The following is a 72,089-nucleotide window of genomic DNA, read 5'->3' on the forward strand; positions in this document are numbered from 1 at the left end:
CACACAATATTCGATTATGGAGGTGGGGGGGGGGGGGGCAATTCAATTGAAATTTTGCAACGTTAGTATAATTTGTATATTGAAAGCTGATGAAGGATCATTGTTTAATAAAGCTTCTCGAATAGGTCAGACATCAAAAATGAAATGAAAATTATATTTAATTACAATGGTCATCACAAAATACCTAAGATTTTTACTTTCCATTAGGAAAGTTAGTGCCGTTTTTTGGCTCAACAGAGAACAAAAACAAAATAATTAGGGGGGGGGGGGAGGGCCCTACCTTTAAACATGGTAAAAAATTATCTTACGTATGGAAAAATTATTAAAAATATTATTTGTCCGTTAATTTTTTTCGAATTTCTACCGCATATACAGTCAAACTTCGTTAGTGCGTCACCCGGTTAACACGTCACTCCGCTTACCGGATCACTTTTTGGAAGTCCCTATTATTTTCAGGCAGGAAATGGCACAGCTATTGCTTACTCCGTTTAATGAGGCACTCCGCATATCAAGTCATATTTTTGCTCTCCCAAGAGTGACCCATTAACGAGGTTTGACTGTATTTGATTGTTTCTACTATCCTATGACAGTACAAAGTTTACATATTTCCAATACCCAATTTTTTACGAGTTAAAAAAACCCCATTAAAAACAGATTGAGTGAATGATAAAATTTCATGAAATGAATGAAATTGAATAAAAAATGATTCAAAATAAGGAAAACTGTTCAGTTCATAAAATCATGGAAAGATTGAAATATTATCGACTCAATCTTATTGAAAAAATTAAATTTCGAAAATTAATTTCTTTATAACACAAGAATTTATGAATAGATCCTAAATCTTTTTTTTTTGTTATTTTATGAACTGAACAGTTTCGATTATTTTGAATCAATTTATATTCAATTTCATTGATGTCACGTTATTTTATCATTCACACAAACCGTTTTTAATGCGTTTGTTTAAAATTGGAAATAATATTATGTATTGAGAATATATAAAATTTTATACTAGCATAAGATACCATACACAATCAAATATATGTGGTAAAAATTTGAAACAAATCAATGGTTAAGTAATATTTTTAATAATATTTCTACATAAGAAAGTTCTTTACCATGTTGATAGATAGGAGGCCCCTACAAATATGCCTTATTGAAGAAAACTTAAAGTGCCAGTATCTACTCCCGAAGATATTCGTCTCAACTCAGTAATATACATATTTAACATTTAATTCCGAATGTCTTCATTCAATAAAAACATTATATGTATAGTGGTTGATGTTATTAAAAAATGGCGTGTGAAACGTGATATTCGATTAAGTGGAAAAAAAGCGTTGAAATTATCATATTAAGATAGAAATTGTGAGGCCAGAGGATTTTATCCCTATTTCTCCGTTATTTAAGCAGGATATCTATCAGTTTATTAAGCGAGGTTGATTGTATAGGCATTTTGTAGATGCACTCTGTATGGAACTAAATGGGAATCACACACACATCTCAGGTTATGGCGTGCATAACTCAAAAATGCAGTTCTGAGTTGTTGCTTTTTTGAACTGGGCCGTCGATGTTATCATTCGGTTGTTGTTGTTCTTGTTACTTTGGTAAAGCATAGAAAAATTATCCACATCATAACATGGGAAAAACCTTTTACAGATTTATTCGGAATATTTGTAAACCATACACTGACACCTCGGGAATGGAAGATAATTCGTTCCGGAATCACATTCGTTAGAAGAAACGCAATTTTCCATAGATTGCTTTAAGGATAAACGTTTAATTCCGTGTAGGAACTCCTAAAAATTTCAAAGTCGCTTTCATAAAAACACTGAGAAGCAGTAAAAGAAGAAGGCAAAAACTGAGCGAAGGTGAAGATAAACAACTTCACAATTGGATGTAGGAGAAATTAAAAGATTATGAAAAATTGCTCATCTTTTTTATTTTACACTCCATGGTAAAAAAAAAAAGTGTATGAGGTGGTATGGTACGATTTTAGGACGGAAGCACTTCCTGGGAGCGTATGGATGAAGTACCGGTTTCAAGATTTTTCATGACAATTCAACGTCAAGGGAAAATATCAGGGAAAAACCTCAAAAAGTGGCACAAAGCCACCCCAGTTTAAGGTAAGCGATTCTGCTTCTCAAAGTGTTAGATACTCATTGGATTCATTTTGACTGGCATGAAAATTTAGTTCGTGATGGGGCTGTTTTTATGCTAGCGCACTCGTCTATGTCAACAAATGTTCGTTAGCCGCGGCAGAAAAATATCGAAAAATTATTTGTTGGACGAGAAATTCGTAAGCCAAGGTATCACTGATGTCTAGGATTGTATTTTAATGGCTGCAATTCTACGTGGTGTTATAAGTCATAGATATTTCAGTTTAAAAAAAAAAAACATATTGTGTGATATAAAATTCCGCTTTCCGCTCGCGGTGTATTTATGATATGCTATTCACAGGAAGAATATTCTTGTCGTGTCTCATAACAACATTGAGCCAAAACTGGAAAGTATAGTATTTTTACGGGGATCCATAAACATTTTAAACAGGCTCCACTGTAATATTTTTAGCGTGTTATATATATATATATAATATTTATTAGAAAATGCTATCCAGAACTAATTCTGAACAAATGAAATGCTATTAATTAGTTCGTATTTAAATGTTATACTTCATTTTTCACTACCATTTCTTCTCGATTGCGTTTTCTAAACAAAAGTAACCGCAATTTTTTATTGAAAAATGTGCAATTAACTTCAGCCTACACTTTTTGGCATGTATAGAAGTAACATCAAGTAACAAGGAAATTGATATTAGGATGTACGAAAAGTGCCTTTCGTTTTGTAAATAAAGAAAAAAATAAAATGCAGAATATTTTTATGTATTTTTATTTTTTATTCATATTACTTCATAATACGATTCATTCTGCTCTATTATCTTTACCCTATTTCTCCAGAAGCAGCATAATGCAATTTCTCTAAAACTAGTAATTTACTATAGAAATACAGTTCATATTTTTGGTAAACACTTTACAGCAAACCATTGTAAAGGAATTGCAGTTTTTCACGAATATTCTACCGCATAAAATCAAAAATATTTAACCACTTCAACTGCTCTTAGAGGAGTACACAAAGTGTCTTATTTTTTTACGAAAAACTTCCTTACGAATACACACAATCAAAAAGATCCATTATAAGATCCTTAAAACTAATTTGCTATCACAAAATTCTCTAGAGCAAAGTTCCGACGTATCACTGATCCCATCATTACCGATATTTGATGTACCTCACCGAGAGGCAATTTGAAAAAATAAACATTTTTTTTTCCCGTAGAACACGAGCAACAACATTAACTTTCAAACTGTTCGTAAAAATATACAAGTGATAACCAAAAAAACTTCAAGAACATCAAACACAAACTTAAAAGCTATCAGAATCCATGATAGCTTTCTTCCAAACCATTAACTTGATCCAACGATTCAACTTTTATTAGGTTTCCCTGACAATTCCATTCCCATATGGGAAGGAAGAACAACTGTAATACAGTACATTTATAAAATAGAATAAATAAATAAGTGAAAAACTTTTGAAACTGATCAAATAGTTGAACTTGATCAGGCCTCAACAAACGATTCCGCTACTTTTTTCCTCCATCATTACATATAAAGTTCTGTAAAGGGAATGTAAAAAAAAAAAAAAATTCCTGTAAATTGAAATAATAGGATGGGAGGCCCACAGGCATGAACTATACATTTCCCCGCTCCCTCTATCGTAAAAGCAAAAAGGCTTTAGCTAAATTTCATTCCGAGAGTTAGTCCCGAGAACTTAGTTATGGGATGCACTAGAGGACTCGGAGCCCATTGTGAAAATTCGGAACCCTTGGAAGAGAGAGGATGGAATCATCTCATGGGATTCACTTCACCGAATTGAAAATGAAGGGCACAGGGAGGAATCTTCATTCAGGCGGCACTCTTTTATTTTTTATTTTTTCCCCCAACTTGATACCACCCTCCGAAATCCATGCAATTTTAAATAGTTTTCAGCTTAACTGTCTTGGAAAACAGAAGGATTGAATTATGTTGTGAAGTAGAGCATCTGCTTCTCTCTACTGCTTTTCACAATTTCTACAGAATTTTCATTGGGAAGAATAGACATGAGAAGAAAAACGATAAACATTGTTATTATTCGGTGGGAATTTCTACTTGTTGATTTGTAGGGATTCGTGGAGATTTTTCTTCCTAATTTATGGAATGTTTTTACTTGGATGTTTGGGAAATGAATCTAAAAGACTAAATTATTTTCATTCATTTGATGGATGAAAGTATTCCATCGGGTGCTCTCTACAACAATTGTGCTAACGTTGTGCTAAAGTGTGTTAGCAATGAATTAATTAACATGATTGTAAAAAATATTATTTCTTGGTGATCCTAAGATATTCGGAGAAAGTTTTTTTTAGAATTTTTTTCCCCATTTCTTTTAGAAATATATTGTTAAATTTCTTATTTTTTCCCCTTTTCTGAAATTTTTATTTTATGAATTTCTTTTTGTATATATTTATCTCTTTCCAGAAATTTTTAATTTTTCTTCTTTTTTCAGAAATTTTTTCATATATTTTTTTTTATTTATAAATTTTCATTTCTTGATTTTTTTTATTTTTCTAAATTTTCCAAAAAAAATTGCATTTAAAGTAACTTTATAAAAAAAATTGCGATTACATAAATCTTTTATTCCTTTTCGAAATTTCCATTAATTTCACTGCGGATTTTTTATTTTCTTTTACATTTTTCAGAATGTGATAATGTCAATTAATTCCTATGGACAGTGGTTTTTTAGAAGCCCGTTATGGTTAAAATATGAAAATTTGGAATGTATTGCCATTATGTACTCCCATTCATAATATTCTATTACACTTAATCAGTGTTATGCCACATTACTTGATCTTTATCCGCGTATACTTAATTAATAAGGGAAAACGCCATTTCTGGTAAAAAAATGAGAAAAATTAAAATAAAAAATTTAAGTAAGCAAAGACATTCAGTGACGCAGCAGCAATTGTGATAAATACAAAAAGAGACAAAATTTCCACATGCAATACAAATGCACGTTAAATTTTCACCTAAGATTGCCACAAGGATAACTTAATGCACGGGTCCTCAACTGTGAAAATTCTCACTCTTTGTGTGATGTTCTTTGAACCTCAAAATTGGAAGTTTTTTGAAACAAAGTGCGAAATTCTTTGTTAAACTGCTTTGGTTAGCCGTAGATAAGCGTCGATTTGGGAAAGCGGCGAGGAGGGTGGAAAAAGCTTGAGAACACATTACTCGATGTAAAAGAAGCAACGTTATAAGAGACGAGACAAACTTTGAATCGTGTTATGATAAATACTATATAAAATACAGTCAAACCATATGATACTGAGCCCCCGATTTGGCACCCATATTTTCAGTGAAGAAATAAATCTTCCATATGCAGTATATAGCAATATTGCACAGGGTCACTACATTGGTTTGAGCATTAACAGTATAGACTACTCAGACCTATGTAGCAACCGTTCTGGAGGTCGTATTCCATTGAAACTTAGTATATACGTTATATAGACCATCGAAGAATGTAAAATGCAATAAAAAAACTCCACTCGAAAATTGAACTATATATATATTTTTTTAATTTCATAAATCTCTTGGTCTCATTAAGATATTTCATATAAGTCTAAAAATTTGGTTGTATTTGGATAAGCAGTTTTTGAGAACAACTACTCATTGTACGGGAACTTTAACTATAATCACGATACATATATATATATATATGCGCATGTCTAATAATCAATAGATAATCATCGCGTAGTAATAATAATAACAAAATTATACGTTTCTCATAATCACGACGAGCTTGATTTCGATTTCTTTGATTACAGAATGCTCACTAAATTCGTAAATAATTTAAAAATTCATAAAAATTTAAGGAAATTTTAAAATTTAATGCTGGTTCAGAAAAAAAGTTGTTCTCACAAGGGAACACTTTTTGTTTCGGTACAAAAAAGGGCAAATTTCGCAAATTCAATTTCTTTGAATGCAATTATGAGCAAATATATATGTATAATCTGACTGAGTGAGGTTGACGGTTATGAGACACCCTGTATTTTCTCCTCTTAAATATTTTTAAAGTCCTAAAAAATGCAGGCTTAATCATATATTGCCTGTGAATGAGGATTAGCAGCTCATTTTTGAATTTTCCTGCTGCTGACGCTTACATTTACAGTTAAGTAATTGCGATGTTGACATTGGTGGATAAAACACTATTTTTCCTTAGCCACGAATCACCGATATAAGCTTTATAAACGTTTCGAACGTAGAAGAGATTGAGGAAAGGTTCAGGTTCTGGAATTCTTTGATTTCCGTTCGCACAGCGTCCTCTATTGACAAAAATTGTTTTTGAAAAAATTATTGTTTTTTTCTGCACCGAAAAACTCCCCCTTCGTGAGAATAACTCTTTTGACAAACTGAACTCAAATATATCTGAATTGATTGATATATCTGACTGTTTTCTATTTTGTGGGGCACCCGGTACTAGGAAGGTATCTCATACAAATTGAAACTCTTTTACGGGATCACCAGCCTCTGGGTATTGAATATGATGCCAGATGTGTGGGCGTGACAGATCAGCTGATACCTGGGATATCTACAGGAACATTATTTTTTTTTCTGTTCTTGTGTGTGTGTGTATAATCCCTGAGGTTATCGCTGCGTGGGATGTTCCGAGCGTCTGGCCCGTGGGCTAGCTCTCAGCCTGATCTTATAGTAGCGCACGCACATCCCACTGTTATTACCCTATCTTTGTGAGCAAGTAGTAGAATTAAATAGTGCAGTGTAGTGAGAAAGGGAGAGGAATACGGTTTCATCGCCGGGAATCACACAGTCGCGTGCGAGAACAACCGAATTTGTTGTCAGTACCCAAAGGCGGTACGCCGTCCTACTGACAGATGATACCTTTCAGCACGAGTCACAGTTGTTCGGATTTTTTTTTTTGTTTTGTTCGGGAAATGACATTTCATGTTGTTCCTGTGGGCTGATATAAATCTCCGATAATCCCTGTTTATAGGTTTAACCTTACAAAACATTAACAATGAGCGTGACATTTAATACATCTCTTATATAAGTTATGGAAGTTGAAATTTCATTGAAAATTTTTGGTGGTGGCAATAAGTTGGCTGGTAATCCGAAAAGGGAACTTTGTTTACATATCGTATATCACGGGATTCGGGTACGCACGTGACGTTTATTGGCGAGAAATTCCAATCACACCGTAACGCTTGTTTGAAATCGGCTGAATTTGAGGGCCTCTGTCATCTTATAGCCATTTAAAAAAAGGCGTACACAACCTCTGCCCCGCGGGACAGATACGGCCCGCCAAGAGAATCCTGCCCACGAAAGGCCATCCGGAAAGTATCTCCATAAAAATACGGGATTTATACGGAATATCGCCAATTATAGCCAAAAAAAAAATCTGTCAAAAGCAAGTGAGGTCTCCAATTACAGCTAAAAAGATGTCAGCGACGGGTAAAGTTTGCCAATTATGACAGAATTGTCAAATTTGAGCAAAGTTGTAAGTCATAGCCACGAAAACTGTCAAAAGCAAGTAAAGTTGCCATTTGCAACAAAAAAGTTGTCAGATACAAATAAAGTTTCCAGTTACAGCCAAAATTGTCTAGTTCAAGCGTGGACGAGGATATGGGGGGGGGGCGGGGACATGGCCCCCCTCCCAGCATCAATAACTAAGCCAACTGATCTAATGTACATGCATTTATATGAATTAACACCATAGTGCCCTTCTTCTATCCTTCCAGGTCTCTCTCCACCTATGAATTCAAGCAAAATTGCCAGTCATAGCCAAACATTTTTTAAGGCGAGTGAATTTTCTAATTACAGCCGAAATTTCCCAAATGTAAGTCGAGTTATCAATTATCACAAAAAAATTGTTCAAGGCAAGTAAAATTTTCAATTATAGCAAACAAAATTATCAAAGGCAAGTGAAGTTGTAAATGTTGCAAATTATAGGAAAAAACTTATTAAAGGAGAGTGAAGGTTACCAATTTTTTTTTTTAGCCAAAAATCGTCAAAGGCAAGTAATTCACCCGGAAAGTACTGTAGGCATATGTTTCATAAACATTTGAAACGAATATATTTATGTGACCAAGTCATACCATAGAGTCATAATTATAGTAACATGAGCTGTGTCATGAAAATAAACCTAATTTTTTTCTTTCAAAAATTCAACTAAGTCTCGTTGAAAATAAGTGAAAAAATGGGAAATTTTACTTAGAAAAATGCGGACAAAATTACTGTATTCCGTAAAATAAAGGTCATATGGCCACCCTACATGCAGTTTCTGGCCCGCGAGCGGCAGAAATACCGCACATCTGGCCCGTGGGTTCGAAACGTTGCACCCCTGATATAAAATGATTTTACATATCTAAATTTAGGTATCTGAAAATAATACTTATATAACATAACTTGATCAAAATATATTTCTTATATCACATTTCATGGAAAAATTTCAATGAATTTCAATTTCAAACTGAATTTTACATAAATTTATATTTTGCTTTCACATTTTATAGCTATTGGAAAATTTTAAAAATATATGATTTATTGAACAGTTAATTGATACAGGAATTTTGAGGAACTAATTATCTGAAATTTTGAATGGCGTAAATTTGTAAAATAATTAATGTTCTGAATGCTTCGAAATTAATTTATGACACATATACTTAATTTAGTAATATTTTGCGCAAATAGTACGCATATTTGGAAACATTGTTTGTATAAACTAATTGAATAATTTATAAATGAAATGAATGCAATAATTTATAAATGAAATGAATGCAATAATTTATAAATGAAATGAATGCAATAATTTATAAATGAATAAATTTCATAAATTAACAAATGAAATTACATCACTCTATAAATTTTTATAAAATGCATTCATGAAATAACTGCCGCAATTTCTTTTATATATTTTAAAAAATGAATTTTTAGTTTTTGCGGCTAGTTAAAAGTTACGTTATCCCTCTAAGGTTCTGATGAATAATGACACCAGAATAATGTCATTACTCTCTTAATCCCATTTTTACTAAATAAATAAACGGTTTGTTTCACAATTAATTTATGTAATATTTAATTCATACTAATTTTTAGTAAATATATTCGAGAAATTCTGTGTAAATAAACTTATGTTTTTTTGGTTATGGATTTTTGAGATGCTAATTAAAGAAATAATCGTTTCATAATTTTTTCGAAATGGATTCATGAAATAATTACCTTAATTTCACTTGTATAACTTTAATAATTAATTTTTAGCTCTTTCGTTCAATTCGAAGTCGGTTAATTCAAGGCCTACGCAATAATTTATTTCAGGGCATAAGTAAATAATGTCAATATCTGGTCAATAATATATATGTAATATCATAATAACTATAATACAAGTAAGTGGTTTATAAAAGTATATATCATAAGTACAGGTATTATATTATAAGTGCAGGCAGGGACAGAATTAGGGAGGGAAAAACTGCCCCGAAATGCAAAATTTAGTGGGTGGCGATTTTAGGTGGGAACAAAGAACACCCTTATAAAATTAACAAATTTTAAAGTTGTTGGGAGCGGCAAAATAATGTTTGCCCCGGGTGGCAAAATCCCTGGTTACGGATCTGAGTACACGTATCCCTCACTTCACGCGATTTCCAAAAGTTGAGTTTAGGAATTCCAACCTGCAAATTTTGGCTTGAAGTTTAAATTTAATCCCGAAAATGGATTTGTGAATTCAAAATATATATAACACGGAGTTGAATCCTATTTTTGACGACGAAATGCGTTGGGTTTTATGATGTAAGCTGAGACAAATATGGGAAAATTCTCATATAAAACTCACCCCGTCTCATTGATCACAACAACGTTTGGTAAAACACACATTGATTGACAATGCCATGAGAAATTTAATCGAAAAAAATTGTTGAAGTGAAAAACTAGAATTTTAATATTTGCGAGAATCTCTGGCTTTTTACTACAGCTTTTAAAAGGGGACGAAAAATGCTACTACTAATTTACCGAACATGCACTCTTGTACACATTCCTCGACAGAATTTCTAACGAATCGGTGCATGCCAGAATGTGTGTATATGTGGTCCTAACACATTTATGTTGTCGTGTTGCGTTTTTGTTCCCTTCCATTTTCTGGAGACTTTTCCAAATGGACCGGCTCACATTCGTGCCTCGAAGCAGAAAACCAGCTTCAACCGACCACCACTGCGCTGTCAACGGGGTTCGAACCTGGATCCTCGGGAGGAGAATCCAGCGTGATCGCACACCGACGAGAAACGCTGCTTGTCAGCCGAATCTCGAGTGTTTCATTTAAACGAATTACCAGCCTATCATACCAGGCTCTTCAGTAAAGAAAGTATCTACATCCACCAGAATCAATCAACCAGAAGTAGTGAAGACAGAAAAAGTATTAATTTAATCCATTCCCGTTGCCTAAATTCACAGGATTTGTTCTATTACTAAAATGTAGGATAATTTATAATTTTTTATGGCATCAATTCATACAGTAACTGATATCAGGGTTTGCCATGAGTACAACAATAGTTTGAACATTTTTAAATATTAAAGAAATTGTTATTAGTGTTTGTGATGTGTGAAAAATTTATTCTCATGAAAAATATTTTTTTACAGAAAAATTAAAAACTAGTTGAAATTTTCGTCGATAGAAGGCACTGCACGAAAGCAAATCACACAAGGATAAACTTGAATCTTCCTCTAATCCCTTTTGCGTCCGAAACGGTCATAAAACTTCAGCCGGTTATTCGTGGCGGAGGTATATGAAACAACTTCAACAATAATGTGCTTCATCCACCAATATCGACATCACAATGAAAACCTTATGCAAGCCCACTATCAAGACAATTCAGAAATGAGCTGTTTACCGTACACTTTGCATTTTATAGGACTCTGATTTGCATATTTCTAATGATTAGCTCTCATGCAGCGTCATGCATTGACAAAAGCCTGAACTATTTTGTTTCAATGACAAAACAAATACCCTTTTCGAGAACTTTTTCGCAAAAACCGCATTCAAATACACTAATTCTTTTCTTTTTTTTGAATTTTTTAAATTATTTACGAATTTATGGGCCACCCTGTACTTCATGTGTGGAAATGGATATAGTAATCGAAATATAAATGCCGGAAAAATAAATTTATAAAATATGCGAAATTATATTGATGAATTTCTTATAATTTCGTTCCAAGAGCTAGTAATATTTAAAGAAATTTAGCTACCCTTATATATTTGATACCAAGATTTACGTACTTTAGAAACTTAATTTCTTACTTAATGCTTATATTCAATGCTTTTTACAAATACTTATCAACAAAAACTAGAAACGTCAAGTCGCCATATGTGGGATTCAGCCCCCACGAGAACGAACCCCTCGCGATAAACCCATTGATTAAAATACAGTTCATAGGGGGTGGGGGCGGTTCTCTATACATGGCCGCATTTGGGAATAACAAAAGTATTAGGTTTCACGTAAAGTAAATCCGTTCCTGGTTTCGGATTTTAGGTCGGCTGCCATTGTAGATGCGGTCGGCAGACAATCTAGATTAGACATATTTTACCTAAAGCCCTGTGTGGTTTTAGTAGCATGGATTGTAAACCCCCGTAACGAAACATGAAAGTATAGTAGGATTAATACGTGATAATCCGGTAATAAATTTGATGTTCATTTCGTTTTCTATCACTGTTCAGTTCCCAGTATTTCAGTCATGGGAATCAGGATTATCTAGAAAGGATAGATTTTTCAATGAACGGATATTGTCAACGGAGCATGCATTATATAAGTTTACCATTACTACATTCTATGACTATGGAATTATGTATGGGCAACGTATGTATATGCATTTTATTTATTTATTTATTTATACAATATTGTTGGCCCTTGGGCCTATACAAGAGGATGCGATTGAGAATGACAAAGATATTGTTTGATGTTGGATAAAAAACTAGTGATAGAGGGAGATTCAACAATAGAGCTTGGGAGTTTGTTCCATTCACCAATGGTATGAGGAAAGAAGCTGTATTTAAAGCAGTCAGTGGAAGCAAAAATAGGTTTTATTTTAAGGGAATGGTCGAGTCTTCTAGAGATGTAGGATGGTTTGGCTAAGATACCAGAAGTATCCATGTTGAACTGACCATGGAAAATTTTATAAAGCAATGTTAATCGAGAGATGAAACGAAGAGTAGAGAGAGGGAGGAGATGAAGTTCATTTTTAAGTTCGGACACAGAAATGAAAGATGACCAGCAGTCGTGAACAAATCGGGCGGATTTATTTTGAATAGATTCAAGTTTGTCTGTATTACTGGAGGTGTAAGGGTCCCAGATTTCAGCGGCGTAGGAGAGGACGGGGGATATATAAGTTTGGTAACAGAGAAGTCTGATATCCCGAGTAGAGTGTTTAAGATTGCGGCGGAGGAAGAAAAGTTTGTTAAGACACTTCTGGTAAATGTAGTCGATGTGTTTGTTCCAACGTAGGTCGGCTGAAATAATGACACCAAGGTATTTGATATGTGAAACTTGGGATAACGGTAAATGATTGATGGAGTAAGAGTATTCAAGAGGAAGAAGTTTACGGGTAACTTTCATGTGAACCGTTTTTGAGATATTCATTGGCATTTGCCATACGGAACACCAGTCGGCGATGGAAGCCAGGTTATGTTGGAGAAGTTCTTGATCAGATTGATGGAGAATGATACGGTAAATTACACAGTCATCAGCAAAAAGTCTAGTGGTGCAGTTGAGGGATTGAGGAAGGTCATTGATATAAATTAGGAAAAGTAACGGGGAGAGGACCGATCCTTGAGGGGTCCCAGACTTTACGGAGGCGGATGACGAGTTATGATCATTAAAATGAACAAACTGTTTATTTTGATCGGTGTCGAATATTCATACCATACATGATTTCAGGGTGTCTATGATAAAAGTTCACTTGTAATGAGCTTTCTGTAGCTGCTACACTATTCGTTGGTCAAAAATTTAGGAATGTCGTAAAGCAGTGATGAGCGGAAAAAGAAATAGTTCCGAAATTTGTTATTAGATTTCCCAATGATAACTTTTGCACTTTTGACATTGTCACGAAGTTCGAATTCTCAAGACGTCATTTCTCTGCCGAAGGAACTACATGCTGTTGCAGTGATATGCACTCGATCCCGCTTGTAAAGTTCCCACTTATAACGTGTTCTCGCTTAGTACGACTTATTTTCGAGGCCACAGCTCCTCCAATACTTATAAAGATTTCCCGTTTAAAGCCTTTTCCCCGTTACAACGCTTTTCATGGTAGTTTTTTTTTTTTGATAAACGTTATAAATGTGAGATCCACCGTATTGAATTCACCTGAGCCACAAAATTCTTCTGAAAGTATTTTTTGCTGCTTTTCTTATTTTTAATAATTAGCAATTATGATGAAGATAAATCTCGTGAACCATGTTGACAAAAAGTAGGCGGAAAAAAAAATTTTTTTTTCTATTTTTAAATTTGTTTTTCTGTTCATGGTCATGGAAAAGGGGAAAAAAATCCGGGTCAAACATAGGTATAAATTTTCTAAAAATTTCACATTTTGTTAAACACAAAAAATTAAATTTCTTAAACAAATTTTGCAAAATACTATGACACTCATTGGATCTTTTGCTCCTCAAAAATGGGAATAATGTCGTACACAAACTCTTTTATAATCATCCGTTGACACTTCTTTTTGAAGAAAACGTTGCGCAAACGCAACGCCAGTCAAAAATAGGAATCGTGGTGGCTACTTTTCGTGTAGAGCACAAAAGTATAGTACAACAAACACTTCTACAGGGTGAAACAGAACTTTATTTTATAAATTACACAAAAACTGATAATGAAGTGTAAATAAAAACTGTAATTAAATAAACTATTTTATACTGAGGGAACGCGAAACTAGATTTTATAAATTAATAAACTACCGCAGTTACCTGTAATAAACGTTTATATAACTTTACAAATTAAGTTTCAACTCTTGAGGCTAATTCAAAGCCACGGCCTATTCGATAATGTTTCATTTTGGCATTGCGGACTCGAGGAAATCAAAATTAATTTTATGCAATCTTTTTATAGTTCCGTATTTTTCTAACTCCAGGATATATAATGTCTAATGCTTAATCAGTTACATTATAAAATTCTCAAATAAAAACTAAAAGATGTAATATATGTTACAAACAAGAAAATTTCGTTTTATAAAAACAACTAAAAATACGAAGCCTCTGCATTGTTACGAAAACGTTGTTTTTCTTATTCTGGATTCGGCTCATACATCCCAGAGACTTATTTACTGGAAATTTTGGGTAAATTTAGGCTTATTCCATAACAGCTCAACCAATGAGGTTGCTCACTTATGTAAATAATCAAAGACTGACTAAATCAATGACCAACTAAAATTTTATTTGAATTCGGTACACGTGCAGGTGCTGTCGAGGTACGAAAATACCCAAATTTTAAACGAACTGTTTTTTTACTTATTTGTAGAGCTACATGAATCTAAATTTTGTGGAGACATTTACAAAAAATCCGAAAAAAATATCGTGCTCTTTTTTTGTATAGTGATCTTGTTGATGCAATATAAAGGACCTCATACACGTTCCGGAAATCCTTTGAGAAAAAACTGTACGGTCCTCGCCTTCAGCTCTTCGGAACGTGTTCTGTGGAAAACTGCGCATACCTTGCGGACTGTTCAGGCAGCCTGATGAGAAAATGGCCTGATGAAAAAACGATTTTGAAAAACTGCGCAGTCTCGAACTGTACGCGTCAGATCAATTTGGGTGTGAGGCTTCAGGTCAGCCAATTTGAGCCACGAATTTATGTAGCCGTATTTAGTTATAAACTTGTAATCGTAGCTTCCGTCACTTGCCAGAAATCCATCCACCTTTGGGGCCCGGGACAATTACCATTTTTTTGTTTTTCGCTATTTCCGCAAAATTCACTATAGTGTCTGGTGAAGGGGCTCGCCAAAGACACAAGCCTAATGACCCTGCATCTGGGTGGCACAGTGGTAAGAGTCTCGTCTATCACCAATGAAGGATCTGCGAGTTCGATCCTGGGGAAGAACCTCTCCTGCGTACGTGCTTGAGTCCCGTATATACTGGACTACCAGCAAGTTTCAGCCCCCGCCCCCCCCTCGCTCAATATTTTCTTCTGTCGGCGCCTCTGCATCAATATTTCCATTGTATTTCCATTTGTATTTGTATTTGTATTGTATTTGCGTATCAAAAAACGTTCAATGCTCTCTTAGTCACGAATTCCCGATTTTAAAATGTACAAAATATATATGTCTCTATTTGAAATGGTACGGGACTCTAAGAAACGGTATTAAAATATCACAACGCGGTGATTCTTCAGACATTTTCTTTTGCGTTTATTTCTACGTCGATTGATGCGGAAATCGAGCCGGAAACTGTAACAGATTTCGATATATCCTGCTGCTGAATCCTTTTTTTCCTCTTGCAGTAATCTCAGCGTAATCTCATTTCGGTCGAACGCAAGGATTGAAAGAGGAGCATAAAAAAAAAAGGAAGCGAAAGCAATCATTGCCGTGATTCTCTTTTCCATAGGCTATTGTATCCTTCACTAACAGACTTTTGCCTTGAAGTTAATTCTTCTGGACATAAGACTCTTACCATAAAAGGCTTCTACGTGGGATCACCTTCGACAGCAGCTGCGTCAGGTTCTTCTTGCCCTGGAAAAATACTCGAGAATCTTCTATTTTTCTTCTCCTCGAAGATGATGATAATATTTATAAAGTCTTAAGATATCAGTTCCGATATCGCAGACATTTTGGGACAACATTTGTAACATTTAGTTGAAGTGATAAATAAGAATAAAAGAATATATAAAAAATAGTGGGAACTGTCTTTTGAGGAATGAGCCGTTTTTCAAGAAATTGGATTGGTTCGGATTTTTTGCATTTCCATGTTGAAAAGAAGCAAAAAGTTCGTAGGGGAGAGAGATATTCGTGTATTTTACAGCGAAGTCGCTTCATGCTATCAACAATTATTTTGTGAAGAGATTGTGACAACGAAATCATAACGCATGAATGTCAAAATGCATGAATGTCATCTACCGCCTATTAAATGATCCTAAAGTCACAAATAATTGAAAATAAAGTCAGTGATTTGTAAAATATTTTTTTATGAAATAAAATACAAATTTTTTATGAAATCTCAATTTTTCATAAATAGAATTTGAATATTTCATAAATAGAATTTGAATATTTCATAAATAAAATTTAAATTTTTTATGAAATAAAATATGATTTCTCATTAAATAAAATATGATTTCTCATTAAATAAAATATGATTTCTCATTAAATAAAATATGATTTCTCATTAAATAAAATATGATTTCTCATTAAATAAAATATGATTTCTCATTAAATAAAATATGATTTCTCATTAAATAAAATATGATTTCTCATTAAATAAAATACATTTTTTTTCTTAAAATAAAATAAATTATAAACATTTTGAAAAAGTCCTTATATATCTAATATATATCGACAAAAAAGAAAGAAAATTACATGAAAATATAAAATGTATGTAGAAAATGTTAAAAAAAATTGTTCAAAAAAGCTCATATGTTTAAAATATAACAAAAATATCGTTTTCTCCTTAAATCCACAAAATAAACATTATATAGTAATTTTTAAACAATTCTTTATACATGCTGTACTTAATATTCACGTGTAATTCTTAATCCATCTTATCCGTAATTATAAGAGAGACAGAGAGAGGGGAAAAAAATCACCATAATTAGAAATGACTGCAAAAATACTTCTTCCAAAACTTGATATCTGTCACATCTAATCTTCACTATAATTATAAGATATTTAAATATTCAATCAAGACGTTTATAGTTGTTATTTGCTATCCACATCCCATGTAAAAGTCCCGTATTTATTAGTAAAACATGCACCAGAATTAAATATTCCAAAAAGTTTCAGCGATGTGAGATTTAAAATTCAGAGAAAGATACGTTTCTGAATTTTAAAAAAATTGTTATTATTATTATTAATTATTGATTTCACGTAATATTTTTTCCCCTCAAAGTTATGACTTTTTTTTTTTCTCGTGAATGGTAACTTTTCATTAATGGCAAGCCAGAGAAACCTAAATACCATTAGAGCATCACTTCGCGGAGAGGTACGAAAAAAAAAGTATAAAGTGTAAGATTTTTATATATATTCGGTGAAATAATTAAATAACCTAACTTAGTAATTATTCACCATCCGCGCGTGTGTTTCTGCTTATTTCGTAGGCGTTAATTATTGGAGGACTTTTATCGCCAAATGCTCTCTTCCGTCTTTTAAGCTTGAAAACGTTTTTTTTTTTTCCCTTCTACCCAATGTAAAAGTTATAAATTCTTGAACAGCTAATAGAAAATTTATGCATTATCTACAGCTGTCGAATCTGTCGCTGTATTTTTCAGTATTTCCCAAGAAAATAATTATTTTATGTGGATAAAAAGGGACTGAGTAAACCCCCCCTTCCGTGAACTAATTTTTTCACAAATTGAAAAGAGGGTATTTTACGGTTATTTAGTTTTTGGATATCAGCTGATCCAAATTTCAAGCTGTCGAATGAGGGGCGACAAATAATTAATTCTCAGTATCATAAAGGTTTATAAACATTATACTGTAGTGTTCGGTGAAGTTGCAATACGGCTACCTTTACGATATAAAGGGTGCATAGTAAACAGGGGGCATGGCATTTTACTGGTTAACCGTTGATCCTACAGATGTACCTTCAATTAGAAAAAGTTTTCAAATAATTTGTAGTTAGATATGTCATTCATGTTTCAAGAAGGTGTATAATAATTGAAGTAAAAAACAAATCAATTTTTATACAGTCCCCGTGTGCCCCAAAATCCAGTTGAAAATTTGTTGCCCTGTCTCTCCTGATGCCAAAAAGAAATATTCAATGTTTCTAATCGTAAAATGGAGGAAATTTGGGAAGAAACAGTATTAAATGAGGGTGAAACTGTTATTCTGTATTTAACGCTGTTCTTTTTTCCTAGATTTCTTTCATTTTTCGATATCGGATATCTCAGTGAATATTGCACTTAGACACATGGATTTTTTTTAGATTCAGAAGAGAAAGGCACCAACTTTGCAAGAGGATTCTGGGGTACACGGGGACTATATAAAACGTTATTTTTTTCATTTCAATAACTCTACAACTCCTTGAAACGTGAATGACATACCGAATAATACAAGTTATTTGAAAACTTCTTCTAATTGGAAGTATACCTCTAGGATCAACAATTCGCCAGTAGAATGCCATGCCTCCCCCCCTGTTTACTATGCACCCTGTATAACCTTAGTGATCTAAACCAGCGGTTCTCAACCTTTTTTTGACTCGCGGAGCCCTTTCAAATAAAAAAGTTCTATGGAGCCCCGTAGGCCAATTTTTTAATAATTTATCAAAGTTACTGATTTATTTTTACTATTTAAAAATATTTACAATTATTTTTTTAAATTTTAGGTTTTTTTAATTTTCTTCGAGCGGCCGCGCAGCCCCTGGAGAGTGTCCAGGGGGTGTCCAACGCGGAGCACCGGTTGAGAACCGCTGATCTAAACTATTGCAAGACTCCATATATTTATGTATGCTTGATGGAAAATTTTAGGTATGAAAATAAAATGTTTATTCATTGCATTTAGAGATGTTGGAGTCCTGTGTCATCGACACGGCTGTGAATTTGGACGTGTGTGTGAATACTTTCACCGATACTTAGGCATATATGGATAGACCTCGGTTTACGAACGTAATTCATTCGTTCGTTAATTGAATCGATCACAAACCGATATAATTTTTCTCATATAAATCAATGTAAAATGAATTAATCCGTTCCTAGGACTCCAGAGTGAACTGTTCGTGTCATAGTTCTCAAAATATCCGCTTGCAACACATGTTCACGAAATATACTCCAACCCGAACTGATGGTTCTGTACATAGACGTACGTAGGATTTTCTCCAGGTGATGGGGGGGGGGGCGGTTCGGATAGATTTAAAAAAATCCAATTCAATCGTATTTAATTACTGAATGAGAATATTTAGAAATAAACTAGACGTATATATTGTATTAAGGGAAGTAAAGTGCTTTACATCAGTCCGGGGTTGTGAACGGTTCTATCTATCTATACATTGTATTACGGAAATGGACGCATACACGATACTCGTATAAATGAAACGGATAAGAAAAAAAGTGTATACAAAATCATTTTCCGTCTGAAAAATACAGTGAGTTTTGACTGTCTGTCTTATTTTTAGCATTTTTCGTGAGGAAGTCATTCAATATTTGAAAACTGGAAAAATAAATCTGCTAAATTATGTTGCTAGATGATAAATTCTATTGCTAAATGCTGAATTCTATTGCTAAATGCTGAATTCTATTAATAAATGCTGAATTCTATTAATAAATGCTGAATTCTATTAATAAATGCTGAATTCTATTAATAAATGCTGAATTCTATTAATAAATGCTGAATTCTATTAATAAATGCTGAATTCTATTTAAAAATGCTGAATTCTATTAATAAATGCTTAGTTCTATTGCTAAATTCTATAATTAAATGCTTGCTTCTATTGCTAAATTCTATAATTAAATGCTTGCTTCTATTGCTAAATTCTAGTGCTAAATGCTAAATTCTATAATTAAATGCTCAATTTTATTGCTAAATGCTAAATTCTATAATTAAATGCTCCATTGTATTACTAAATGCTAAATTCTATTACTAAATGCTAAATTCTATTACTAAATGCTAAATTCTATTACTAAATGCTAAATTCTATTACTAAATGCTAAATTCTATTACTAAATGCTAAATTCTATTAATAAATATTAAATTCCATTGCTAAATTTTGTTGATATAAATTCTGTCACTAAATTCTATTGCTAAATGATAAGTTCTGCTGCTAAATTACATTTTTTAAATTTCTCTAGCTCCCGGAAACCTCGTCTGAAAGGAAGAAAAAAACTACGAGTTGAAAGAAAATTTCAACACTAAAATACAGAAAAAACCTCAGGGTCCGAGCGGAAACTTCGACTTAAACAGATAACTCGAGTCATCGGAATTCGACGTATCGCGAATGGACCGTATTAATTATAAGATAGGAGAATATTTATCAAATCTTACTCTAATCCAAAATACGTGGCCGGTTACTTCGTCCTCTAGATGTCATTAAGACAGCAAATATCGCGCTGTAAAGATACCACCAGCTGGTCGGGAGGGAAAGCCAAATGGGAGGTATCAAAGCAGTTGAAGCGAACCATTTGTAAAGGGAGTAAGTAATTTCTTGTGCCGACCATTAGGATTCGTCAGAGTCGTAGAAGCCGCTGGAACTTTTTGGTGGATGGATACCAGGCCTGTGTCAGATCTAATCTCTAGCACAGTTGAGACACTGGGTTAATATCTCTATTGCAATGAAAATAAATGAACCACCGTTAAGCAGTGGAGTAATTACGCTGGCGTAGGATCATTCCTTTTATTTCTATATCTTTACGCTTCTTATTTTTATTAATTTGAGAAATCGAAACTATCACGTGAGGACGTAGCTGGATAACACATAGCTTTCTGAGTAGGGCGGCCATATGTAAAATATTATCCGCTAATTTTGACTGTTCCGTATTTTTATAAGAATGTTCCATTATTTCCCGTATTTTGAAGAAAAAAAAAAACCGTCTTGAATTTGTCATCTTAACTAAAATCGTCAATGAAGATATTTTCATCAATTATAAATTTCATTATGATAATTATGGCTATAAATATTTATCATGTTCAAACAATATTATATTTATCAGTATTTACCGTGTTCAATACAGAGCCGAATGTATGGTTTTTCAGTACTTCGCTATACTAATCTCATTTTCTTGTCAGGGCAATCCTCCAATGACGGTACCAGATGAAGATCAAGATAAAGAAGGACGAGGCAAGTTCACCATGAGTAACATAGTGGAAGGGTTTCGCACGTTTAAATCAGCGATAGATTGTTTTCATGACATATATCCCTCTATGGTACGCTCTTAACATGTAGAAAAATTGGTAGAGGAAGCCTTGTCAACATACCAACATACTTCTATATACTTGATGATATGAAGAAGAAGAAACGGCAAACAGAAATCACAATGTTCTTTCAGAAAGCATCGCCAACAATCGCTCTTTTACATTTGCTTTTTACACTTTATGCGTCACCCTCATGCTGTTCAATAAATGAGATATACAAGAAAAAACTATGGTTTCGGTAATTCGTGGATTTCCTGTATGCGCGGTCACCCCCCGGAACGTATCCCCGCAAATATGGGGGGGGGCTGACTGTATATACATATTTTCAGGGGCAAAAAATCCGCAGAAACTTTAAAAATGAATAAAAACCTGCAAAATAACCGAAAAAAAAACGGTTTGCAGGGTTAGCGTCGCGAGGTGAGGAGAATTTTTTTGACAGGAAAAAAAAAATTACTCAAAAATCTCCGATAGGCAGCGCTGGTACTAGTGGCTTCGGTGCTAACATGCAAATGAGATGGTTATAAGAGCTTCGATAAGTTTCGAATCACTCGCGTCATTTTCCCCACGAAGACAGCCAACTCGATGCAACGTACAAGACATTTGACTGAAATGGACAGCTGAACCAAATGACTAGGGAGAAAATTTGCACGTGCGCCCAGTGGCACATAAGGGCCGGAAACCGCAGCCAGGGATTTCGAAAGAAGTGTGGGCAAGAAAGAAGAAGAAGAAGCTGGCATGTTGAAGTGGGAGAGATTTGAGTATGGTCTAAACACCTCCAGTGCGACGGGAAACGAAGAAGCAAAGCCTCCGTCCACAGTATTGTTTCCCTTTACATAACATAAAACCAACTGTAATAATTACAGTAACAACGAAAATTATTTTCATTTGATTGATTTAATAAATTTATTCGAAAAGTATTGAATGTTCGGATTTTTTTTTCCAGTATTTAGAACCATAAAACGGTTTATTAATATATCATTTTATTTTTAAAAAAAATTTAGACTGAATTTGTGACTCGCCTGCAATGTGTTATCCCCTGCCGTGGTGGTCATGTGGAACACACAGGCCCGTCATTTATGTGGGTGGGGGGCATATATGAGTACCTTTAGTACATGGTCTTTGCCCCCCCCCCCCTGTCGGATAAAGTTGAAATGACGGCATTGGGAACACATACTGCTGTAATAGACGATTTGAAGGCGTTCTGCTCGTTATTTACATATCTTTCCTTTGACTTGTGTACGTCAGTGCCACCTATCAGCTACTTTTGTTATTTTTTTTCCTGTCAAAAAAATTCCCGTGACCTAGCAATACTATCCCTGCAATTTGTTTTGTTATTTTCGGTTTTTATGAATTTTTAAAGTTTCTACGCACTTTTAGCTTACCCTGTACTAACGGCTGTACTGATTCAAGTGCAATTGCGAATCAAAAAATTAAAAATGAGTTTCTGTAATTTTCTATTATTTCTAGATATAGACATATGGACGGAATGGGGGAAACAGGGGAAATATATATTAAAAAAAACCTTGACATAACCCATCAAACAAGTGGTCAATATTTTAACAAGTGTATGCATGTTTTTTTTTTGGTTTTTGCAGGAATCTGATGGCATTTTTTCCGAACCATTGTGAAATGCTTTTGGAAAAACCAATTAGAAATATCCTTAAGAATCCAAAAATAATGTTGGTTTTTATCCGTGATAAGTAGAAAAATTATCGTCGTTTTTAACCAGACCAGAATTAAATTTTTAGCCGATTCCCAGCCCTCGGGGCAGTGCCGTCTTAACGCATGGGCACGGCCTGGGGGCCTCAGAAGAAAGAGAGAAGTAGTTGAATTTTTCGAGAATTCGCCAGGTAGGGGCTCAGAGAACCACTTGGCCCAAGGGGCCATGCTGTTCATAAGACGGCCCTGCTCATGGGTAGAGTTAACATATCCGAAGAGTGAGAAAGGGGGACATCCGCGCACACGAACCCATACTGACGTCACTTATCCCAATTTCCCCAATAGATGGCGCCACTATCCCGACAGCTAAAACCAGCCACAACAAAAAATCAAAAATAATTTCAGAAACCTGAAAAGGAGGACAAAAACACGAATTTTATCCGAAACATAGGAGGACGTTTGAAACAGGGCCGTAACTAGATACTTGGTCAGTCGGGCAAGCACACATTTTGGCGCCCCCGATAATGTTGAAGGAGAGGTTAAAGAGTGGAATTTGTGCCCCCTCTAGTCCGGGGCACCAGATCCGCCTGCACCTCTCTAGTTGCTGCCGTCTGACGGCCCGGGGGCCTCAAGTGAAGAGGGGCCTCACAAAAATGAGATCAGGTTGAAATTTTCGAGAATTTGTTCGGTAGGGCCTCCGAAAAATGAATTGGCCCGGGGGACCATGATACTCTTAAGACGGCCCTGGTTGCTGCCCTAGCTTGAAATGATATCAAAAAGGAGGACATGTCCTCTCAAAGGAGTCGGTTGGTAACCCTACAGTGGCCAACTGCCGACTTACAGGTTGTCCAAGAAGGCCTGTGAAGACGAAAAAGAGGTTTTATTGGTAGATAGCATCCGAACCAGCTTATATTATCCCCTTGGGGGGGGGGGGGAGAGCGGGGGCCACGGTTGGTCTGGACGTAGATACAGTAGTATGGTGTTAATGTTTGTATGTGTGACCACGGCCCCCACATAGAAGGGACTGACAGGGCTCTAGCCCTGAAGCACGGGATGGTTTTTTTTTTTGCTTTTTCACCTATAATTTAACTACAGAAGAGGCCCGTTAAAAGTCTGACCGATGGGCCCGCTAAAGATTCCAGCCTAGGGGCCCCGCTACAGGATGTGGGGGCCATGTGTGTGACTATATGACAAAAGTTTTTTTTTAAATTTCGTTTTTACAGAGAAGACCAGCGTATAATTTTGAGTCGATTTCTATCCCGTTGAAATTTTTTTTTAAACTAAAATTTCGTTTTTTTAATTATTTTACATCAAAATCATTATTGTCGCGTTTGGTCGCCATCTAATGACAAAGACGTAAACTGCAGTTAGAAGAGTTAAACTTATTTATCATAGATGGCAGCACCAATAGACTAGTTGTATTGAAATGTGAATTTTCATTCTCATACGCTGGATTATACCATAAAATGGGTTGCTATTTCCGAAAACATTAGGAGGACGCTAACACGTGCACCCTTGATGAAGTCATTTTCTGAATTTCCGCAACAGATGGCACCACTTTTCTTTCGAAAAAAAAAGTTAACCACAACAGCAATAATTTTCCCAATTTAAAACAGAACCGATATACAGTATAAAAATTCGATAAATCCAGTTAACTATGCATAGTCACCTGTGATTATGCATAGCTAACAATTATTTTTGTAAGTTGAATAAATTTCGTTTCTTCACGTTAACCGGATTGGAAATTTTGCTCAAATTTCAGAGTAGCATGATGGATTCGAAGAGTGATGTTGCTCATGTTCAAAAATCAGTGGCGTCTTAATGCATGGGCCCACCCGGGCATGGCCCGGGGGTCTCAAGAGAAGAGGAGCTTCACAAAAATGAGAACAGGTTGAATTTTTTTAGAATTTACCTGGTTGGGCCTGAAAAAAACCACTTGCCCCGGGGGCCCATGATGCTCTTAAGGCGGCCCTGACAAAAATGTTGATAAATGTGAAGAAAATGCGTACTTATTCTGAAATTCTTCAAGTTGTTTATGGATTTCTACTCATATTTATTACTGAAAAAGGTCAAAATTTTCAAATGCATATGCACGTACGCCTTTGCGTATAACCACCCGATAAGTTGTCAACAAAGAGAGGAACAAATACTACATGTGTAATAGCTGTTTGTGAAGTAGAACCGTCATAATCTGCAAAAAGTAATACGTCCATTGGTTAATTTATTCCCCTTTGCAATTTCACACCAAGCGGAAAGGGGAGGAGGGTAATGACAAAAAGCTATGCAATAGTCTTGGACTTCAAACGTCTGAAAATTTTGGCATACATTATATCTGGAATGGACATTATGAGTTGGCGGAAAAAGAAAAAAAAAATATCCGTCCTCCTCACTTTTAATGAATTGTGCCTACCTCCTGGCCAGTTATATTATTTTGCCTGAAGCGGGGTTTTTCTATACTCTCAGAAGTTGTTTTTTAATGCTATGGGACAGAAATATAAAATCGCTCACAACCCCGGACTGATGTAAAGCACCTTACTTCCGTTACCTCAAAAGAGGCAGAGTTGTGTCGGAAAAGTAAGCAAAGATTTATAGTGGTGGCTCCCCATGCCCTGTGCTCACGAGTTTCGAATCACTCGCGTTATTCTCCCCACGAAGACAGCCAACTCGATGCAACGTACAGGACATTTGACTGAAATGGACAGCTGAACCAAATGACTAGAGAGAAAAATCGCACGTGCGCCCAGTGGCACATAAGGGCCGGAGACCGCAGCCAGGGATTTCGAAAGAAGCGTGGAAAAGGCTTGTGGGCAATAAAGGAGAAGAAGAAGCTGGCATGTTGAAGTGGGAGAGATTTGAGTATGGTCTAAACACCTCCAGTGCGACGGGAAACGAAGAAGCAAAGTCCACAATGCTGGGCAGTTTTGTTTCCCTTTACATAACATAAAACCAACTGTAATAATTACAGTAACAACGAAAATTATTTTCATTTGATTGATTTAATAAATTTATTCGAAAAGTATTAGAATGGTCGGATTTTTTCCCCTCAGTATTTAGAGGACACACGGCAGTATAAACTGAAACAATGATTACGCTCAGTTCTAAAATTTATAGTTCAAAAGATAATGTAAAAATTTCACAACAGATGACGCTACAATTCTGCCCAATATTTATATATTGGTCTAAAAACCGGCCAAGACAATACTAATTTTTCCCAACAATCCCTCTGCTTCTTTAATTTGTACATGCATGATTTCCCAGTGCCACCAAAAATTACCGCTACTTATGCTGATGATTAGGGCTAAGATTTTTATGCTCTATAAAATATGCATTACGCTCTAAAAAAAACTAAATATGCCCTATAAAACAAAAAAAATATGTCCAAAACTTTTTTTACCATTCCTATCACAAATAACATTAGTTTTAGCAAAATTATATGATAATGAGAATTGTTGATGCTGTCTAAACTATTTTGAACCATTACTTATTTGTATGAGCAGAAATTCTTCCTTTTAACACTAATCTCATCTAGCCAAAATTTCCTTCAAAAACTTCCCTTTCGGGTAAATTATTCCCTACTAATTCAGAATTAATGCTTCCATCTGTACGTAAAAATACCTAGCCAAGGAATGTATTTAGCTTTAGAAAAGCACAAAATTGAAAATGAATAAATAAATAATTCTTTTTATTTGGTAAAACTCTCAATTTCCCACAACCCTAAAATAACCCTCCCCCCAACGAGATATCATCACCGATTCAGATGATTAATCTATTTACAGAAACACACCATTGTCGTTGAAGGGCTGGTATTTTTATGCCCTAACAATTCATTGTGATTGCTGATTGGTGGGAAAAAAACCCCCTGAATTTCAGAATTTTTAACCAATCAGTAACGACGTTTCATTTTTAGTGCATAAAAATCCTAGCCTTGAGAGCTCTCGTCAGAGGTGAGAACCGTAAAAACCATTCTGTAGCGGGATTGGAATAGCGAGGAAAAAATTTATTTTTTTTTATCGAAAATCATGAAATATGCAAACTTTGATTTAAATTTATCTCTATCACATAAAAATATCGAAATATGCAAAAACATAAAAAATATGCAAAGACATAGAAATCCGATAGTGAAGTAATTAGTACAGATAAAAAGGCAAAGAAGGCCTTATCAAATCTTCAAGAGATGGTATAAAAACAACTGTTTTCATGTGGGCGAATGAAAACATTGACCTTCCCCAAATGCATTTTCGGACGGGCGAGTAGAGTAAACATACGTCCCGTATGTTCACTTCACGGGACGTATGTTCATAAAAACCGGAGCATTTTTGCAAATTTGCTGGAACAATTTGCAAAACAGCGCCGGTTTTTAACTTATTTTCAACGAAGCCAACTTGACTTTTATTCTCAAATCAATGTTTAAAATTATCTTCCCAACTCAGAAATTACGTTATGATAATTACGATTACAAATAAGACTATTCATTTCATATATATTCGTCTTTTTTTTGTTATAATTAACTACAATTTGAAGTGGCGCTTCGCATCCCTCGATTGGTGACTTTAAAGTGATTTCAGAGCACGAATTGGAAACTTGGGCCAGTTTTTTGTTCATAGCCGTCATAATGTTCTCCATAAGGCCCAGGTACGTCTGGATCGACTTCGGAGGGGGTCACAACAGTTTTTTCCTTGCAGGGGGGGAGGGGAGGTTACAAGGATTTTCTTCCAGTTTTTAGTTATTAACCTGCAAAAAACATTTAAGTGAAAAGAAACTGATTAATATATATATATGTGTGTGTGTGTAAAGGAATTTCATCAGTATTTCGATGTTTCCTATTTTGACAAAAATATTGAAAAATAATTTAAATTGTTGTCATCTTGGGAAGGGCACCACACCAAGGGATTAGCACACCAATCTTTCGGTGAATACACAAAAAAAGATGTTCGGAATCGAAATTGCAGGTCCCAGTCTAATTAGAACTCGTATGCAGAAAATGTACGACAAAAATGAGCAAATGATCCTGTAAAATTTACACAGTCGTAAGAGTTACGTAGATAAATGTCATACAACTTGATTCTAATTTCCATAATATTATTTGCATTCCATTTTAAAGAGGAAAAAAAAAATTGACGCACAAAACATTCAGTGGAAATCATGTAAATCTTCTAAATTTTTTTCCAGATTGACAAAAAATAGGTTCAATTACCAGTAGGAATGCAGCTATATTCTGTAACGTGCAAGTGAATCAGTAACTTTGAAACTCACTTTCTTACTTCCCATATTCGTGGGAAAAATTGGCAAAAAATTTATGCACGTGGGAAATTCCTTAGCATTCGTGGGAAATTTTGAGAGTTCATCAAACAAAATAATTTTTTGAAAAAAAATTAATTAATGCAGTGCAATATTTTTCTATTGTAAAATATTTGAGTACGTATTTTCCCCGCTAGACGGCAGCACACTTTTCGGAGTGTGTGGGAAAAATTTTGTCAAAAGGGAAATTTTTTGCTGAAAAACCATTGGTTACTACTTTGCTGATTACCACCACTAGCGGCCGTTCAAGTGTGCATTTTTGCTTTCAGGGGTGCTCGTGATTTTCGTGCAGGCTGACGGGGCTGCAACTAGATACTTTGTCAGCCGGGGACAGTTCTCGCATTTTGATACCCCCACCCCCGTGTAATGTGGAAAGAGCAGTTAAAGGGTGAATTCGTTGCCCTCCCCTAGTCTAGCGCGTGGGCACCAGACCCACCTGGCCCCCCCCCGTAGTTGTGCTCCCCTTCAAAGGGATACCCTAACTAATTAAAATGTTCTTAAATTAAAGTGTCTCTTTCTCCCCTACACTGAAGAATACCAAAAAAAACTTCTCGTCGGTTAGAAACACCCAACTCCGCTGAAAAACCTGTCAGACGAAGTTCATCAAGACTTAAGGAAAAAGACAAGAACCTTGCCATATCTAGGGGTCAAGGAGGTTCTGAGGATCTCCTCAAGCCCATTTTGATAACAGAAATGCAATCCAGTGATAATTTGAGTAAAAATAATTCTGTAACCTTACCTTCTCAACAAGCATCATCTGAAGTCATATCCAAACTCAACGGTCAACAAGTATATGCACAAAAAACGATGGGTATCACTACTTCAATCTCAAGTGATTTTTCAGCACATAAGATACTCCAACCAAATGTACACGTACTCCTGGAGGAGCTTCGGGAAATTTTGAACTCCTATGCAAGTGATAAAGCCAGAGGAAATGTAGGGTTCTGCATTCCCGCTAAACAACGCAAAAGAAGCAATAAAATAATTGATGCAATCAATATCTGGGCAGACAACATCCTCAAATCTACTAGGGACAACTTCTGCCAAACAGAAATATCTTCTCCTCGGGAACAAACGCTCACTTCGACTACACCACATTTTTTTACTCAGTCTCACCAAGACCGTCTCTCAGCTCAACCACAGATCGAGAAACTTCTCCAACAGCAGATTAGCAATATGGGTGAGATGCGCAACAGAGCACCACAACAACCTCCAAAACCACAAAGAGATGTCGCCAAAGAAACTCACAGAGAGGCTGGAGTCAACACCAACATTCCAGAAGTATCACATGATCTGCCACAATCAGAGAAAGTTACATTATCTCCATCTGCAACCACATCAATTAACACTGCAACTAGTATTAAAGCTGTCAACACCTACATCTCTGGAGTTGGAACTCGGGCAAGACTTGAACAGTGGTTAAGCAATAATTACAACCTCCCTGCAGCGTCACTGGAAAAAACCAACTCTATGATAGATTCTATTGTGGAATGGATTGAGGAGACTATAAAACAAGAACTCAGTGGTTTGACACAAACAGACTCCCCATCACCACAAGGGCAATGCCTTGAAAAACAACATGGAACTGCGAGAAAATCGGCAGAGAAGAATTTGCCCATTGTGGCTAATTCTGAAAAAATCACACAGATATCAATTCCCATACCTTCCCCTCCTCAACAAAAGGACTCTGTAATATCAAATCACGCAGATGAATTGAATGACAGTTCATCTTCATATGTCATACTTGACGAGATCTCTTCCAATACGGAAAATCCTTACCAAGAAGTCAGCTACAGGAAGAAGCAGAGGAAAAACAAGAATCGGCAGATCTATTCAGTGCTGTTATACAAGAAAAGATTGGCTCAACCACATCAAAGTAACAGTAACAACCAAATTATTATCAAAAAATTTGAGAAAAAAATTCACAACATCAGACATATTAGAAATGGTACGGCAGTTGATTGTTACACTAAAGAAGACTGTAAAAACATCCAAAGATTTATACTCAACAACCGAAGCCTCCGGCAGTACATATATGTTGTGTGCCCAGGGACCGATGGTTTTAAACAGCACCGACCTCAACCGCAAACATATGCAGGGGTTAAAACTTCAAATAACAAGAACTTTGGACGTACTTTCAATAATAAAACAACAGCAATGTATCAGAAAAATCCAAACCTCTTGGGTGATATTGTCTATGAGTCCGAGGAACAAAATTATAAGAGAGAGGCCTCTTCGGCATTCAGATTTGGATCCGGCTTGGTTTTCTACAATCGTTGTCATCTTAAGAATCATAGTGAAATTCGAAGCAGTCGTACTACATATGCAGGAATCTATTGTGCTAACCAGAGAAATCTAACCTCAAGAGCTTGTAATACCGTGCATAAGTATGCCGATATCAATGAATCTAAACTGACATTAAACGCTATTGACCAAAAGGACATCAAGCAAGTTATGAATGACTTAGAAGAACAGTTAAAATACAGCAATCTACAGGAGCTCATTGCTAGTGCTAGAATAGATGAACATAGAGGTCAAATCACTTTGATATGTACAGACTCGTCGGCTGCAAAGGTGATAAGTTCAGCAGTCGCGAACAATTTCAAGTTGAAGTTACACTTGAAAAATTGATAACAAGATAACACATCGTTTTCCTACACATATAAGTCAGGTAGCTTATTATATATATAACTATTTTAATATTACATTTGATATACAATGCCTCAAGATAACATCAAGGACGCAATAGCCAACTCCCGGATAACAGGTCAAAATAGCAGACGGGAAAAACACCCAAGATTATGTCGACAAGAGCAAATTCAATGCTCTTCAATGACACCATCTCCAATGGGCAATCTCAAAATACTACAAATAAATGTAGATCGAACTAGAGCGGCAATAAACTTGCTTGTAGATACAGCAATCAAGGATAAGATTGACATAATTGCCTTGCAGGAGCCAGGAATATCAGGGAAGCCACTGCGCGGATTTCCGAAAAGATGGAAAAGATGGATGTCCAGAAATGGGAAAGCGGCAATCCTGGTGCTCAATCCAGACATTAACCCTATGACATATCATACGAGCAACAACATCACATCGATTAGAATCTCACAGCCTCAACATGATCTAATATTAGCTAGTGCGTACTCTTCACCAAAAGATTGTGTTGAGAATGTTCTTAAAGAAATGGACCAACTATTGAAACTGTCCACACAAGCGAACTTATTGTTGTGCGGCGACCTCAATAGTCATCACCCGCTCTGGGGAGACCATAGAACAGATACTAGAGGAAATAAGCTCATTGATTATTCTAATAGGAACAATTTATATTTTCTCAACCATAGTAATTCTCCTCCCACCTTCGAGACGGATTATGGGAAAGGATGGCCGGATGTGACTATTACGAACTCGCATGCAACACTACTGAATACATCTTGGAAAGTGGACGAGAAAGTGACTCTCAGCGGACATAAATACATTTATATACAAACGAATGTGACTATTTTCCAAAAGCCACAGAGACGATATAAAATAACAGCGAGGAAGCTAAAGGTTTTCATCTTGAAAACAAAAAGCGTAATTGAAACAATACAATACAATTTCAGGAAATGTCAAGACAACAAAACCCTCCAACAAATATGCCAGGAACTAATGACCTATATTACTAACATGTGTGAGCAGACATTTCCAAAAGTGAAACCTTCACCAATTCAAAACCTCGCATGGTGGAATGATGAACTAACGTTAGAAAGGAAACGTCTGCGAGCACTAAAGAGGAGGTGTGAAAGAGAAAATGATACAGACACTCAAATAAGGCTAAAACAATTATATCGAAAAGAAATTGCATTATACAAAAAGAAAATCAACAGGGCAAAAAAAGAAGGCTGGATGAGATTTTGTGAAAAAGCGACGGAGCCTTTTGGGAAAGCATACAAGACCGTCACAAATACAAGCTCATTTCTTCCCCAAACATTCCTCGTAAATCCTGATCATCCAACAACATCTTTGCAAGCTGCCCAAAACATTTTAGAAGAAATTTTCCCCAAAAATAATGGGGAAAATGAAAATACTGTAATGCAGTCAAGAAATAAGCAGAATACTGATACCAGAAACGATCCACCTTTCTCAATTCAAGAAATTAATAGAATAATTGATAAACTAAATGTGAAAAAAGCTCCCGGTCCTGATGGAATAACAAACGCATTGATTAAAAGTATACATGCTTTCCACAAGTTCTTTTTCCTGACTCTCTTCAATAAATGCCTCAGCTTCAATATTTTCCCTACAGCATTCAAGAAAGGGCAACTGATACTTTTTCTAAAACCAGGAAAAGATCCGAACAATATCAATTCATACCGTCCAATAATTCTTCTAAACACAATCGGCAAAATTCTCGAAAAATTGCTGACACAAAGAATCAACTACTACATCGAGAAAACGAAGTGGATCAGCGATAAACAACATGGATTCAGAAAAGGGTTCTCGACGGAGACAGCACTATCAAAGATTCATGACAGCATACAAACATTTAAGAGCCAAAAACAAGATGTTGCCCTAATATCAATAGATATTAAGGGAGCTTTCAATAACATTTCACATAAAACAATAGTAAAGCAACTTCTCAACATCTCAATGCCGGACAATGTGAGAAGAACAATGATTGATGCAATCAGAGAAAGACAGATATCCCTTTTTACGGATGAAGGTGAGGCCACTATTATTCAAACAAAAGGGTGCCCTCAAGGTTCCTGTAGTGGGCCTATGATGTGGAACCTTGTCATAAATGATTTACTTACGAAAAACTGGCCAGAAAATATAAAGATTCAAGTGTATGCGGATGATATTGCTATGGTAATTGGTGATTCAACAATCCGCAAGGTCACCGAGCACGCAAAAACAGCAATGGTATTATTGGATACATGGCTCACAAAAAATAATTTAGAGATCGAATTCTCCAAATCCAATTACTTATGGATTTCTCACAAAAAGGGAAGACCAACCATTAGACTGCGAAACAATCCAATAAGACACAATATGAACATCAAATATTTAGGAATAATGTTTGATAGAAACCTGACATGGTTCAAACATGTGAATTATCTGATCACGAAAACACAGAAATGTTTACAAAATTTTAAAAGAATGGCTGGTCCTGCATGGGGCATTAATACGAAAATTAGAAATACGCTTTATAAAGTGGTCGCCATCCGCATTATAGCATATGGTGTTATCGCATGGTTCGGTGATCCCAAACAACAACTAAGAACAAAAGTAGACTCTCTTCAAAGAAAATTTCTGCTATTCATCACTGGAGCCTATTCCACAACACCAAACAGTGCGTTACAAGTATTAACTAACAATCCTCCTCTACATATACTTTTGGAAAACGAAGTACAGAAAGCAAATTTAAGGCTAAAGCGCGAGATTAATATAAACAATGTAACATATCTTCCTACAGATGTAGAGCATAAACATCCACCATGGACGTATCACCCGGTGAAAGATATTTTGCCAACACAGGTCTTGACCATAGATGTAGAAGAATCAACAAATCGAATTATTTTCACAGACGGTTCAAAGACCGTGGATGGCGTAGGGGCCGCCTACATCAGTATATACATGGGTGAAGTAACAGACAAATGGAACTGCCGATTGCTAAATAACAACACTGTATTTCAAGCAGAGTTATACGCAATCTGGATGGCGGTCAGTTATGCAAAAAATTGTGCAGAAAAATCAACTATAAAGACAGACAGCATGTCATGTATACAGGCAATACGAGACGTAGAATCCCCTTATAGCCTAGTGCATGACATTAGAAAAACACTGATGGACCACAGGAAGATTGCAATACGATGGGTGAAAGCTCATGTTGGCATTGAGGGGAATGAAATGGCGGATAAATTCGCAAAAGAGGCTACAAAACACCAACATGAAAACCATCTAATGAAATTACCGGCATCCTACATTAAAAATCTGCTCTTGCAAGAAGCGTCAGAGAAATGGCAACACCATTGGCAAATATGCACAACTGGAAGAAAAGTCTTCGACGTAATACCAAAAGTGGGTAAAATGAAAGAAGTCATGCCGAGAGAAATAGTAATGTTCCTCACAGAACACGGTCCATTCGGTGAATACATGCAAAGGTTCAAAATCAGCCGGACCAGTACGTGTAGATGCGGCCATCCGGGAAGCGTGATACACTATGTGACACAGTGTGAGTACACAAAGGGATACCATTTACAGGCGCCACCGAACGGACGAGAGATCTTGTGGAAACGGAAAATTATTTTACAAAGATCTGCAACGAGGAAACTACAACAAGTCTTGGGCTATCTGATAAATTATAAAGAAACTATTTTGATAATAACTGGAAGTAGTGAACAATCCACTAGTGATTCGGAAGTGGAATCTGAAACGCATGCGGGTTCCATATAGAGGGGCGCACTTGGGCTCCTAAACCATAACATTTGAGTAATACACCCTGTATAATTTATGAATGTTTTTGTATATACAATTTCATAGTATGATGGTGGTTTAGTAACCTTGTATATTAGTAGGAGCTCATTATGGCATTTGTTGTGAATATGTGACGTACATAGTAATGTTTATGTGTATCAACAATTATTATAAAAATGGGAATTTATATTTTGTAATTAGCGTATATTATGTAAATATGTGTGGGTAATTCAAATGTGATCGCTGCCACCCAGCACTGTGAACAGGGGCTGCATTTGATTGTTCCCGCCGCACTTATTAGTATGATAGTAATTTGTAACCTTGAATATATATTTGTATGAGTTTATGGTGATATTTGTACCCAATACTACCTTCATACAGTAATGTTTTTGTGCATTCCCAATGGTATAAAAAAAAGGGAAATTTTTGTAAAGTAAATAATATATGCATGTAATCCAAATGTGAATGCCCAGCACTGTCAACGGAGGCTCTGTTTGATTATTCCCGTTGCAGTGCAGGCTCTGTGTGAATTCTGTGTGTGTGTGTGTGTATATTGCATATTCTGCAATAGGTCAGGCAAAACTGCTCAGCACTGTGGACGGAGGCTTTGTTTCTTCGTTTCCCGTCACAGTCGAGGCGCGGTATATATATAATTTGTATACATTGTGTATTGTGTATTTTGATCATTCTAAAAGCTCTCCCACTTCAACTTGCCAGCTTCTTCCTCTTCTTTCTTGCCCACAAGTCTTTTCCACATTTCTTTCGGAATCCCAGGCTGCGGTCTCCGGCCCTTATGTGCCACTGGGCGCACGTGCAATTTTTCTCCCTAGTCATTGGATTCAGTCACCCATTTTTGTCAAATGGCTCGTATGTTGCATTGGTTGATGGCTGTCTTCCTGGGGAGAACGACGCGAGTAATTCGAAACTTGCGAGCACGGGGCAAGGGAAGCCACCACTATAAATCTTTGCTTACTTTTCCGACACAACTCTGCCTCTTTTGAGGGAACGGAAGTAAGGTGCTTTGCATCAGTCCGGGGTTGTGAGCGGTTCTATCTATCTATCTATCCCCTACACTGACTGCAAGGAAGCATGGTGATTATTAGCCTTCGGAAAGTCCATTTTAATCTGCGTGTATGTATCATTCTGATAATAATTTCTTTAGTTAGCTGCTAGTTTTAATTTGATTATGGTAAAATACAAAGCTAAGTAGCTGTTTAAAATACTTTTTTTCATTCGAATTGCATGTTCGTAAACCAAATCATTTTTGTTGTTCGTAAACCAAATCATTTTTTGTTGTTTGTAAACCAAATCGTTTGCAAACCAGGACGTTCACGAACCGAGGATTCATATATAATATAGTGCAAGGGCGTAGCCAGGGGGGGGGGGGGGACTTGGGGGTCTGGTCCCCCCCCCCCGAAATGTGAGAAAATGACCGAAAAAAGGGAAAAAGATGGCCAAATCCATTGTTCTGTCACTTTGGTCCCCCCCCCGAACGAAATTTCCGGCTACGCCCCTGATATAGTGATTTATATATATGACCGAAATATGCAATTGCAATTGAACGGCAACCAGACCGATCAACTACCCTCGAGTTCCACTGCACACATACCTCGGATATTAACTATAAATCCGGGTTTCTGAAGTATGGATCCGCGGACGGTCATTGGAGACATTATAGGGGATATAATCTTCCCCTATACATTCTCTTTTATTCGTTTTCGATCTAGTAACCATACATTATAGTAAATTTTTCCCATACATTCCAAAAATGTACTGTCATCTACCGGGGAAAATACGTAGTCAAGTGTTTTCGCACTAGGAGAATAAATTTTGATTGCGCTTATTAGAATTTTTATTATTTTCAAATAATTATTTTATTTGACGAACTTTCAAATTCCTCACAAATGCTGAAAAATTTTCAACGTAGACAAATTTTGATCATTTTTTCCCACGAGTTACCATCACTGGTCTTATTTAATGTACACAGCAATTCAAAGGATATAATGCCATCTATGTTGCATCGAAATACTTAACTTGAGATTTTTCCGGCGGGAGCCGTATCAAAATGTCTTGTTGAAAAAAACTGTTCAGTGCTGACATCTAGGGACAGTTCTTTGAAAGACATATTTCTCTACCGTTCAGTGAAACATTTTTGTGCAATAATATAGGCTCAATTAGAAATAATAGCAACGGAATTTATATCAAATGTTACAAAGCATATGTGTACAAATCTACCGCGTCCTCTTGTATAGGCCTTGAATGGCCAATAATATTGCATAAATAATATAGTATCAAATATCTTTGATTGATTATATGCATCATAATATACAAAGGAAATTTATGTTAATTTGAAGGTACGGAAAATTAACGAGACTGGATTGCCTAGGGTCCGTCTTTTAATCCTAAAGTGAGACTCTTTCTAGTTGCACTTCGGATGGCCAACGCGTGCCTCAAGTGGCAAGTCACGGTATCTGGAGTGGCACGCGAAGGTTTCTTTTTGTCTTCAAAAATTAATGAAATTCTTTTCATTCTTAATCAAACAAATTCTCTCCAACAGTTTGGAACAATATTTTTCTTGTAAATGGCGGTTACAAATGGTCTTGTAGCCATACCTACATTTAAAATACGCGGTAGCTATTTTTAATTAGTTATAATAAATATATTTTATTCAATGCGTTTCTGTTTGGATTTCTATCTTTGGGGGAGGGGCACAGTTTCTGTGCGTCCCATACGTACGGGATTAATGGATGTCCGTATAAGTGGCATGAATCGCACTATACAGGGTGATTCAAAACTCAATGTACAAAGTTTTAGGGGAGGTAGAAAACACACATAAAAAAAAAGAAGAGAATCACACTTTTTTTTACGCATAACTGTGGACGGTAAGAACTTTGAGCACTTGCTGTGAAACTCAACATGTTCACGTGCTGTCATCGTGTAAGGTTCCACTAAACAGTTTTAGTGGTACCACTATGAGTTTTTCCACACACTCATTAGTGGTTTGTCATTTGTGCATCTTTGTTTATGGATACTCCAGCTGATCAGGGTGGGGCTTCAAATCACGCATTCCTTTGAGATTCTGTTTTGTTTTTGTGTTTTCTACCTCCTCTAAAAGTTTGAACGTTGAGTTTTGAATCACCCTGTATACAGTCGACTCAGCTTGCCGTTGTGGTGGTCGAGAGGTCATAGGGACGGAATCACATCTCGAGGTACCGTATTCGAACCCCATCGTCACCACAGTGGTGGTTGGCTGCAGTTAGTTTTCTGCAGTTCCCAACTTCGATCCGCGAAGGTGAGTCGATCTAGCACTTCCTAGAGATAGAAGTCATCCGCACGCTGCTCATGACGTTAGCAAGTAGTCCATTTTCGCTCAGAATATTCAGGGAAAAAATTCCCTGTTCGTGACAGTATCATAGTTGTGCGAAAAAGAAATGATCTTGCTCAGAATTGACGATTTCTATGTCACACATCCAATCGCCATGCGGTATTTGTGAGCCAACCGGGAAGATTCTACGCCAAAATAAGAAGAAACGAAATAGGATGCTGTCGTTCAAAATGTGGCAACACTTATTACGTAGTCTTAATGACGTTACAGATGAACTTGGTAACCCGTGCGGAGGCCTTCTATCTCTAGGAGGTGCTGGTGGATCTCCCCGTTAAGAAGTCTCGACGCAGAGAGCAAACAGGCCTTATAACGGGACACATATTCAAGCATTAAACTTCACTTCTGAAACACCGGTGGCAGCACTGAAAATGCACTCAGACTGTTAGGTACTCATACTTCGGGCACAAACTCATACTTCACTCGAAAGTAAATTGTCCATGGTGATAGACCGGAGTTGTGCTCGTTTGAGAGAAAGAAAGTCGGGCCCAGTCTTATCAGATATCAACGATTCCAGCACACAATATCCGATTATGCGGGAAACAATTCCTTCAACCTTCACTCGTACATCGGGGTGCCATAGATGAGGAAACAGTTCAACTGTTATTTCATAAAATTAGTACAGTTTTTATATTGGAAAGCTGATGAAGGATAGATATTACCGTATATACTCGTGTATAAGCCGATTTTTTTGTGGAAAAATTCGTTCCTCAAGTGGGGGGGGGGGGGGTCGGCTTATACTCGGATCAGTTTTTGATGAGAAAATATTGACCCCCACAATCAGTAGTCATTTTTGTAGCAGTGTTCGAGAAACCGGCATTATTGGTATGGGATATGTTCAAACCCCAGATAATGTCAAAGACGAGGCAAAGAAATCGAAAACATCATTGACTTTGATACCAGGTGTGCTAACGTCGATTGTAAAGCCTAATGTGAGCATCAACAAGCCTTTCAAAGACTGTTTGAGGAATTTGTGGATCGAATGGATGAGTTCCGATGATAAAGAAACCACAAAAGGTGGTGCCTTGAAGAAACCAGACATTGTCCTAGTGAGCCAATGGGTACATGAGGCGTGGAATTCTATCTCCACCGAAATTATCATCCGATCCTTCAAAAAGTGTTGCATCAGCAATGCGACGGACGGAACTGAAGATGATATCCTCTTTGAAAGTGACAATTGCGATGACAGCGTACCCATCATAGGGGCGATGCCGCACCCTATGATGATCTGATGGATTACGATGAGCTTAGAGACTCAGAAGAAACAGTTTAAAAAGTTTGAATCGTTTTCTACTGTAAATTTCCGTAAGCTATTCATTTTGCATGGAAATATAAGAATTTTGTTTTCTCTGAAATGCACGGATTTTTTGGGGTCGTCTTATACACGGGTTTTCAATTTATTGCGGTTTTGGTGGTCCTGAAGTGGGGGGGGGGGGTCGGCTTATACATTACATACGGTAATTAATAATAAAGTTTCTCGAATAAATCAGACATCAGAAATGAAATGAAAATGGTATATTTAATTAATAATAATTAATATTAATTAACACACACACACACAGAAAATTAATTATATAATATATATATAGATTGATTTTCTGTCTGTGTGTACTTTTCGAAGAAAAGATTCAGATTTTTTCTCGCAATTCTGTACGCGCAGATCATCTATCAATGATCATTACTGGGATTTTCTTTAATTTCATTTCGTAAACCAATTTTTTTTTACAAAAAGTGTATTTAAAAAATAGAATTGGCGTAATTTCAACTTACAATTTATGCAATTTATATCCGTTGTCAAAAAGACACAACCGGCTGCTCTAGTGTTAAATTAATTTCTCAGATACATTATGTAAACGAGCAAATATGAATAAAAACTAGGTTCTCAGTTCTATTGCATCCCTTGTTGGTAGTATAGTTTGAAAATATTTATTTATTAATAATTCATTTTCATTATATATTGAAAGGCATATATGTTTACGAGAACTGAATCACAGGAAATATCCGGTATTGGATGACACTAATACCGGTCATCCCGGGATTTCATGAAAATCCGGAAAACTGAAAAAAAATTGCTAGATATTGTGAAAAATATAGTATTTTATAAATAAGTTTTCTTCAACCTTATCACAGCTGCGGAACGATAAAAGTAGTTGAACTATTTCACGGAGCGTCGGAAATGGGAAAAATAATTTGCGGACTAGCAAGAAACGGGAAAAAATATAAGAAATGATTTTCGGGCTTCCAAAAACTAAATGAATGGGAGAAATAATTTGTGCGGATCGGCAGAAAAAATAAATAAATCGGAGAAATAATTTGCGGAACGGAATCAAATAAACGAATAGGAGAAATAAGTTGTGGACGAGGAAAAAATATTCATGAGTAAAATAAATAGGAGAAATAATTTACAGATCCGCAAAAAACTAAACAAATGTGAGGAAATATTTGCGAACCAGCAAAAAATATTCAGTAGTAAAAATTGAATCGATGAAATAGTTTACATACCGCCAAAAAATGAGAATCAGAAAAACAAATAAGAGAAATAATTCGCAGAACGGCAAAAACTAAATAAATGGGAAAAATAATTTGTAGACCTTTTGCGTGACGGTTACGACATAAATGAAATCTTATATTCAGACGTATAATATTTAATCAAATTTAAAATTATGTAGATATTATATGAATTGGACGAATTTTTTCACCGATCGTTAGGAAATTCCCACTAACCAACGCCAGTCCGAAAATCAGCCAACGAAGAATACTTTAAAAATGATCATAAAAAATCAATCTCTAAAACATAAAATACGATATAAAAGATAATAACGTAAAAAAGGATAAAAAATATACATAATGGTGAGAGTTTCAATATTTTAATATTTCTTTTCCCTTTCGAAGTGGAATTTATTGGTTTCCCGAAATAAAAAGAAGGAGAAACATAAAAGATATACCTACATTTTATGCAGACCAGCGATAAAATGAATAAATTAGAGAAATAATTTGTGGACCGAAGCAAAAATTAAATAAATGGGAGAAAATTAATTCCAAAATTAAATTCTAAATATCGTATAATCGAAAGAGCGATTATATAAAAAATACATTCGATTTCCGGGAGATCGATTCTATAGCACAGATTGTAAAACAACCGTCAATGTATTAAAAAGCAAAGTAAAAAAAAGCAAAGAATGAATATTATGCAAAACGTTTCAATGAATGTGTGAACAGCCAATAACAGTGGAGATTAGTGAATGTAATCTTAAACAAAAACATAAAAAAATCCGTGTGCCCTTGACACCGAGCCATCACATTTAGCCAACCTTTTTAACCAGTATTTCACCTCCGTAAATCACCCTAGAAACATAATTAGTGATAATTTTATGGCATATATTAGAACGAAAATACATTCCTTTTATTACACAGAAGTCGAATCTCGTGAAGTATATGATACTATTCTCGCACTAAACGATAAAAGAAGTTTTGGCTATCGGATAGAATTGATGCAAAATTGATAAAAATTCTTGCAAAAACGCACACTCCTGTATTGACATATCTCTTTAATGAACTTAAATGAAGGTACTTTTCCTAACTGTCTCACAAAATTTCTATCGTTAATCCTATTTTCACGAACAGAGATATAAATGAATTGAATAATTATAGGCCGAACTGGCCTATAGAACGAAAGTTTTGCCTTTACTTTCCGAAATCGTTGAAAATATTTTTAAAAACCACCCCTCTAACTTATTTAAATAAAATTAATTTCTTCTCTGAAAACCAAAATGGTTTTCTGCCCAACTATAATACCAAAAATGTCTTAATATCATTCACCAAATTTACTTATAATAGTATCGGTAAGAGTAATGAGACAATAGCTATTTTCATAGATATCTCAAAAGCTTTTGACACCGTTAATCATGAAATTCTACTTACAAAACTGCATGGTATTGGAATAAGGGGTTAATATATTTGACTTGTTTAAATCATATCTTTCGAATCGTTATCAATACGTTAAAATCAACGATATAATAAGTAAGAGTTTACCCATCAAAGGTGGTGTATTTCAGAGCTCGAGTTTTGACCCCTTACTCTTCCTTATCTATGGAAATGATCTGTGTAATCTTGACATAAAGAGAGAATTAATTAGTTTCACCGATGTCACCATGCTTCTATATTCATCAAAGAATTTAAATACTATAAATACTGATATAAATTATTACTTATTAAAAGTACGTAACTGGTTTCTGGCAAACGATATGAATATTAATGTTGACAAAACTAAATATATGCGTTTCAAATTAAAAGAGACTGAAAATATTACAACTCCTGAGTTCTCTCTAACATATCACGATAATTCCTGTCATGTACTAACAAATTGTAACTGCCAACACTTAGAGGAAGTCTCATCTATTAAATATCTCGGAATTACATTGACTCTAACCTAAAATGGGAAACCCATACAAAAAATGTTTCAAATAAATTAAGATTTTTCTAAGCAAATTTTTTTTATCTAAAATTCAAAGAAAATAATATTTTTTTACTAACGCTACAATCCCTGGATTCAATCTCAAATAAATTATGGCCTCATAGCATGGGGAGGATGCTATATCACTAACATCAACGAAGTTTTACGAATGCAAAATAAATTTATCAAAATCTTATCTAATTTTAATGGAAGTATAACTTTGATTAACTACACTAACGTTAATGTATTATCCATCAGACATTTACATTTCTATAAAATCTGCATTGCCGTTCACAAAAATCGAGTTCGGTGCAGTAAACGTAATGTTATCAATCCCAGAAGACCAAATCAAATTTTAGTAATTCCTAAACCGAATACAAATATTTTATGTAAAAACTTCAGATACTTAGCTCCGAAACAATACAATAGACTACCTATCAGTATCCAAAATGAAAAAAAAAATAATACTCCTTCAAAAAATTGCTTAAAAAATTCGTAATTTCCAATACTAATATTGAACAATATTTCTAAAATATCGTATCTGACGTCTTGCTGCTTATTTGTCATCTATATTTTCACTCTAATTCTGAGATAACACTATAACGACTGATATAATATTCTATTAAAACCGACACTCCTGTTTGCCGCATAATGGTACTAATATTCTACACCAAATTTATTTATTTATTTGTGTTTCTTTTCAAAAATTGTCATCTTCATAAATCTAATAAATTATAACAGTATTAATGGAAACCGTTTCATTCATACATGATGAATTGTATTTATATATTTGTGATTATGTACATGAAATGAGTCGTACATTTTTATCTATGATCACCAGTATGGATCTTATGATCCCTTGGTGATTTTATTTGTTCCCCGAGATGTATATGATGTATGAATAATGAATAAAATGAATATATATATATCTGTGGACCGGCAAAAAATAATGAGGAGTATAAATAGGAGAAATAATTTAGAAAACGTCAGAAAAATAAATGAATAGGCGAAAATATTGGCAGACAAGCAAAACTATTCCGGAGTGAAAATAATTGTGGACCAGCAAAAAAATTACTCAGTATTGAAAATATTTTCGGAGCAGCAAAAATATCCAGGAGTAAAAATGAATAGTGGAAACATAATTTGCAGACCTTCAAAATCTAAACAAATGGATTTACGGACTTATAGTAAATTCACGCGGACCAGCGGTTGCAGAACACTGTACTTAAATCATCATAAATGATGGCCATCTAAAAAATAAAATGTACAGAAATATATAGATTAATGTAAAAAAAAAAAAGGATAATGACATCGGTATGTATGTAAAAAGGCTGAGAAAACGAGATAACACGCATTTACGATGAAAGTAGTATTATACCCTATCATTTCACAGAATGATTGATAAAGTAAAACGCGCCAGCAACATTAATAAGAACATAAACAAAATTATAGGAAAGGAAACAAAAATCAACGTAATCGATACATAATGGTGAAATTTTCAATCTTTTTCCCCACCCTCGTAGCATTTCTTCTTCCCCCAAAGTATCCGGCAGCAGCGGCACGAATCCAATCTCACCGTATCGTAAATTATTTCGAAGTGAAATCTTTTACTTTCTCGAAATGAAACAGGGGGGAAAATAAAAAAAAGGGAACCTCGTACACGTATTCTATGCACTTATGTAAAAATAGTGGAAGAGAGAAAATGGAATTATTAATGTCTATATCACGGAATGGAGAAGAAAAAGGAAAAAAAGTCATAAAAGAAAATACGATGGGAAAGGATGAACGTCTTGATGAGTGAGGATGGAGCTTTCAAGGCCCATAAATAGTATGAGGTTGAAATATCTTTCCCGTGGATCTTCAGCAAAAAGATGTTGTTGCTTCTGCAAAGAGATGACTTAGTACCGAAAAGAGAAAAGGAAAAATACATAAATAAAAGCTTTAATGTATTTATTCCGTGCCTTCGGCCAAGACCTCTCACTACTCTGAAAGATGTATTTTTATTTGGTTTGGATGCGCTGGTGTACGATTCAGAATACCACGGGTTTTTTTTTTTTATTTTATGTACGGATATATACGTGTGCATTAACTTTGATTTGGTTGTGTGTGGTGATGTGTGCTGAGGTAAAATGAAGAGATTATACCGATTGGAAATAATGGATACAGATGGATACAGTGATGGTGACATACTGTACGTGTATGCATTTACGTTGACTGTAATGATTCTTTTTTAGGTTATGCGCTTCTTAATCGTGAGAATAGCGATGAGAGAGATGATGATAATAGTAGGTATCGACGTGTATTCTCGTTTATACTGCTTATCGTTTGTTTGGATTTGGGTACTTTTCTTATGGTCATCATGCGTCTTTTTTTTTGTTACCATAATGCAGTTTTGGTTCTTCATGGAAATGATTATGGTTTTCCATATATTTTAATGATTTTTTTTTCTTCTCTCTTGCTATTTGTCATCCAACGACTGAGCTTGTATAGTTAGCTAGAAAGTTATTTTTAAATTTTTCTTTCCTTTTTTTGGATATATGTTGATAACTTTGAATTTCTCTCACACTTACTGATATGTATTAAATTCAAATCGTAAGCAGAAAATTCATCGCCATGCACTTCACCGACAAAGTGACATAGTGAGCGAGTGGATGAGCATGTGAGTGAACCAGTGAGCAATTGAGTGAGTAAGTAAGCAAGTGAGCAATTGATTGAGTAAGTAAGCAAGCGAGCAATTGAGTGAGTAAGTAAGCAAAGGAGCAAATGAGTGAGTCACTCGTGATGTCACTCATTCAATCACTCACTCAACCGATCACCCATATGATTATTCACTCACTGGGTCACCCATATGGTGAACGATTCTCCCAATAGCTCACTCACACGGCCACTGGTTCACTCATACGTTCACTCACTCAATCGCTCTCCAGTTGGTAACTTATCCACTCGCTCTATCGCAAAAATAGTGAGTAAACGTTTTTGTGATTGACTCACTACTCAAGTGATCGAGTGGTCACCAATTAAATAACTTGGTCATTTATACGGTTACTCACTCGGTCACTCTTGCGGCTACTCAGTCGACCACCCATTTGGCTGCTCATAAAGTTACTCAACTCAAACGTCGTATAAATGTGAAAGTCGCCTAACTGAGCGGCGTATAAACCAGGTATCTCACTGTACTCATTAGTCATCGGAATAGTCAATCGACCTTACACATATACGGAAATTTATCGTACTGTCTTGAAACATATATGTTATTCTAGTGGTAAAGAGACTTCTACGTCTTCCATAGGTATACAGCATCATTGAACAGTTGTATAGGGTGTCCATACATTGGCGGACCTATTTAAAAAAAAATGTATAGGAAAAGAACGGGAAGAGCTAGAACTTGACCATTTGCTGCATTGTGATTAGGAAAAAAGTAAATTTTCAGACAGAATCCCAAAATTATTATCGAGGTTTTGCAACAGATAGCGCCGCAATCTAAAAAACATTAAAAAATACAGTATTTCAAATTATCCACCACTCGCAGCAACAACATGGTGAGGTCTCAGAATGTACGCATCTCGATTTATCGAATTTTTATGAAGAAAATATGGTCAGAGTGGTGCGTGTATTGACTATTTACCACCTTTCGCTCGCCGGATGAAAACACTTGGTGGGCCGCATTTAGCCAGCAGGCAGAAGGTTGTGCACCCCTGGACTATATGTTACGACTGCATATAGTGGATATTTTGAAAACACCCATTTTACGTATCCCGGCCTGTAGCGCCATCGATTTCAAAAATTTGTAACTAATATTATATTCTGCCTGATAATATCTAGTTTTCCCAAGCACAATGCAGCAAACACACTTTTTCTATCTCTTAACGTTCTTCTTTTTTGAAAAATTCATTTTACAAGAATGTGTCCGTCAATTTTCCGACACCCTGTACTGTATAATCGTTCACTGATGCCATAAATTCACAGAAGAGGGTAAAATTCTACGTTTTGAATCGATCATAACGTAGGGATGACTTCTAACGAACACGGACTACGGCCATTCGAGTTTCATACTTCGAGTACGGACATTCCATTATATGCTGATCCTGCAATTACAGAGACAACGAGGCAGGATTTTGCAGCTTAAATTAGATTCAGAGATGCTTGACTCGGAGAAATTGGGAGTTGGATATTTGAGAAACATAGATAGCGGAACGCGAACTTCATAGTGGGTCAATGTATTCCTAACAAAGTGAAGAATTGAATTGGAGAAAAAAGTCAACAATTTTTTGTATTGTACAGGGTGTCCTGTAAGTGCTAATGCGTCTTTTATTTCATCAACCGTCCGTCGTAGAGGTATAGTTTCAATTCAAGAAATTCTCAAAAGGAGCTCAAATATTATCCTGTATCAGTTTTGAGAGGGAAAATACAGTGTGCAACAAAAAAAAATCTAAATTTTTATAAGAAAGTTTATGCCGTGACCCTGAATATAAATAGATAGCTATTTTTGTTTCAAATGTTTCGCCAGCAGCTGAGGCGGCAATATTCAAAGGCGAGTCTGGTCCTACCGAGTGCCGACGGTAACAATCTATAGACAGTGAAGCCGGAATAGTTAATAAGAATGCCAACTCTTGGGCTCTCGGTAGTATCAGACTCACCTCTGAAGATATCCACCACAGCTGCGGACAATGCATCGGGAAAAGTCGCAGATGCAATATTCCTTTGTTGCCCAAGGTGAGCCTACTAACAACCAGACAGACATTACTTTCTTGATGTGTGTGTGTGTGACACACGCTTCCTCTTCTGTTTTTTCAAAAAAATTGAAATTTTTCAAAAAATTTTTTATAAGAAAGTTTATGCCGTGACCCTTTTGGGAAAGAAGAAGATAAAAAAAACACTTTTAAGTTTCTAAGTGTAATATTTGCTGAGATAATCGAATTCAAAAATCGGAGAAAAGTTGAGGAATCTCGGCATGAATGACAGAAAAGAGCGTTGCCCGTTAGTTTTTGCTGTTCTTTCATAACTTTTATCTGAATTTTTTAATTCAAGTATCTTAGCGAATATTTCACTCAGAAACAAATTTTTTTTGTTGGTCTCGGGAGATACAGGGAAACAACTTTCTAATTGGAAGTTGGAAGACAAGGGGACCGTATGGAAATTTAGATTTTTATTTTGTGACACACTGCATGTTTCACCCTCAAAACTGGTACAGGGTAATTTTTGAACACCTTTTGAGCATCTTTTAAATTGAATCATACCTCTACGCGCGAAGGTTGATGAGATAAATGCCACTCTAGCGCTTACAGGGCACCCTGTATAATTAGAACTTTTCACATTCAGAGAATCACTTATCAGTATCTTCTATGCATCACAGTTCCTTGGGGGCGAAGCCAATATTTGTCATGGACGTCGTGACGAGCTGCAGATATTCATTTCTGTTCATACTGCTTTGAAGTGATTCATTTGAATTGGAAATGTCTACTATACTCTTTTAGGGGAACCGCGGGTGAATACTGTTCGAGAACCACTACCGTACGTGATGGGCACTACGCATATTTTTTCATAAAAAATGAATTAAATGTGTGTTATAAATAAATAAATGAGTGCAATAAGGATAAAATCGGATTTTGTTATCATTAAGTTTGTAATGTTAGCTTTCTTCCGCATATATTTATCAACATTTTATAACATAATCAACATCGCCAATCAAATATCCGTCATCCCAGACTTGAAGTTTGAAAATAATGTCCGGTAAATTTCTGTAACTTATTGACGATTTATCATATTTACCTATACGAGCATACATAATTATACATAACCATCGCCAAATGTGATAAATTCGCAAAATTCATCAAAATCACTAAAATGGTCGGTTGATTATGCATAATCACCGAATTTAATCACATTTACCCTAACAAATACACTTCAATTTGGTACACTCAAATATTTTTCAGTCGTACCGTCAAGGGCTTTTTATAAGTAACAATTGAGTTTCTCAGAAAATTGGCAATATTTTTGGTGAGAATCGGTGATGTCATTGTGATTATGATCCCGATTTCCCGAATTTTAGTCAACAAAATATGGCCACTAATCGTATGGAAATTTCAACTGCATGTGAATTAAGTATTTGATTGCATCTGATTATATTTTTTACTATTTCAAAGGTCTTTAAACCGTCAAATTTGGTTGTAACGACACCTCGCTATAACGACTAAATTTCACGGAATCTCCCATGTCGTTATGACCAAGTTTGACTATATTTTCAAAGTATCCAATAATTCTTGGGTTTAATGAATTTTTATTGACACCTGACATTGGGATTTGAAAATTATCTGATGTAGGTTCTGGAATTCCGTAGGAAAATTGAGTTGTTTTAGGGTAACTGAGAAGTGTGTGTGTGTATGTTTGAAAGGGAGGATGAAAAGAGAAAGCGGTGGCGATTGGCAGAATCGATATATTATATGGCTGGTATCGATTACAAGATGACTCGGTAATAATCGCAATCCATATTTGCTTCTGCCTCCGCCGATGTAGGTCTTATTACGCCTGTCACTCACGATATATATTTATTAGCCCGGTGTTGACAAAGAAGTATTGAGTATCCTTTGCGCATTGCGCTTGATCGCTGGTGACTTGACGTTGAGCGATAACGAGTTGACGAGCGAGTTTTATCTCAATATATTGTGACAATTCTTTCCGTATTTTCGTACACTATATATCAATTTCAACTGTTATATATACGTTCAATTTCTTACTTTATTTGAACTTTTGCTCGCAAAATCAAGAGAGGGATTTTCATGGAATATAGTTTTATTTTTATTTATTACAATCTGGAACCATTTTTTTAATCAAATTTTGGTTCTTGTCGTTGTATTGACGAATGTATTGTATTTAAAATATGAATATATCTTGGTTGAGAGACAGAGAAAAAAGTTATAAATAAATAAATATATATATATGTATTTATTTTGGGTGAAATAGTCTATTAATATAAATAGATAGCTATTTTTGTTTCAAATGTTTCGCCAGCAGCTGAGGCGGCAATATTCAAAGGCGAGTCTGGTCCTACCGAGTGCCGACGGTAACAATCTATAGACAGTGAAGCCGGAATAGTTAATAAGAATGCCAACTCTTGGGCTCTCGGTAGTATCAGACTCACCTCTGAAGATATCCACCACAGCTGCGGACAATGCATCGGGAAAAGTCGCAGATGCAATATTCCTTTGTTGCCCAAGGTGAGCCTACTAACAACCAGACAGACATTACTTTCTTGATGTGTGTGTGTGTGACACACGCTTCCTCTTCTGTTTTTTCAAAAAAAACAATGGTCCTCATTAGATATTCTAATTCGTCTTTATATAATACCCATTACGTAAGTTAATCATTCACAAGTGTATGATACCGCACTCAGGTATTTAAAATATCCCATAAAAAAACGAAATCTTTGACAAAATAGTGTCTCATCTAACCGGAGAGAATTGCTAGATAAAAAATGGGCACAACATAATAAAATACAACTCTTTGACGTACAATTGTGGTTAGTCTCAAATTATTGAGCATATTTCCAATAATAAATAAACACCTGAAAAAACTTACTTTTTATGGAAATTAAAAAAAAAATAATAATCTTCTCTCCTTTTGCAGTTAGACAGTAATGAAAGAGACAACCAATGACACTAACGCTACGCAACATGCACCTCTTACATATTTTCCTTGCGAAATTCCTACGTGCCGGAATACAAACAAATTCCAATTTGTAGATTTAATACATAATTTTTCTTTACTGCGAAAAAATTAACGAAATAGTCATTCAAATTAAGATCTCATCGTAGTAATTAACACTTACCAATAATATGAAGAAAAATTCAAAGGCAATAAGAAACTGATTCCAAAACCCCAATATGCAAATTCAAGAATTAAAAAAAAAACTCAGAATTTTCCGAGACAAAATTTTTGTTTAAAAAAAACCACATTAACGAACGTAGAATGATACGATTAATATGAGTAACGACTCTTCAGGTACCTCATATTATAATACATTTACTTCGTATTCCGTTGTGAATATTAAATTTCCTAATATTGGAGTCGACGTGCTAACGAAAAAAAATAAAAACACACACATACACAGCACTTTGCTCACCGAAAATATCTTTCATCAAATATTTATAATCGATACATATTTAATTAAGGAGCTGCAAATTTGTCCAAGTCATTCATATCTCCCAATTAGGCATAACATCATTAATTAATCTAGGAAGGTAGAGCTCGTTACTTACGTTCCCTTGTGGATATGTCTTCTCGGCGTAACATTAACTGTTTGGCGGATATTTTAGTGAAGTTATAACTTTATCGTCAATATCGGATTTCGGTCGTCATTTTTGTTCTTTTAATTTAAAGACCGGAAAAAATATCAGATTTTTAGGAAGAATATCTTTTTTGGATTTTTGTGCTTCATGAAACATAGCGATTATTGACAAAAAAACGGGATTTACCTTAATATTTCCCATTTGTGCGTGTTTTTTGATTCGAAAATTATATTCTGGTAGAATTATTGTGTAAAGGATCTCATAATCATTCGTAAATAGTTTAAAAATTCATAAAAAATTGATAGAATTTGTATATACGAATGCGGTTTTCGGAAAAGTCCTACTCACGAAGGATGATTTTGTTTTGGTACAGAAAAAGAAAATAGTTCAAATTTTTGTGGGAAGGAAGCCCTGCAAGAAAGAAACTTACCGAATTCTGCACCTGAACTTTTCTTCAATCTCTCCTGTGTCCGAAACGTTTGTAAAGCTTTAGCCGGTGATTCGTAGCTGAAGTAAATCAACTTCTCAAATAGTGCTTTGTGCACTTGTTCAAATTTTTTTCGATAGCAGGCTCTGCACGAAAGCGAATCGCTGGACGTGTGCAAATCAGATTCCCATAAAATGCAGGATGTACGATTAACTGATTATTTTTGAATTGTTCTTTCACTCGAGCTTGCAAACGGTTATAATTGTGATTACATGATTTTTCCTTTCATATGTAACCCTCATTCTTATTTTATTCTTCGAATTTATTCATCTGTAATTGCGATTTCTGGTTTTATCTTGCAGTATGTGTATATGTTACTGTCCAAGAGCCCAAACTGATAAATTTGTGATGGGTCCGGCCACTTCACGAATTGGCGAATTTCGTTAAATATTGACCCGGTCAATGTCTGAAATTCGGACAATGGCCGGCCAGTTCACAAAGTGACTGGCGATCCCTGGCCAAAGTCCGATAACAAAAGATATGATTCGGGATCATCCTCAAGTTGGCGTATGTTTTCGTGATAAATATGACAACATTAGTTATGGCAAACTGCAGTCACGATGCGTTAATTTTTTTTTCTCTAAAATTTGGCAGAAAAATCTACATGTTTATATAATTATTTTTATAGTTATTCCTCCCAAATTCACTTTCTTTCCTCTCGTCGCATGGAAGTAATTCAATGCTATATATAGGCATTTCATTGCATTCATCACACGCTGACAATGAAAAAAATATATATTTACTCCTACCAGGCCGTCTTACAGTAACACATCGAGCTCCGACCAGGGATCTCCAGCGACTAAGTGAATGGCCGGCCAAAGTCCAAAATATTTCTGCAATTAGGATTTCAGCCTAAACAGTTGGCCAATTCGTGAAGTGGCTGGCTCCGTCACGTATTGGCTTTGGCAGTAACACACACAAGTAAATAAAAAAAACCAAAACCTTCAATTTTCTTGAGTTTTTAAAGTATTTGCGTATTCATGATACACCCTGTATGCAAACTTACTTATTCACACTGATCTCCTCTTATCGAAAACTTGGTAAACAATGGCGCATTTTATTTTCTTCTCCCAGGTAAGATTAAATCCATAAAAACAGGGGAAAGCATTGCCTTTTTCCTCTTCAAGACTTGACATCACGAAAGCAAACGCAATTGCAAAAAAAAAGGGAATGCCAAGCGTGAACATAAAATGTCTGGTATATAACAATTTACAACTGTGAAAGAAAATTCGTGCATTTTTTAATAGCAAAAAAAAAAAAGAAGCATTGAATATTTTTGTACAAAAAATGCCGTTCGGTTTCAAGGAAACTTAAAGAAAACGTTTATATATATATATATAATATTTTTTTTGCAAATCTTTGCAACCGTAAATATTTGGTCATGTTGGTGTTTGTAAAGTTCGAAAAACACTTTTTTTTTAGCAGTTTCTGCTCCAGTTTCTTTGTCTACATGTCGATCTTTAACGTGCAAATACCAGAGGCGTGACGACGTTTTTATCGGCTTTCAATGTCGTATTTTTTTCTCCCCCCGGAAAATGCGATTTTTTTCCATTTATTCAAGAAAAGACGGAAAAAAAAATCTGGTGATTTTTTAGAAAACAAAAAATCAAGTTTGTTTCTTCCGATTTTCTGTAAAAAAAAATAAATTTCTTTTACTGAAATCCCTCTTAGGAGAAAGCCTTATCAACAGCTTATTTGTATCTTTCGCTTAGGCTTAAAAATATTTAAAAACGTACTTAATTCAAAGAAAAAGCCTATTACATGTGAATATTTAAATTTTAATTTATATATACAGGGTGCATAGAGAATAGGGCGTATGGCATTTCACTGCTGGACCGTTGTTCGTAGAGGCATACTTCCAAGTAGAAAAAAATGTTCGAATATATGCTCAGATATGTAATGAAGTACTCAGATATACTATTCACGTTTCAAGGGGTTGTATAGTTATTAAGATAAAAAAACAACTGTTTATGCAGTCCCCGCTTGCCCCAAAAACCCAATCAAAAAGGCTGTTGCCCAGTCTCTCCTGATGCCAACAAAAAAAAAATTCACGTCCGCTGAGATATTCGGATTCGAAAAACGGAGGGAAGATGGGAGGAAAAACAGCCCAAAGCACTGTTTACATGTGCATGGTTGGGGGTTGCTTTGGTGATTATAACCTGCATGACAACTTTCATCTTCATGGGGGGGGGAGAAAGGAGGGACGGAGATCCCGTCTATAGCCACGTTCACATGTACAATAAAACATCCCGGGAAGTTCCCGGTAACACCGATTTTCGCTACAAACCGTTCACATGACGTTAAGTTTATGCCGGTAATCCCCCTCTTCTTTCCGGAAGTCATCACTGGTTACGTAGGTTGAACGGAAGTGATTGATTCAAGATGGTTGATGAAGGAGCTTATACCACTTTTCGCAGCGCAAAGGATTATAGGAGAGAAGGTCGGTGTCGACCTCCAATCCACACCGAGAAAGATGGGCTTTGTTTGATGAGCTTCTCTCTCACCATTTTCTTCCCTACGAGGGGAAAAAAGTTGTCATGCCGGTAATTATCACCAAAGCGACCCCCAATCTTGCACACGTGAACGGGGCTAAAGAATCCCATCTTTGTTGCGGATTAACGGGGGGTGACTCCAACGTCCTTTCCCATAATTCCCTATGCTGTGAAAAACTGGTTGATCTGGAACTGTGTCGTGAGTCACCCAAGTGATTTTAGAATGTGCGGAAAGCCACTCAAATTAGCTGTAATTGTGCCGCGAGCTGCTTGAGTGATTTGGAAGTATGCCGCGCTGGTTACTCAAGTGCTCTGGAGCTATGGCGCGGGTTACTCAGGTGATTTGTAAATAAACCACGGGTCACTTAAAGTATCTGGGAATGTGTTGTGGTACTCGTATACAAGGTGGGCGAAAAGTCCGTAGAAACTTTAAAAATTCATAAAAACCGGAAAATAACGGTTTGCAGGGTTAGCATCACTAGGTAACGCGAATTTTTTTAAGACAGGAAAAAAATAACTCAAAACAGCCGATAGGTAGCACTGACGTACACAAGTCAAAGAAAACTTACGCAAATAACGAACAGAATGCTTAAAAATCGTTTATTACAGCAGTATGTGTTCCACATGACCACCACCAACACAGGGAATAACACATTGCAGGCGAGTCACAAATCCAACAACGGCAGAATGCAGCAGGTCCGGATGTATACATGACACTTCTCGGCGGATCGCATCTTTCAGTTGCGACAGATTGGATAGACCGGATCGATACACCCGGGATTTTTAATATCCCCATAACAAGGAATCTGCCGGTGTCAAATCTGGAGACCGAGAAGGCCATGGGACCCCACAAACGCCTGCTAATGATTTTGCTTCCCCGAACGTCAGGAATGCCTTGACCGGAGAAGCAGTGTGACTAGTAGCTCCATCTTGCATAAACGTGACGGTAGAAATCGTATCTCTTTGACGCAAACATGGCAACGATTTTCTCTCGCAGAAACGTTAAATAACGCCGTGCATTCACCGTAGCCGTTTTCTACCCATTTACTGGGCACTGCGTTTCTAAGAAGAAGGGTCCTGATGAACGAACCTGTGAACCCACACCACACTGTCACATTTGGGGGAATGCAATGGTTTCTGCGTGTACTCACGTGGGTTAGACGTCACCCAGATGCGAGAGTTATGGGAATTAACGTCGCCATGAAGCGAAAAATGATCTTCATCAGTCCACAAGATGTTAAAGACCCAGTTGTTCAGACCCAGGGGCTCTGCTCGATTTTGGAAAAACCCAATTCGCAAATACTTCCCTTTGTACGACGGTATCCGATGATAAAAGTTCATGGCACGACTACAACCTGTATGGGTACAGATCAATGATTCCACGAAAAATATTGCGTATCGAGGATGGTGGTAAGCCCAAGAGTCTGGCAGCTTCACGAGCACTGCTGGTCCCTGCAGTGGCCTCTTTCCAGTCCTCACATTCTTCTGAACTCGGAATTTACGCAATGCAGTGATCGCTGATTCCTGGTTCGCGTTAAACAACTTCCCCCAACAAAGCTTTATCCGTCGCACTCAGCATCCTTGTTCACATACACCAGCGGTTCTCAACCGGTGCTCCGCGGAGCCCTTGGGGTTCCTTATGCACTCTACAGGGGCTCCGCGGCCGCTCTAGGATAGCAAAAAAAACCCATTAAAATTTAAAAAAATAATTATAAATATTTTTAAATAGTAAAAATAAATAAGTAACTTTAATGAATAATTAAAGTGGGCCTACGGGGCTCCGCCATAGAATTTTTTTACTAAAAAGGGCTCCGCGAGTCATAAAAGGTTGAGAACCGCTGACATACACGGTATACATCCTTGTTCACATTTGCAACGGTGCACTGGTTGGGGATTAGGAGCGCAAGTTCTTATAACCGTCTCATTTGCATATTTCCACCGAAGTCGCTCGTACCAGTGCCATCTATCGGCTGTTTTTTAGTTATTTTTTCCTGTCAAAACATTCCCGTGACCTAGCGATGCTTGACCCGGTAAACCGTTTTTAGTTTTTTTTATTTTGGTTATTTTTCCGGTTTTTATTCATTTTTAAAGTTGTACGGATTTTTTTGTCTACCCTGTATGATGTGAAACTGAACCGCGGGTAACTTGGCTGATCTTGGAATGTGCTAGGGGCTCTGAAGTAATATGAAACTATATCGCTGATACCTTTAGTGATCTGTCTATGTGCTGCGAGCTGCTTAAGTGATCCGAAACAGCGCCGTAGGTCACTTAAGTGATCTGTCTTTAAGTGAAGTGTGCCGCAGGTTATTATGAGTGAGCTACAAATGTGTCGCTTTGTTTATTTTACTAATGCTATTCCAGGTTTATGGCCGCGGGTCATGGATTTAGCATGTATGATTTATAGGAACATTTTGAAAAAAAAACCGATATCGCAAATATTAACATGTAAGTCTTGATGTTACTTTCACTGCAATAGGAAAGTTCTTACACTGAAGCTGCATTTCAGAGTTACAATCCATGCAGGTAGACTTCTTGAGTCAGTAGTGGACTTCTGGGTACAGTAGAATCCAGACTACCCGACCCGGTGGGCCGGATAAACCAGAGTTCTATAAATTCCCACTACCACCACTCCTGAAAGATAGGGGACCATAAAATATTATATACTTTCGCATGGAATCGGAAAAAAAATTCACATATCACGATGAGAAAAAATAACCTTTAAGGCAACTTTCTGTATATTCAAATATACACTAGACCATAGAGAGAGATCAATAACGACATGTGACACAAGGACATCTATTTGAATTCCTAAATTTTGTGAGAAAGAATCGGCTATATATTTGTTTTTGTATTGCATGATAACCACTTGTAGTATATCATGTGATATCACAACAGCAGCAACAACGTGGAATGTAATTTATCTTCCCGAGAGATAGAGGGGCATTTCCGAAGAAAACAGAGCAAAGCCCTCCCGATAAGCTTTACGGTCATCATGAATAAATACTCTGGTCACGATTGGAAAAACCAAACGACATGCTCTATTCAAGCCGATTGTTCAAGATAGTTATGGTCAACACTAAATCGCAAGAGAATGGGACTTTTTTTTTAAACTGAAACATCTCTGTTGTACATTTCTTTCAAGAAAACGTTCTTGATACAAATAGGATAAGATAGAAGAAAAAATAGAGTGAGAGATAACACTCAGCTAGAATAATTGGAAAAGGCGTGTTATTCCAACAATTTCATTCAAGCTCTCATTTTTTACCATAATTTTTTTGGTAAACAGATATTTTGGACGTTACTTCAAATTTCAATCCTCGTTTGGGAATTTTAGCATGAGTGTGAATATTTACTCATAAATGATCGTTTTTTTAGTTGGTTTTTTGAGAAACAGTTCAAAATGATCATTATTTATTTCTCTTTCCTCACGTATAACGAGAGCTATGCTTTCCACTTATTAGAAAATGAATTTGAAGCTATTAAAACAACAAATCTTCCGTTTGTGAATATGAAAGGTCCACACAAGTTTTTGCATGTTCACAAGTTTTTGACAGCTTAGAAAGTCCCGAGGCAATGACATGTAGCTTTGAAGCAGCAAGTCATATTTGATATTAAAGTTAAAAGTTTAAAAATAAAAATGCAGGTCGATTCGAAATGTATGGAACAAAAAGAAAACATGGCTGTGACTGCTGAATTTATTTAACTTATTTTACACATGTCAACATATTGCGAAAGGTTATATCTGAAAATTTTATTTGGCAACATTGAAAGGTATTCATCTAAAAATGTTAACATTAAAAAAAATGTTTACAAGAAGCATTGTTATTCGGAATGAAATTCAAATATGGAGTTAGTATTTGCGAAAACGTCTAGTAATTATTTTATTAATCTGAATATACATTTGACCGGTGGGAGTGACCTTTTTCGCATTCTCCCAAATTAGTGGAAAAAAAAACACATAAAACGTTGACGTTTCTGCATATTCTAGAACAACGAAAGCTTTTTATTTCCTCTATGCTTTCATTTTGAATAACTGCTTCTGATGAACATTTTCAAAATGACAGCTCTTTAATGCTACCGAATGAAACATGCAAAGTTTACTTTCCACGATATGTTGATAAATTTGAAATAATTACAGCAGTTACGGTTTTTTTTCTTCTATTTTGCATCAAATTTATTTACCATTAATAGTGTGTTTATTAGTATTAATTGATTACTTACCGATACTGAAACTGCGTGTATTTCCTAAAACTATTTTTTTTTTCATTTGGTCAACAATATGTTTATAGAACTATTGAATATGAGGATTGCACTATATATAGGATATGAGAAATTAAAATTTCTAACTAAATGACTTATAGATTACATCCCGTTATATACGAGTTACTTACGTTGCGGAGAAAAAGAACGACCATAACTTCTCCGTATAATCCGCACAGGAAAATTTCTGTACTTCGAGTCAAAATTTTATCGCATAGACCGCAGTTGCGTAAAATCCACATAAAACCCGCACATAATAATTGAATATTAAATAAAGGAATGAGTTTTTTATCACTAATTATAGTGAGAAAAAATGACATGGCTATTTCTCTTGTCGCATATTTTCACATCTATAAATCTTTGAAAAAATAATTTTTAAACATACCTACCTTTGCTTTTAAAATTTCTCAAGTTAAAGTGAAAATATTTAGAAGTCAAATAATTATTCAACCAATTTATGCTCTTTCAGTAAAATTAATAAATATTTTTACCATTGATTATTGCCATTTGTGTATTTATAAAATAAATCCTTCATGGATTTCATAATTTGCAACAATTTCATTACAAATGCAGTTTTCAATTAAAATTTCCTTAGTTATTGTCACGGATGTAAAAAAATGTATTGTTATCGAAATTAATACAGAATTAGAGGAAATGCTTATTTACACTCTAACTTAATTAAACTAGATTTTTTCTGAAATTGAAAAAGAAGATAATTTTATTCATATTTTCTATTCAATTCATTTCTAAACAACTCAATTCGTGTTTCGATAAACTGATCACCTCCAGATATTATTATACGAGTTCTTATAATAATTTTCAGAGTAGTAAAATTTCACAAAATGATTATTTTTTACTTAAAAAAAAAGAGAATTTATAAATAATAATGAAAAGTGGTTATAACCAGATTACATAGCTTTACTCCCACTGAGAATGCATTTCCTTAATAGATAAATTTAATCAAAATTCAGAACGATTTTATGTTATTAAAAACATTAAAAAATCCTTCCACGTGTGTGATTTTAATAAAATTAATACACAGTTCTATGTTTACTCGAAAGTCCACAGTTTTTCTGTGAAAAAAAAAAACAAAACAGTAAATTTCAATTGGATGTCTAGAAATTTTCCATAAGTAATTGTAAAAAAAAAGTAACAATATAATTGCACGAGTATTACGTTCAAACTTGTGGTGAGCATACGTTTTTAATTATCATTTTTATTAGCTCAAGTGATTACAAACAAACCGGACCATTTGATTATTTGATTAAAATAAGAAACCAATAACTGAATCAATATTTGAATTATTTGTGAATTTGTTTCCGTTAAAGATTCCAGAAAACAAAATTCTTTTATGTGTTATAGTATTTTTTTTCCCCTTTTTTTCGAGTTAAAACCTCAATTTCTACTTGAAACATTGTTTGGATTTTTTTTTTAAATTCAATTTTTTTCAAAAATTAATATATATATATTTTTCATTTCTCATCTATTCTTACAGAAGCGGACAATTCTTAGGGTGAAAAAGTTATGGACAATGGCGCCCCTGATATAGAAGACAAAATAAAAAAAAAGTGTTTTTCTTACGGAAAATGAGATTCGCCGGATAAAAGAAATATCAGGGGAAAAAAAAATAGGAAAGGAACGTGAGGAAAGAGTTTTCTGAGATTGATGGTTAGGTTGAATGTCTTTAAGGGACAAGAGAGAGATGGAGAAAAATAATAATAATAATAATAAAAGAGAGGAATTATATAGATAGAGAATTCTTGTGGGCGGGAAATGGAAGATGGTCAGTGGGTCAAGTACATGGACCACCTCGGCGCCGGATTCGAACACGGTCTAAAGCACAAACATTTTTAAGCATCGCTCTTCCCGTAGAGTTGACACAATTGGTTGAAAAAGAAAATGACATGGCAGAAGAAAACTGCGAAAGATTTGATCTTAATCTCGATTTTGATGTGTAAAAATTGCATGACATTTATACTGAAATTTTTTAAGATTTTTTTTAATGTGATTTAAAAAAAAAATGTTTTCATGTGATAATACAGAAAAAAATGATTCGATGTATTCAGAGTATTTTAGGCTTATAAATCATTTGAAAATAGTTTCTTTTCCGTTGTACGTGGAATTTTTAAATAATAATATATCTTCATGAGTGTAAGAAAGAAGTATAATTCCAATTTATCAATATATATATATATTACAGCAAAGCCCGAAATCGGCTGGTTCACGAATTGGCCAATATCGTTGTAAATTGGCTCGGCCAATGTAAACATTTTTGACTTTTCCCGAGGTTTTTCAACTTCAAGGCGTAAATGTGAGCCGGTCCCCATTTGAAATAAGCCTCTCCGCAGAGAGCACACAGATATTTCACATGATACTTACATGACATGAAAATTCAATTTTACCATCTCCAGTTCATGATATGGAACGCAGATGGCAGCACCAGCAATAACAAGCACAATTATAACAACAGTATGTATACACAGTTCTATACGTTAAGGCCACGCGCGCACCACACACACACACGCCACGTTATGAGAAGTACCGATTCGTTAGAAATTCCTCAGAGGAATGTGTACAAGGTGCATGTTCGGTTAAGTAGTAGTCAGATTACGAAGTGGCCAAAGTACGAGAAGAAAAGACATGATTCGGGGGTCATTGATAAGTTGGTGTATTTTTTCCTGATCACCTTAACTATAGCAGCTTTTGTTTTACACTATATCTTGAGAAGTTCGCAACGCAAATGGACAACACTGGTGCATCTGTCTGTTAGCTATTCTAAACACAAATTCAATAAATACCAATTTCATTTTGTCAGTACCTACCACACAAAGAACGTATTCACGTCAAAACTTGCGGCTTTTCCTATGGCACAGCCTACCCCAATTTTTTTTCTTCAAAAATTTATATTCTAAGTAGTAATACAATATGAAAGATTGAATGTTGGACTTCACTCTCCGAGTGTAAGCTTACCTCTAATACTGCTTCAGTTGGCTATGATTCTGCAAATAGAAGTACAGTAGCTCTATTCTAGTTGGAAACTCTCATAATAACTTCTTAAGTTTATTTCTCACTTTCTCGACTTCATAATTATTCAAAATATACAAGATATGCGGAAGACTGGATGTTATGAAGATATTTATTATTTGAGATGTTAATTTTTTAAGGAAGGAAAAAACTCATCTCTGCCTCTACCGGGAGTCGAACCCGGATCCCTCGATTGCTCTGACCACTAAGCTACAGAGGAGATAGAGATTTTCCTTCGCTAGAGCGTATATATGCCGAACGGAACCGTGCAATGGACGGTGAAACCGATCAGCTAATAGCTCATGGACGACGGGCCACCAGAGGGCTATATATATGACATGAATGTCGCTCTCCACTTGTTAATACAAGATATGCGGAAGACTGGATGTTGTGAAGATATTTATTATTTGAGATGTTAATTTTTTAAGAAAGGAAAAAACTCATCTCTGCCTCTACCGGTAGCTGATCGGTTTCACCGTCCATTGCACGGTTCCGTTCGGCATATATACGCTCTAGCGAAGGAAAGTCTCTATCTCCTCTGTAGCTTAGTGGTCAGAGCACTCGTCCGGCAATCGAGGGACCCGGGTTCGACTCCCGGCAATGATAAGTTTTTTCCTTCCTTAAAAAATTAACATCTAAAATAATAAATATCTTCACAACATCCAGTCATCTGTATATCTTGTATTAACAAGTGGAGAGCGACATTCATGTCATATATATAGCCATCTGGTGGCTCATCGTCCATGAGCTATTAGCTGATCGGTTTCACCGTCCATTGCACGGTTCTGTTCGGCATATATACGCTCTAGCGAAGGAAAATCTCTATCTCCTCTGTAGCTTAGTGGTCAGAGCACTCGTCCGGCAATCGAGGGACCCGGGTTCGACTCCCGGTAGAGGCAGAGATGAGTTTTTTCCTTCCTTAAAAAATTAACATCTCAAATAATAAATATCTTCACAACATCCAGTCATCCGTATATCTTGTATTAACAAGTGAAGAGCGACATTCATGTCATATATTCAAAATATATTTGACTCTGAAATTGATTTTATCTTTTTTTATATATGAAGAATTCTAATTTTACCGATTTGATATTCTAATTAGACTTGCTTTCTAATTTTATCTTCTGATTACGAATCCGTAGGAAAAATGTCTTTTTTGCTTCCTCAATAAACCTCGAGGGAAAACAAGATATAATTGCACATAACATTATATTCTTCTAATTCAATTACAAATAACAATTTGAAAATTACTTACACTTACGTACCTAGTGTTAACTTATTAAATAGTAAACCTACTTGGATTTTGTTGTGAATAGATGGATACATTCAGCCACCGATTGTGACATACAATTTAGGGTGGACAGTAACCATTTCGTTTACTAACTATCACCACCAGGAACCTGGCAGAGAGAAAGATCCTTTTGTGTTACTTCACGCCAGATAATTAAATTGCTCATTTATAGCAGCGTAATATGTAGCTTTTCACGCTAATGCGCGGAGCACCACCTTTTGTCATCCCCGGGGTCCATCCCTTATGTTTCACTTCCTCACCTACTGGCGATTTAACGCGCGTTTTCTACTCGCACACCTCTTGCCGAACCCCACACCGACGGCAAATGTTAGCAGCTCCCTATTGAATGTCATTTTAGCAAAATCTCTTTCAAAATAATTAACGCTTCATAATCTCCGAAGCGAGAGGCGGCGAAGTTCCAGCACAGCCGTTTCCTATCTTCCGAATTGGGGGTAAGCTTATGAATTTAGGAATAGCTCTAATGAAAATGATTTTGAGGAAAGTTGAAGCTGGTTGTAGGGTTTCAAATATATACAAACTGAACTAAGATTTGTTTCATGTTTTACTTTTATTATTTATATCGATGGGTAAAATATCAATGAATATAACAAAGTTTTAGTCAAAATGCAGCATGGTTATTCCTAAACATGGGAAGGGATTGTGAGAAAATTTTATGACAGGAAATACAGGGTGGTTGTAAATAAACTGATACTACTCAGACGCATGGAGTGCCCATTCTGATGTAAGTATGAAATTTGATGAATCCCGGTAAAATTCGCTAGAAGTTCAACGAGGTGCATGTGTGGTTTGGTAGAGGTCCAGGATGGTGAATTCGAATGGTAATGTGTAGGTAATGCATAGGAACCAATGGAACCAGAGCCAAACGTCGTATGAGTGTGAAAGTCGTATAAACGAGATTTAATTGTATATCGTACCTCACCGTTAGTGAACAAAATTTTTGGTCCCCCGAGTGTCCGTTATCGATAGGTTCTACTGTATAAGTATAATACCATTTTATCTAGAAAGAGTTGATTTCAGTTGTTGGTTTAATTTCTTGAACGTTTCTGAAATTTAACACTAGAAAGATGGTCTGTGTTACCTTGCGCAATCTTTCTGCTCCCATATCTAAAGAAAGAATAAACTAAAAGCTTAAAAATGTCTTTACTTTTCTTGAATTACCATGGTTTTTATTGTACTTCAGAAAGCTTTTTTCATTACCTTTTCTTAGTAGCGAAGAAACAAACGAATATACCTAGAAAGACTGACCATCCTACATATTTCAGAACACAGTCGCACTATAATACTACCAACATTGTCACAATTGATTTTGTAAGCTCAAAATTCTTCTGATAGTCTCTGTGCATTTAATACAGCGTAATCTCTACTCGTGAAACTTTTTTTTTAGCCTTTATTCTTATCTGTAGATATCGGTCAGCAGGAGTCTCAGCTTTTGTTGTCCAGTACTTTTCTCAATTAGTCTAGTAAACTGTTTATTCTACAAATTAGAAATATCCACGTGATTTCAATTGTTGTGGAAATGAAAAATAAAGAAAAAAGAAGATGCAGATACACCGAAGGGAAAACTTTTCAGAAGTTGGCAATGATTTTGTGAGAAAAATCCAAAAGTAGTAAGAGAGTAGTAGTGATGAGAATTCAGAGGAGAATGGAAACTACTCCAGACAATACCTTTGTGAAATAAGCAACAATCTTGGTGATGGATGTGTGAATCAGAATGAATATATACCTCCAAAAATGCCTCAGCTGGTGCAAAATGAAATGCTACTAGAAATAATTAATGCAAACCACATTAAAGCCACCAATGAAAACCTAGAACTACACCAAAACGTCAACTGATTTCCATAAACATCAGAGATCTCAATAATACCCCGTCTATTGGTTGCGAAGAAACTGCTGCAAATGGAAATGTATGAAATTATATGATACCTTTCTCGTCAATGGGACGTCAAGAATTACAAATCATTTTAAAAGAAACTCATCGCTTACAGACAGGTATTGCACATCACTGGAATTATGTGAATTTTTTTCAAATCCAAATCACAAAGCTTGGTTGTAATCCTTTGGGAAGAACATCGTCGGGTGGTTCCAACTGCACAAAAAAATGAATCAAGATCACACTCTTGTTGATGATATTCAAGACTTGGAAGTGATGTGGCACTGAAATCCTATCACGAATATAGAAAATGCAAATCCCCAAGTCCCAAGTTTCCTCCACACTGACGCACTTCAAGGGAGGTCGTTTACATAGAATGCCATAAGAAATAAATAATAATAAAAATATATCAATAAAGCAATGATTTCACCCACTCATTCTTTGTATTACTGGTCATTTGCCATTTGACTATTTTGTCATAAAAATATTCTACCATGATCTAAAATATTAAATAGCTCAAAAATTGCCGTAAAACGCTATGGGTCACACAGACCCCTGCCCGTCTTTCTAGTTATAGTCCCCGGACCCGTCTTTCTAGTGTTAATGTGTTGAGAAATTTATAAAACTACACTATATTGAGGGAATTGGAAACGAAGCTCACGGTAACAATTATACAACAAAAGCGAGATTCCATGTGTCAAAAGGAAATAGCGAAATAAAAGCCTACTATATATTTCACCATTAGTCAGCCATTAGGATTAATTTAAAAGTCTATTCTAATCAACTAAATTGTTTCGATGCATTGTTGAAACTAGTAAAACTACGCTAAAAGCACACATTCACGGCCGTATTTGTAAAAAAAAAATTGCATACGTTTTTATGGAAGGTCAACCATAAAAAATTGAAAAAAAATTATTATTTTATTATTATTATTATTTTCTATTTATAAATCAGACCCAATTTCATTTCCCGTATTATAAGTAACATATTTTACACACAATGAAAACGGGAAAAAATAATTTTGAGAAATACCATACCACAAAAAAACATTTTCTTTCTCGTTCATATACTTTCAACTCTGCATCAAAGTCTAAAAACGACTAATTAATTCAAACTTTCAACTACCATTTCTTTCTTCTTCCAAATAAAAAAAAAAATGGGATTAATTCAAAAACTCTAATAATAAGTTCCCATTCAAAAGTAAAAGAGAAAAATACCATCCTATATATTTTTTGAATGTATAAAAAGAACAGAAAACGAGGAAGAAAAAGAAGAGAAACTCCAGATCCTCTCGTAGAATAAATAACCAGCAAAAGCATCTGTATCCGAATTTGAAAGAGAATTCCAACTAAAAGAAATTCCGTGCTTTTAGTCGCCCAAAAATGCGTCCGAAAGTAACGCAAATTAAGAATAAATTAGAAAAAAAAAAAAGAAACCTTATAGTTTAATTAACGAATGTCATTTGAGACAACTATTAGCGTCATTTCAGTTTATATGTATATATATATATATATAATTTAAATCTCTCTTATCTCAATGCAAAGTAGTATGTACGGTACCAGAAATGCATTTAACCCTCCCATCGTTCTGTAATTAAATTAGAAGATACCGAGGCCTGTGCGTTCTTTGCTTTTTTTCTCGTTTGGATCGATACTTGAAGCAAAAGTTTAGATTAAGGGCAAAGATAAAATGAGATTAAAAAGAAGAGAAACATTTATACTTTGTAAATATATAATAAGAGTAGCAAAAAAATAATATTATGGAAGAAATGGGTTTTCGCTATTCATTATCTACTTTCTCCTTCCGCGTTAATTTTCGTGCTATGCAATCACATGTCATTGTTATCTTATCAATATTTTTTTGTCTTAAATGTGGCATAAAAATCTAATAAGGATTCTAACGCCCTGAAATTCATTAGTTTTTCATTTTTCCACCCTCACTGCTTTTGTATAATAATAATAATAATAATAAAGTTGAGTGGTATTCGATGGCTGTTCCGGAAATAATATTTTTTATATTTTTTTGCTGAGGAAATTCTTTCATTATGGGATGTAATTATAACTATAACATATTGTTTTGATGTTAAAAATTAACTAGAGAGGAATATTCATTTGTTAATTAGTTTTTTTGCTTCTTAAATTTGCGTCTATTCATGAATTTCATGATTTTTTTAAAAATAAAATAGACGAATTGATCAAACACCCAATTCACTATAAATATTTTATAACTTCAAATAAAATTAATAATTTATATTATTAAAGAGTTATGTTATTTTAATTGCGTATAATTTGTGATGAACAATGTAACTAATGTGAAGAAAAAAATTTTACGATTGTTATTAATCACATTACTTTTCATTCCGTTCTTTCTTTCAAACCGAGCACAATTCTGGCCTATCGCCATGGGCAATAACTACCTAGTAAAATTGTGCTGGAAGTGCAAACGTGTGTACTTGATACAGTCTGAGTGTTGTGCCTGATTTTTCAGTGCTGACATATTTCAGAAGTGAAGTGTAACGATTGAATATTTCTATCGTTTGTGGGCCTGTTGCTCTTTGTGGCGTGACTTTTTAACGTGGAGATCGGCACAGAAAACCTAGTTCAGGCGACCACAACTGTGGCGCCGCGAATGAGGTTCGAATCCGGGACTTCGCGATGCGAGTCCGCCACTAATCACATTCTTATTAAACTAAAGGATGTTGCGTGATAAAAGAAGAAACAACGTGGCAACAAAATATATTTAGTAATTGAGTTATTTTGTGGCTTAACACAGTTTGTGACATTTTTTTTAAAACCGGTGAAGTGATTTGAAATTATATTGCTTTTCAATAGTTTCACAACATTACAGTAACCAGGGTCACCCTTATCAGACGCGAGGGTTTGGTTCGAAGATAATTTCGGGGCTCCTTAATCCCAATTTTATATAATTGTGGAAGGAATTGGCATCCAAAGATTCCTGCATTATGACAGAATATTCAGGAATGCTGAAAAATATCACTTATCAATTAAAATTCAGAACTGATCAAAGAAACTTATATAAATTACTGCCAAAGACCAAAATTGGCCAATTCGCTACAGGGCAGGTCACTTCAAACTGGCTGGTGATCCCTGGCCAAAATCCGATAGCAAAAGACATGATTCGGGATCACCGACAAGTTGGCGCATTTCTTCGTGATAATTTATTTCCACGTTAGTTATGGTCACACATAAATCCACTGTCACGATGCCGTAATTATTTTCTCCTCCGAAATTTGGCAGATAAAGCTATTTATTTATATAATTACTTTTATAGTTTTTTTCTCTCAAATTTCACCTTTCCTTCTCTCGTCATATGTAGCTAATTCTACACAGCTGCTACATATAGACACGTATCACACGTTGGCGATGAAAAAAATCTATTTGGCTCCGACCGAGCTGTCTTACACCAACACATATTTTGGAAAGGAATCTCCGGAAACGTCGCGAAATATCCAGCTGAAGTCCGAATCATTTCTGAAATTCGGATTTTTGCCAAAACTCATGGACAATTCGTTAAGTGGCCGGCCTCGCATGAATTGCCCGCACTTCGGTCTTACACGTGGAGGAAAAATATCAGGATATCAGGACAAATATTTGCAACACTATAACAATGACTTAATAGGAATTATCTCTAGGCAGAAATTGGCAAAAATTGTTTCCTATGTACACGTTCAAAAGAAAAAAACCACTAAGAGATAACAATAATTTCATAATCAAAAAATTAAATCATCAACATGAGTCGAATACTGAAGGGGGGGGGGTGCACATAGATGAGAAACTGATTTTATGGATCATGTAAACGAACAAGTTGGCAAAACACACCGAAGTCCCCCCGACAGACCGACGAAGTCTCCCGCACTCATAGATAATTACTGCACCTAATGGGAACTTCCAAAGGTCTTCAAGAAAGCATACGTCTGTGCTTCGCGGATGCCTTATCCGAGTTCAAGACAAATGAGGAAACTAAATATACAACGCTGTAATTCAACGCTCCTCTGCAGTTGTAGATTGAAGGGGGGTATATAAAATTACTCCTGATGAACTAATTACTGAATGAGCAACTTTAAGTCTCTTCCAGTAGTAAGCAACTACTCTTAATCTACAAAATATATATATAATGTCCATGAAATCAGAAGTTCTTAGTCGGGATTATAGACCGCTGCATATAATTTTAGGTTTCATTCCTGAGATTTGAAATAAGAAATGAGTATTTTTTTTTCCAATTAATCACAAAAATATTTTTTATGTACGATAGATGGCGTAAAGAAGAGCAACAATTAAAATTGCACTGTTAGTAACAACCATAACAAAATTAGATGTTTGAATATGCAGATTATGTCATGAAAGTACAATGAAACTGGCAAAATTTGCATGCGCGGATTTTTGGCTTTTAAGAATGATGTGTCGTTTAATGTTCTGGAATAACGTCGATAAAAATACGGACGGAGAATGCCAAGAACTAATTTATTGGGTTAAACTCGACAAAACATTAATTAGTATGAAAAATTAGTATGAAAAACAACTAAATATAATCGGATCGAAATAAAGGGGGGGAAAGTCAACAGAATGTTAAAAATCGACAATAAAAAGTAACATACGCTGTACAACCACCACCATCTATAGCAGATGGCCCCCACGCAAAGCTCGTGGCGTCACCGAAGAAGGTCATCTCACCTATAGCCATTAGATATACTACAAGAAAGGGTAAAGGCGGCGCATTCGTCGGCCTGCTATATCCAACGGCTATAGGTCAGATGATCTTTTATCAATGGCGTCACGAGCTTCGCGCGTAGGCGTTCTGCTATAGACAGTGTTGGTACAACACGCTATTTATACTGGTTGTGGGCGTGGCCACACAAGACACACATGAACATTCGATTACGGTTAACATGCACAACGGTTAAGGAAAAAAATGTATGCAAAACAGTCAATATATTCCGACAGTTTCAGCACCACAGATTATATGATGAAAGTTTACTGAAACTAGCGAAATTTGTATGAGTAGATTGTTATCCTATTCACGCCTGAACTGAAACTGACAATTAAATTTTTTTGATTGATTTGTATTAAATGTATTTGCATGTGAGAATGTCCTGTAAAAAGAGAAAAAAAATCAATTAACTAATTAATTCGGGGTCGATATATTTATTAAAAAAAACATAATAATTTATAATATATTTGGACCTTTTGTGTTAGGTACTCATATGTGTAGCTCATGCCCTTACTGGGAAAATGAATCATTAAAAACGAAGTATACATATGTGTACCTCTAGAGCGAAGATGTTATATGATGAACTTTTATTGCAACTAACAAAACCGGCACGTGTGGATCATATGATGAAAGTTTACAGGAAACTAGCAAAATCTTCTAATGCGTATTTTTGATGGAAGTTTACCGAAACTTGCAAAATTTACATATGCTGATTGTATATAATGAAAGTTTACTGAACTAGAGAAAAAATTGCGTATGGTAAATTGCATGATGAAATTTTAATGAAACTAGCAAAATATGCATGTGTGGATGACATCACAAAAGTTCACTGGAGCGAGAAAAATTTCATATGCGAATTACACGGTCGCAGTTTACTGAAATAAACAAAATTCGAATTTTCATATTATATACAAGAGATTTTAAGACATTTGTTTTCAACAACATGTTTTCAATATAATTTCTCCCCCAGCACGTGAACTGTAAAAATCACCAAATACATTAAATACATTAAAAAATTATAACATCAAATATGTAAAATGATATAATATCAAATGCATATATAATCTCCCGCCGAAACTTTTTCCAAGCACATGATATCTTTCAGTAAAATTTCTTCAGCATCTTTAATTAATTGCTTTAAATATCTTATTACATTTATAAATTTATATAACAATGCACAGTGGAACTAGACAATTTAAAAAAAATCAAACATGTTAAAAAAAACGTTAAAAATATTAAATGGTCTATGTAACTAAAGAAAATATGTGGATTGTATTTTCGAGATAAGATATTATTTTTATTTTATTTCTTCGTAGAAATTGTCTGTTCATGTAATGCCATTTTTTCCCCCAGCAATGAATCAGCATGATATTATTACGAATGAGCTCAGCTGAATTAAACATTACTTAAGCCGATAAAGCATCGCTTGATTTTTACTGCGTCTCGCCGCTCCGGCTGGAAATTGATGTCCTTTTTCCAGTGTTTGATGCTCGAAAAATCTCTTCGCATCCCCCAGGAAACCTCCCAGATGGATAAATAAACCTCTTTACATGTCCCAAGGGTAGCATTTGCACTGTTTTAAAAGCCAAGTATTTCCTCTCGTATGGTGAAATATATGAACTCTACTATGTGAGACACACACACACATATATATATATACGCATTTACGGAGTGGAGGAGAAATTGTATGTGTATTTTACTGCAGTTAAAAACAAACGATGCAGAACTTTAACAACAAATATATATATATTTTTTTTTTATTCTCCTGCTTTTAAATTTTCAATTCACCGTTTGTCTTCCTTTGAAATTGAATTTCTCGATCATTTTATTTGAGTGTTAGGTAAATGTTGTCCCGCAAAATCCGAATTTCCGCTTGATTTGTCCTTATTTATTCAGAGGTTTAATTTCCAAAAAAGGAAGATTTATCTGGATATTTTCTCTCTACCGAAGCAAATTATTTATTATTCACTGCAGCTAGAAACGTTTGATTTTTGTCATGTTTATCGGGGGAGAGATGTTGGAAAAGATATAAATAAATTCTAGTTCAATTCTTATTGAAGATGATAACATTTTGAAAGCTTTTTCATGCTTTCTGGAATGAGAAATGAACTTTTATTTGAATTACTCAGATTGGGATGCGGGATTTGGATATGAAGAAAGAAATTGTTTCCCTGTAGTGAAAATTTCTAGAACCGATAATCTCCAGTTAACTAAGCTTAAAATTGTATTTACGATCATTCCATTAATACGAGATTTTTACCTGTAAAATGTTTTTATTTATGTCGACTCGAAATGTAGAATTATTGACTTGAAAAACTTATCTAATTAGAGAGATTGGATTTTAAGAAGTTTCATGAAATTGACTTTGATCTTCATGGAATTAATGCGATCTTCAGATAATTCGTTCTTCTTTTTCCGTCGATAGCTAATGTTGAGAAACCAACCCGGGAATTCTACATCTAATTTCTATGGTATTTGTTTATTCGCTGCTCGATATCTTGCCAAGCCAATCGAATTAGGAAAATTACTAAATAACAGTGAAAAGATACCCGTTGCAAAATGCTCGGGAATTGAACCATCAGTAGTCATTAATAGCAGTATACAGAGTATACCTTACTGTAAGCGTCTCATTTCCAAGGCTTCGATCGGCTAACTAATTGGATACGTGATTGAGCTGAAACACCTAGATAAACGGAATTGCCGATGGGTGTTACAAGCTCAGCATCCACGGCAGATACAGTAAAAATACGATGTAACGGTAGTTCATAATCGCAAAGAAAATTGTCATGACAGCGCATTTCTCGTTAAAAGCGAATTTTAAATTTTTGTGCTGTCAGGTTATAAACTTTCAGAAAATTGCTACTTTGTATGCATAAAAACTTCTTTTAGATCATTTCGTTCTGATATTAGCGAACAGGCAAAACTCTAATCATGAGATTTATTTATTGTATCACAGCAGTTAATACTGTTAGGCAGTGGTTTCCAAAGTGTAGGTCGCGACCTCTAGGGAACAGCGTCAATGAAATGAGGGGGGGGGGGGAGGGCCGCGAGAGATATTCTCCAAAATAAAAACGTCCAAATAAGAAATTCAGTTTTTTTAAATATGTCAAAACTAAAAAATTTCTTTTCCCAGCTGAGCTAATTACCATGTATCATAGAATACAATTTTATCGAATTCTACTGGTACTAACTAATCTCTCGATATATCAAGTTAATACTTACACAGGGTGACTCGGAGAGAATCACCCGATTACAAAATTGTAT

The sequence above is a fragment of the Pholcus phalangioides genome, unplaced genomic scaffold (genome assembly GCF_987345545.1).
Source record: "Pholcus phalangioides strain wild (caught in Gottingen) unplaced genomic scaffold, Ppha-v1.0 ptg000003l_1, whole genome shotgun sequence".
NCBI lineage: Eukaryota > Metazoa > Arthropoda > Arachnida > Araneae > Pholcidae > Pholcus > Pholcus phalangioides.